We start from the raw sequence: 72089 nt of genomic DNA on the forward strand, positions 1-72089 counted from the left end.
ATCGCGAAAATTTTCTCAAAAAAACAGGCGCCCACCTGAATAACGAGAGGAATACTTTTTTTGTCTGTTCATTTCAGGCACCCACCTGTATAACAAGGGAATACATCTCATGTCTTTACCATCAGGCGCCCACCTATATAACAAGGGAATACATTCCATGTCTTTACCAATAGGAGATACACTTCCTAGGTCTAGTTTTGCCAATAGGAGACGCACTTCCTAAGTCTTACCTATAGGAGACGCATTTCCTCCTAAGTTTAATTTTACATATAGGAGACGCATTTCCTCCTAAGTTTATATTTTAACCATAGGAGAGGCATTTCCTCTTAAGTTTAGTTTTACCTATAGGAGACGCATTTCCTCCTAAGTTTACATAGGAGAGGCATTTCCTCCTAAGTTTAGTTTTACCTATAGGAGACGCATTTCCTCCTAAGTTTACATAGGAGACTCATTTCCTCCTAAGTATAGTTTTACCCATAGGAGGCGCATTTCCTCCTACGTTTAGTTTTACCCATAGGAGATGCATTTCCTCCTAAGTTTAGCTTTACCCAATCCTAAGTTGTTGTTGAAATTAGGAGCCCGCCCATAATAACAGAGACATACATTTCAGTCTTTATATTTCCAGAGTTGAAGTTGGGAGCCCGCCCATAATAACAGACGAATACATTCAGTCTTTTCGTTTCAGGTGTTGAAATTGGGAGCCCGCCCATAATAACAGAGGAATACGTTCCAGTCTTTACTTTTCAAGTGTTGAAGTTGGGAGCCCGCCCAGATAACAGAGGCATACATTTCAGTCTTTATATTTCCAAAGTTGAAGTTGGGAGCCCGCCCATAATAACAGAGGAATACATTCAGTCTTTACTTTCAAGCGTTAAAGTTGGGAGCCCGCCCAGATAACAGAGGCATACATTTCAGTCTTTATATTTCCAGAGTTGAAATTGGGAACCCGCCCATAATAACAGAGGAATACATTTCAGTCTTTACTTTCAAGCGTTGAAGTTGGGAGCCCGCCCAGATAACAGAGGCATACATTTCAGTCTTTATATTTCCAGAGTTGAAGTTGGGAGCCCGCCCATAATAACAGAGGAATACATTCAGTCTTTACTTTCAAGCGTTGAAGTTGGGAGCCCGCCCAGATAACAGAGGCATACATTTCAGTCTTTATATTTCCAGAGTTGAAATTGGGAGCCCGCCCATAATAACAGAGGAATACATTTCAGTCTTTACTTTCAAACGTTGAAGTTGGGAGCCCGCCCATAATAATAGAGGAATACATTCAGTCTTTACTTTTCAAGTGTTGAAGTTGGGAGCCCGCCCAGATAACAGAGGCATACATTCAGTCTTTACATTTCAAGTGTTGAAGTCGGGAGCCCGCCCAGATAACAGAGGCATACATTTCAGTCTTTATATTTCGAGCATTGAAGTTGGGAGCCCGCCCAGATAACAGAGGAATACATTTCAGTCTTTAATTTTCAAGTGTTGAAGTTGGGAGCCCGCCCATACAACAAAGGCATACGTTTCAAGATCAAGTCAGAGGACAATAAAATAGAGGGTTACAGCAGGAATCCCCTACAGGAAACAATAAAAATCCCCAGCATCGGGAAGCAGAAGGTTGCAACAAGAGATCCCAACACAAATTCAGGCGCGTGAGTCAAAAGGAAGGAAAGAGGCGTCTTGAAAAAAAAGCAGCTGGTGAACATTAAATCATGCCCAGCATAACAAGTCTGATGAAGAAAGCCATGTCCCCAGCGGACCGAGCAAAATGATGAAAACTGGTATTCAGAAAAGCAAATGGCCAGTATCATTCCAAAATTCAAGGAAGAAAAGCACCGGATGAAATACAAGCCGATAAGAAAGCAAGGCAACAGGAACAAATTTCAATCTAGCCTAGCTTCTTGTTTTATTTTTAAGCACGGTGTAATAAGGAGATCGGTAAGCAGTGATAACAGCATGCAACAGCAGTAACATTGCAGTCCCACGGTAGTCCGAGCTACCAAAACTTCCCAAACTACATTAACCTGATTCCCCTTTAGCCAGGGATATGTAGGAAACCTTTGAAGCAAAGGTTCGGTTAAATCTTTTTTTAAAAAAAATGCTTCACACGGAGTACTCGGATGGGCAAAAATCGCTCGCTTTATCTTTGCACGAAAACCCTTCGTGTCTCCGGGCAAAGAGGGGCAGCTGTAAGCACGTGATTTTTGCCCTATATGAGAAATACTCCCAAAAAAATGCAAAATAAAATGATTTTCCTTGGTGTGCAATTTTGAGTATTTTTGTGATATTTTTGGATAATTATTTGTATTTGTTTGTGTTTTCTTATTTGTTAAATTAATAAAAAATATAAAAATATGTCGCATTTTGCATGTAGGATTTAATTCTACAATTTTTAGTAATTAAATTAGTTTTACAAAAATTAAAAATTACAAAAATAGGCACCTTTTGCATTTTTAGCATTTAATGTCCAAATATACAATTTTATGCTTAATTATTACTTAATTGTGCGTTAATTGTTATTGGGAGTTAATTTGCGCTTTTATAACTTAATTTAGTTCTTAATAATAATTTAAGTACTTTTATAATTTAGTTTTAGAAAATAAAAGAAGAAAAGAGAACAAAAATACAAATAAAAATCGGATTGGGCCACTTCTTCAATTTTCAACCCCAGGCCCAAACAATTGTCCACGACCCAGTCCACTTCACACGGGTCGACCCGGTCCGCCCCATTAACCCAATACCCACTCTTCATTTTTGTCCTAACACAAAACAAAACAAAACACAAACAAAAAACCCTAAAAACCTAAACTAAACTATCCGCCCCCCACCCTCTCTTCTTCTTCTCCAAGATACCAAACACACCAAGCATCCATGGCAGCACTTCCGTCTCCTCCATATCACAACCACCACCATCGTCCAGCCCCGTCGCTACTGCCCCATCTTCTTCGCGACGTCCTTCACCTCCGGCGACCATGGCTGCCCGTTCCGTGCTTTGCTTTCATCGGAATAGCCTCTTCTGTTTCACGTCCAAACATACGCCATTGCTACTGCGCTGCTTTCTGCTTCATCATCCCTCTGTCCCAGCCACCAGCCTCGTCGTCCCATCATCACTGCCCAAACGATCCTCCATTAAATCCGACGAACACTGCTGCTTAGCCTTCGTCGTCACTGCCCGTCGTCACAGCCCCCACTCCCTCACGTCCAAACGCCATAACCAGCCCGACTCCCTCCATGGCTAACCCCTTCACCTCCATGGCTGACCCCGTCTTCATCGAGCTCTAACCCACATTACTATCTTCCTCCTCACGTCGCACAGCACCCTACCAGTCGCCGCTGTTTCGTCTTCTTCGCTGCTGCGTACTGCCGTCGACGACCCCATGAGTCTGCTATTTGGTTGCTCACCATCGTACTGTTGTTGATGACGCAAGGCAGTCCGGTTAAAGTCCGGCAAAGGTCGAGGGTTTTTCGTCGAGTCAAGATCCTATACGTTGTGAGTTCATCGTCAAGTTCGTTGTTTGTTTGGTCGTTGTTCGTCGTTTCGATCTGGTTAGTAGTTTTTGAGTTTTATTTTGTCCATATTTTGTTTTGATATTTTCGAATCTAAAATTGGCAAATGTTTGTTTTGTTTATCGTTTGAATTAATTTTTAGTTCATGTTCATGTGTTGTTTGTTAAATTAATTTTTCAGATTTCAAATGAAAGATTAATTAGTTATTTTTCATGTTTGTATTGTTGTTTAAGTGAATATTTGTTAGTTTAATGTTTGTTGGATTCAAATTGAAATTTAATTAATTATTTCTTCAATTTGTTTCATGTTGTTATGTATTTTCCAGAAATTAGTAATGTTGTTTGAATCATGTGAATCCGTCATGTTTTGTTGCTTAAAATAGATTTAATTCATGTTCATCTTTGTTTGAAGTTCATGTTTAAATCCAATGATTTAATATGAGATTATGTTTGTCTTTGATTTGTTAATTTAGTTTGAATCATGTGTTTTGTTGTTCGTATTGTTGTGTTCTTGCTCATACATTCATGGTCTAAATTAACCAGGATTGGTTCCCGATATGGTTAATTCATTCCATTAATTTTGAGTTGTGTTGTTCATCGTGTTCATATAATTGTTGTTGAAGATTGTTGATAAATTGGTCATATTGACTATATTTTGGTTGAGTTATGATTAATTGTTTGTTTAGAGCTGAGGGGGTAGTTTTGGTAAATTGCATTGCATTCGGGGGTAGAATGGTAATTGCAATAATGTCAGAGGGGCAATTTGGTAATTAAACATTATTTTGATTCTTTATGTTAAGCATGGGGAACAAATATAATGGGGTGAGGTTTTTGATGTACTTGTTTAATGTAATGGGGGACAAGACAAAACATAATGGGGAGGAATCTTGTACTTTTTTAATATAGGCATGGGGAACAAATTGTAATGGGTTGGGAATGTGTTATTTATTTAATGTAGGTATGGGGGACAATATTTAAAATAAAGAAAACATTAAGTAGTGGGACAAAGCATGCCATTGGGGGAATAATTTTGGGGTTGGGAATGGAAGACTTGTCTTGCTATATATAGAGGACTATTCTTGACATTAAAGGAGAACTGGAACCTTGGGAGGATTTCTTGAGAGAGTTTTGAGAACTTGAATATTATTGAGAGGATTTTGGGGAGAGAGTTTTAATACGTGAGGTAGAACATAAAACATTTTTCTACATTTTGAGAGCGGACATACTTAAAATATTTTGAGAGTAAAAGAGAAATGCAATTTGAATTTTCACTCGAATAATTTCCGTTTGCTTTTCTCGAGGGTTATTCAAAATCCGAAACTACTGCCTCTTGCATCTGTTCTCTCTTCTGCTTTGATTGTGATTGTACTTTTTCACTGCTGAGTATACAATCTGTTACTGGGTCATTCTACTGGTTGTTACTGGTTTTGCGGTATTGCTGAACCTGCTGTTGCCGCGTTATTACTGTTGCTGACTCCTACTTCTTTTGTTCTTGTACTGCTGTTTCCAGGTACACATTTGTACACTCTTGGCTTGAAGCGAAAAATGAAATATTAATCAGGCTCCTGTTCCTGTTGAATTCTTTTGTTTGGATCTGTGTTTGAATATTAATTTTCCTCTCTTTGTATAAAAATGTAGTCGATTAATTAATGAGTAATGAGGCTGCATATGTATGATTTCTTCATCTAATAATGTTAGTTTACATTAATAGAAGAATAGTTAATCTGTTTTGATATTATTGTGTATTTATCTCATGTTCTAGCAAATAATAAAATGTGGAATGAAAGCAGTTTTTCCTTGTACAAATGCGATCGCAATTTTCCGCTCACATTAGCCGTAACTTAATAACTAATAAGTTGCGTTTTTCAGCATGTAAATAATTAGGAGATTTTTCTTTTATTTTAGAGACAAACTTAATAGAAAAATGTAGTCGCTATAGGTTTATCCTTTTTAAAATAAAAATGAGACGAGTCTCGCCAAATAAATCACAAACCGCCGGGGCCCTCAATAAAATACATAACCATTGACTAGACTTTGGATTTGGCCGTTTAATGAACCTTCACGGCCTCTTCCTAAAATAACAATACGTTAGACTCTTTAAGACGCGCCTTAATAAATCTTACCTTCCTAAACTCGGGTGCACATTTATGTGACCCAAATCCAATTCTCAACGGAGTCGAAATGTGTTTCTAATCACGGGTACATTGATTGTGACGTGGTTCGAGATGCGTGTCCATGACGTTGCAAATTCATTTAAAAAAAAAATAAGAATGAGATGAGCCTCGCCCAATAAAATACAAATTTGCGGGGCCCTCAGTAAATATTTGCTTTAAAAATTGTTTAGACTTCGGGATGGACCGTTTAGTAAAATTCCACGGTCTTACCCAAAATAAATACGCTAGTCGCTTTAGGCGCGCCTTTAATAATTTAATTTCCTTAAACTCGGGTGCACATTGATGTGACCCAAATCCAAATCTCAACGGAGTCAAAGTGTGTCGACGACCACGGGTACATTGATTGTAACGCGGTTCGAGATACATTTTCACAACGTTGCAATTCTTGATAAAAGCAGTAAATGATAAAAGCGGTTAAAAGTTAAATTTTGCACATAAGTTCACACTTGTATTAAATCAGATAATCAAGCCGAATATAACAGTTGAGCGACCGTGCTAGAACCACGGAACTCGGGAATGCCTAACACCTTCTCCCGGGTTAACAGAATTCCTTATCCGGATTTCTGGTACGCAGACTATAATATAGAGTCATTCTTTTCCTCGATTCGGGATTAAAATTGGTGACTTGGGACACCCTAAAACCTCCCAAGTGGCGACTCTGAAATAAATAAACAAATCCCATTTCGATTGTCCTTTAATTGGAAAAAACTCCCTTGCACCCCCGCGGGTGCGTAAAAAGGAGGTGTGACAAGGACGGCTACGGAAGTTCTAGAGGTCGGATTCTACTGGCCAATGATGTTTAAGGATGCACATCAATGGGTAAAGAGCTGTAATGAATGTCAGCAAATCGGGAACATTTTCCGTCGCCATGAGATGCCCATGAACTCAATTCAAGAGGTAGAAGTGTTTGATGTCTGGGGGATTGACTTCATGGGACCATTCGTTAGCTCCTTTAGCAATAAGTACATATTTGTTGCTGTGGATTACGTGTCCAAATGGGTAGAAGATGCAGTGTTGCCCACTAATGATGCAAGAGTGGTGGTGGGATTTTTGAAGAAGAACATATTCACCCATTTTGGGACCCCGAGAGCGATTATCAGTGACAGAGGCACCCACTTCTGTAATCGAGCCTTCGAGAAGTTGCTAGCGAAGTATGATGTATGCCACAAGGTGGCAACACCGTATCACCCGCAGACCAGTGGACAGGTGGAAGTGTCTAATAGAAAGATAAAGAGTGTATTGACCAAGACTGTAAATGCCACAAGAACTGATTGGGCAAAAAACCAGATGATGCACTTTGGGCTTATAGATTTGCTTTTAAAACACCAATTGGTATGTCACCATATAAGTTGGTGTTCGAGAAGGCCTACCACTTGCTAGTGGAACTTGAACATAAAGCTTGGTGGGCACTGAAACAGCTGAACCTAGACATTGAAGCTACGGGCACAACGAGAATCACTGAATTGCATGAGCTCGATGAGTTCCGACATCTTGCTTTTGAGAGCACAAGGTTGTACAAGGAAGGAATGAAGAGGTTGCACGACCAGAACATTGTCGAGCGACATTTGAAACTCGGGGACATGGTATTGCTCTATAACTCAAGATTACGGCTATCCCTGGTAAGCTTAAGTCACACTGGTCTGGTCCATTTCGAGTGGTCGAAGTATTACCTTCAGGGGCTGTAGAGATTGCCTCAAAGAAAGCCTCTCACACGTTTAGAGTCAATGGCTAGAGATTGAAGTTATAGGTAGGCATGAAAGAACCAAAGGAAGTGTTAGAGATCCACCTGACGGAACCTCAGAGGTCGAGCGAGCCTTAAATGCGCTTGTTTGCGTCGTGCAGCGACGTTAAATCAGGCGCTACATGGGACGCAACCCATTAAATTGTTGTAATCGTCGTGCCACGACATTAACTAAGGCGCTGGTTGGGAGGCAACCTAACGATAGTAGTAGTTGTTAATTGTGAGTTTTGAGAAGTACTAACCAATGCAGGTGACAATGGGTGGGTGATAAGGCCATCGAGAGTGCTAAGAACAAGTGAAAAATAAAAATAAAAAAAAAATAAAAAAATAAAAAACGTGCCCAGGAGCGCGCCCGCGCTACAAGTCGCGCTACAGGCCATGTATATGGGCAAGTGTTATGCCTTAGCCCAAAAATACTAGCACGACCGCGCTAATGAACCCGTATATGAACGCACTACTAGCGCGACCACGCTACAGGCCGCGCATATCGTCTAGTGTTCTGCCTGGACTAGCACGGCGACGCTCGTACCGCATTATGACGGCGCTAGTCTCGAATCACTGAATTGCATGAGCTCGATGAGTTCCGACATCTTGCTTTTGAGAGCACAAGGTTGTACAAGGAAAGAATAAAGAGGTTGCACGACCAGCACATTATTGAGCGACATTTCAAACCCGGGGACTTGGTATTGCTTTATATCTCCAAACGCCCTCCCCAACCCTAACCCCCCTTCTTCCTCAAAGAACTCTCCTTTTCTCCAACATATTCCCAATCTTACTTTCCCAAGTCTCAAGCCTCATTCCCTTTCACTTTTCTTATCTTTTCGTCCCAATCTATCACTACAAGTATGAGTTCCTTGTCCATTTTTCCTGTTTCTCTTATTTTTTTTTATTTTTTTTTCTCAGAATTCGTTTTTGTTAGCTTTGTAGTTAGGTAGTTGTTTTCTTTCTTCGATTAATAGAATTGGTAACATAGGATGTAGTGTTTGTGGGTGGTAAGATGGTGGAGTGTAGATTCACCTGGTATGTGATTTTGGTGGATATTGTAGTGTGGTTGATGTTCTAACATGTGTAAAATGGGGTGTGAGTGCCTAATGCCCACCAGGTGTTTGTGAAAAGGCCTCAGTGAACTTAAGTGTGTAGTTGTGACCAATTATACATGTGAAGTCTGAGTAACCGTATTGCGTCACAATTTTGTGTTGGGCTGTGCTAATGTGCTCCCATTTTTCAGGTACTATGGCTCCCTCTCGGAAATGTCGCACCACAGGTGCCTCTTCTAGCAGCCAAGCCGGCTAGTCCAAAGCACACAGGGTTGCCCCTACCCGGCCCTATGATAGTAATAGATTTGTCTTTGCCAAGGCTCAAGACCGCTTTGCGGATAAGGCCTCTAAAAAGCCGATACTAGAAAGGGGAATTGATATAGGATCGGTCCAGCTGGGCTGCCCTCACATGTACACTGAGATGATGAGGAGGGGGTTGCAAACTTTCATTGACGAGCCAAGTGAGGGTAATGTGATGGTTGTTCGAGAATTTTACGCCAATGTGAAGGAGCATGTCAATGGTATAGTCACGGTGTGTAGGAAATCAGTGGATTCCTCTATTAAGGCTATACGAACGATGTACCAGCTGCCCCCTGCTGTGGACCTGTATGAAGACTTTTATGAGATGTATGGCAGAAAATACACGCAGTGGGCGATGTTCTTTAAAACGATTTGTACACCCGGAAAGGAGGTGGTTTGGATGAAGTATGGTCAGAAGTTTCACTCATCGGCGCTAACCTTTGAAGGGAAGTGTTGGTTGTATATTATCAACAACCGTCTAATCCCGTCCTCCAACACTACGGAGGTGAATGGCCCCCGCGCGGCCTTGATTTGGTGCTTCATCAATGTTCACAACTTCGACGTGGCCAAAGTAATTCATGAGTAGATGTTCATCCATTGTCCAGTCAAAAGGTATGGATTCTTTTTCCCCTCTTTGGTTACTACACTTTGCAGGAAAGCTCGGGTGCCGAAAAATCTAGCGGTGGATAGGCTAGTACCAAAAAACCGCAAGTTCCGGGCTAATAAGGTCACCACTGGTAAGGAGCCGGCGGCAGCAGGTGGTGAGGAAAGTAGTGACTCTGATGACTCGGAGGATAAGGAGGCTGAGCAGGAGGACGTAGGGGCCGAGCCACAGGCCCATGAGCAACTTACGGCAGCTATAACACCATTTGGGTTGCAACACCTTCTGGAGCTGCTCGAGTTTCCCATTTCACCGCGTTGGAGCAGGAAGTGGCTGGGTTGCGTACCTCAGTCACTGACTTGGGCACCCGTGTTGATGCAGTGGTTGACCGGCAGGTAAAGTCGGAAAAGAAAATCTTAGGCTGGCTGAGAGCTCTGGGTCGTGCTTGCAATTTGAACCCAGACACCGTCTCCGATCAGGAGTGATCTTTCAGAGAAGTTCCTTTACCTCACTGTTCTTTAAATTTTTATGCCATGAGGACATGTCTACATTTTAAGTGTGGGGTGGGGGATACTTCAACGTATGTATGTACATGTAAAAATTTGATTGTTTGATGTTTCTTCTTCTTGATTGTTCTTTTTTTTGTGGTTTGAGTAGTAGTTAATTTAGGTAAGTTTAAAGTAGGTAAGTTGACTTGTCCCGACGACAGATCTCTTTCGGTGGGGTTCTTGAGGGACTAAGTCGATGTAAAAAGGAATATGGAGACTCTTCCTGATGACGGATCTTTTAGACAGTTTTCTTGAGGGAAGTAAGTCTAGAGAAAAGACCAAAAAGATTTTTTTTTATTTTTAGGTAGTGTAGCAACTCCCCCTTGATTTTTTTTTGGGCCACGGTTCTTTTCCAAGGGTTTAGTTTGAACCGGGTATAGGTAATTTTTGTTTTTATTTTTTTACTTTTTAGTTAGTATTGATGGGCCACGAGCTGGAAATCGAGAGAAACCCTTGCGTTGATACACCCAAACACAATAGACACTAGAGTGTAACGCTTAGTCTCCGTGGTTGATTCTTGCTAAAGTGCCTTAAATTGTATGTTTTTCACTGACTTGAGTACTTAGACGAGAGTGTCTTGATAAGCCAATCTAGAGTGAGTCATATGCCATGTGTGTGTGAGCTATACTGTATTCCATGCTTTACATTTGATGCCTAGAACTTGTCTAGTGTGTTTGCAAAGCGAAATAGTAGTTTCATTCAGTCTTAGAAGTGATATAGGCATTTCTTTGTTGAGCCAGACATATAAAGTATACCCACTTAAATGTAATCCATCGTAGTCAACCTCGTTGTGCCTATAAGCCTATTTCTTTGGCAACCATATTGCGGACCTTACCCAATTGTTTGAATGGACATCCATTTGAACCTCTGTACAGCCCATAAGCACTTGAAGGGTATTGAATTTATGCAAAAGCAAAAGTGTGGGGTGGTGGTTTGGTTTTTGAGTGGAATCGTTGAAATAGATAAAATGTGCAGTGTTTGGAAAAGTAGAATAATAAGCACCACTAGAAAAAAATGAGTAAATGTAGTAATCGATAAGTGGTGGTTTGTTACAATTGCACCTAATGGAGTGGGATATTGGAAATAAAGAGTGGTGGAGTGGTTGATTGACATAAGTATGGTTTTGAAGGTTAATGCAATTGTATTAAAAGTGCTTAGGGAGGTTAGTCACTACATCCAAATATATCCTACCCGTCCCTTAGCCTACATTACAACCAAGTGAAGTCCTATTGATCTTAGACTGAGTGGGCTCGATTAGTAGAGTAGTACACTACGGGCAAGCCTATGGTGCACCTTTGTGGCACGTGAATGTTCTTTTTGAGAGTGAGCGAATTTTGTCTATCTAAGTTCCTAATTGTTCTAAATATCATTATATGTGGAACTACTCTCTTATGTGATGTGAGGGCATGTGATTCACGAAGGAAAGACAAGTTTTGACTTCTGTATAGAGTAATTTGAGTAAGTATGAATATTGCACGACACGTGAGAGTCGGCTTTTGAGGCAAAGATTGATCACTACTAGGAGTAACTTATGTGATTTGTTCTTGGTGTGATGCATTAGGGAATAATGCTTAGTGAAGGAACCTCTATAGAGCGTGGTGGATTACTCGAGGACTAGCAATGATTTAAGTATGGGATGTTGATAATATGCTAGATTTATGTAATTTGGCGACGGTATATGCCCCAGCTTGATTATGTTTTACTGTTATAATATAGTTAAATGATGATAAATTGGCTCTGATTATGAATTTCACACGTTGCAGGAGTGAGTAGCATGTATGAGGGCTTAAAACTGTGATTGGAGCTAAGTTGAAGCAAGAAAAATCCTAGGAGCTGAGTACGTAAGAAAGAAGAGATGAAATGAAGACTTGGACTAGCGCGGCCACTAGCGCGACCGCGCTAGCCCAGAATGTCGAGGCAGAATGATAGGCCATATGCGCGGCCACTAGCGCGACCGCGCTAGCCCAGTTCCGAAAAATTACATTTCGGGGGTAAACATGGAAGTTCGGGAGTAAATCCACTTAACCTATAGAAGGTCCATCTCGCCCAAGGAATCATTATCAAGGTTTTCATCGCTTAGTTCAAGGCAAGGAGAGGCAAGAGGCAAGGAGGAGAATTCAACATCGAATTCTTCCTTTCTTCCTGTTGTTTTTACTATTTGTGATGAATTTGAATATTGTTATGATGAACACTAGTATGAGTAGCTAAATATTTAGTCTAAGGTTTTGATGGAACCTATTGAAGGATGAAATTCTTGTTATGTTAATATAGTTTGCCCAGTTTAATCCTATTTGTTCAACTATGTTCTTGTTGTAGTTAATTGATAGGATCCTCAATTAGTTGTGCCTATTTAGTGTGCATGACTCGGGAGAGAGTGCATATTTAGGTAATTGTTGAACAACACCACTTCCAAAGTATATGAGCGATCAATAACTGAGAGTTTATAGGCGAGATTAGGGATAACGAAGCCTTGGGTGCAATCTTAAGTGAGCTGTAATTAAAGCCAGCTAGCGTAACTCGGGAGAGTATGTCTAGTAAATTATCGTGATTACTCGGGAGAGATTTACGGTAATAAGAGTGTTCATGATTGATAGAGATGATTAGGCAATTCTATGTGAAACATAACCGGAAGGGATTCCATCAATAGGAAAAATCATAACCTTAGAACCTTCTCTTAATTGTTTACAACTTAATCATAGTTAGTATTCAGTCGCTTATTTACATTAGTTCTTAGTTAGTAGAAACATCCTCAATTGTTATTCAGAATGTTTGGAAAGTTGGTTCCATAGAATTTAGTAAGTCTAACGATAATAATTGATAGGTTAATTCCTTGTGGGTTCGACTCTGGGCTAAATACTCAGATTATATTTGTAACGTCCGCGTGTCCTTTTTATGAGGCATAGTTGGGCGAGATCACATACGACCCCTTGCATATTTGCGTAGGTTAGCTTGGAAGCTGTATGGAACTCAAAAATAATAGGTTTAGTACTGTTGCTTGAAAAAGAAAGCTCAATATTCTTTATCCTAGCAATTGATACATATACAACACTTGTGAACTAGCTTATATTGTTTATAATTATTCATGAAATAAAATGATCATATTGCCATTGACCATAAAATACCACCTTATCATTGTTCCTACACACTTACCTAGAAATGCAAAATATATAGCATCAACAACAGTCAGCCCTGACTTCAGCAGCATATATTGAGAATGACTGCTTCTGATGTTATATCATATATTCCATCATATCATCACTTCATCATCATTAACGTTAATTTGGCTTGTGATCTATATTGTTCAGACTCTTTAAATTGTCACTAGGTATCTGTCGGATCCTTCAAAATTAATGCGTATTGGATGATCCAGAGTGCGACAATATTTTAAAGAGTCCGAACTAACATAATTTGGTCTTATAAATATCCTCCCCCTAGTGCTGGAGCCCAATAATCGCCAACAGTATCATTTCCAACATGTTGTGTGCAAGAAATAGGAACCAAGCACAGTCCTCTACTCCTCAAATCCTTGACCTGAGAATCCTACAAAATTTATTTCAAAATCATATAACTATGAAAAAATTGAAGGAGATTTAATAGTTGCCGGGAAAAATGAAGCTGTTTGATAATTGTTGTTATTAGTGCAAGTATGAATAAAGGGACTCATTTAAAAAAATTCATCGCTCGTTTCTTGAGCAGAATAATACTGTAGTAAGTCTTTTTAAAAGATGATGTCGTTCAAAAACTTCAATAATTGTTTTTCATAAAGTTGGCAACTTTTGCACCTTATAGGACAACTTCTTTTGAAAAAGAATTTTTGATACTAAGGCAAAGCATCTCAAAGCTTGCTTTTTTGGCGAGGGATCCAATAAAGCAGCGATCATCAAATTCTTATTTGGGGAGTAAACAACTATTTTTTCTTGAATAAATTTGTTATTTTTCATAATTAATCAATTAATAATCCACTACTATGATTAGTCACATGCACGTGTATGATGGATGTGAAAGAGGAGGGAATCTTGGTCGTTTATTGGAAAATGTGAAGAAAAGAACAACTCATGAGATCGATATATATATACTCACAGATTGTTGGTGAGTGTGACCCATGCTTCCTTCTACATTGCCCATGTATGGAGAGCTCAATGCCTGCATATGTTGTGCACGACATAAAAAGAAATTTTAACCAAAAAAGCTGTTGGAAACTATGCCTTTTATTTCATTTTATAAAACGATATTTGATTAAATGTAAAATTGAGAATACAAAAGACTTTTAGTTCATGCTGAAAGTATCCTAAGAACTTGTGATCATATGCATCACGATATTTTATGGCTACACAAGCGTATTATATAGTAAAATAAGAAGTTTAAAATTAAGAATTCTTTTAAATACAAAAATGTGTTTTCTTTTTGAGACAACCTGATAAGGAAATAATGCCATACTCTAAAATAAAATAGAGGAAGTAATTTCATAGATAATTTTTTTTTCCTTCTCTTTAATAAAAATATTTAGAAAAGCACATTAAATTTATAAATGGAAATGAATGACTCTCGAAAACGAATATCTGGGCTTTTACATCAATAAAGAACATAACAAAATGTGATACTTTGTGTGAATTGTGGATTCATATGAATTATCGAATCTTTAGATGCAAGTTGCTCGATCGAAGCCATTAGACCGAGGGCATGTATGCCTGGGCGTCATGCATCGCATCGCAATATATATATATATATATATATATATATATGGAAAGAAATGGGAGAGAAGAGAAACCTGAATTTGACCCTGAAGGAATCTGATGTAGCCAATAGCTTCTGACAAGACGGAGGCCGTGTCAGTCTGCAAAAGAGTAAACATATATGCCATGCCTTAGCATTAACCCAAATTCATTCTCTTTAATTTCTTTTTTAGTCAGATCTTCTTTTGTGCTAATAACTTTAAAGACAAGGCTTCATGGGTATATATATTAAAGCAAAAGTGAAAGATTAAAATTTGTTTCTGTAATCTCCTTTTATGGGTTTCATCATAAACTGTCAGCACAATTAAATTAATTAGTTTACTGCTGTAGTATTTCTTGAGTCCAATAAATTCTCCTTGCTGGCTAAGTAGCACAAATTAAGAGACTGTACAAGAATAAGTTTAATTTAGTTTACCTTTCCAAATGGAGAAACAAGTTGGTGGAGTGCTGTTATCCTATCCCCTAGCTTCTCTTTTCTTACCTGCAGCTTCAAATATAAAAAATATTAAACTACATATTAATGAGGACTCCATGTATTCTTGATGCATAGTTTTCAGCTAAACATTATTAGGACTTTTCAAAAATGTCGACAGGTGCATGTCGAATTCTCAAGCATCTTTGGAGAATCCGACACGAATACAGTAGCATATTTGGAGAGTCTAAGCAATATAGCTTTTCGGTGACTTGCTCGATCAGCAGGTGCAAGAGACTTGTTTAACAAAATATCTAATTACGGTGAATTAGAATTAAAGATTAATGGAGGAATAAGGAGTTAATAGAGAATTATATTACTTTGAGAGATGGTTGAGCTGAGGAATGCTGAACTCTAGCCTTCTTAGTTACCCCTCCTCTGCTTGTGCTGTTACACTTTCAAAGTTTAAAAAAAAAAAAAAAATAGATTAAGCTAAACATATGGGAACGTACTAAAAAGAGAAAATAGTGACAACTAGCAAAATGAGTAAATACCCCTGAATTACTCTCCTTTTATTATGTTAATTCGTTTGGCTAATGATAGAATATTTTGGCATTTATCATAAAATTACCTTTTTCTTTTCCAATGTTACTTATGTACTTAATGACTTTATGCAAAGATAAGATGAAAAATTCACTTTTTACTTCCCTTTTTTTTCATGAAAAAAAAATTTAAATAAACTTAAACAGTCGTTCATCCAACTACTTAAACTAAAAATAGCTGTATAATCAGTATATAATTCCGACCAACCATGTATAATAGACTAATGGTCCCCTATTTTTCTTACCTCAGATGAATCGTCTGGATGTTGATGCTTTGCTTCCACCTTACTGGTAATTTTATTACCAGAGTAGTTCAAAATATTATCGCTTAAAGTTGTGGTAACACAAGAGTTAGCTGGTGATGAAGCTGCTGGCAAATCTTGGTAATTACCGTACAATACTTGGCCCACTACTTGTGGTTTTACATCAACAACAGGAACCCTAAAACAAGAAGATGATGGATTGATGGAATTCAAACTTTGGACTTCTTCCCACTTCTCCTGCAGCTTCTTATACTGATGATAATGACTCATACCTGACTTTTCTTGTTCACCAGATAATCCAGACCTGCAATTTAAATTAATAGGGACAAAATAAGAAGAAGAAAAATTAAAGTTTCACCAAGTCAAAACACCATGACTCATGACTTGGATAAACACACATAATCCACATAAAAGGAAATATAACAGAAATAGTTAGGGAGATTGCGATGATGATTTTTCAATCTTTTCTTGTTCACCAGATAACCATACAAATGTTTAGGGTAACATATATTTAAACCCTCTACACAAATTAAACTGGCTGTCTCTTTACCGTCATAAGTAGAGGTAAGGTCTGCGTACACCTCCATCCTCCTCAGACTTCATAGGTGAAATTTCACTGGGTTCGTTGTTGTACACAAATTAAACTGACTATAGTGACCAAGAAAAACCAAAAGAGATAAGAAGATTTACAGAAGTAGCTGGCTCCATGAGCGAGGGAAATCATGGCTTGGAATATTAATATCAGCCAAATAATTAGAAGATCCATAAAAATGCTGAGACGACGACGAAGAAGAAGAAGAAGAAAACTGCTGAGATTCATGATTGGGATGCATGCTTCCGTTCATCATCATGCTCCACCAGTTATTTGTAGGGTTTCCAGCCATCAGTTTTCTACTGCTGATTATTGTAGAAAAATAAGCACATCTTAATATTCAAGGGGAAAAAAAATCCTATCTTTCTTTCTTTCTTTCTTTTTAGCTAGCTTTGTCTGTCTTCTTTCCTTGTGTGAGCACCAAAACGAAACTTTGTTGAAGCCTTCAGGGCTGTATTTGCTTTTCTCACAAGAGGTTGAAGAAACCAATATGTCCCTTTCAAATTATTTACTTAGTAGTATTTCTTACTTGTGGGGTTGACTAGCTTTTGTTAATTTTTTTGTTTTCCTCTCTATATAGCTAGCTCTTCCATCGATCGCTCAATTATATGTGTACTTATTCTTCTTTATTTTGAAAAATTTCTTGCTTTAGCTTTATTGTAAAAGTGGGGGCAAGAAAGGCTGGTGGGGGAGTGTTTTCAGGCTATTAAAAAACAAATGCTCGTGGGGTTTTAATTCCTTGATTTGGGGGTGTGGTAACTTTGGGATTGTTTATTTCTCTAACTAGCTATACATATATATCGAGCTGCCTTCATAGCTAGGTCATATCATATTATTATCATCTAAAGGAGAGCATTCTCTTTTCCCAAGTATACTAACCGATCAACTTTTAACTTGATTATGTAAAAAAAAATTATACTATAAGATTATTTACGTGGAGCTTTCACAAGTAATGAAATTACACGTTATCAATATCTGCTGCGTACTTTAATTTTTGTTCATATATAGTTTAGTAATGATGTCTGTTTTCCTGTTTTGAGAGGTTACTTTCTAACGTCCAAGTAACTAACACCTTGAAACAAAATTTTTATTGCTCAAGCAAACGGCTAGTTGTATGACATTTACTCGGCTAAGACAGTTAACTCGTACACTCTTACGTAGTCATTTTGACGTATAATTGTGGGAAAAAGTGGATGGATTAATTTCACATAGGTAATAGAAGTAAACGACCATGTACAATCAAAGCTTTCTATAAGTGTTGTTTGTTACTTTTTGGTTGTTATAGTGAAGTGTTATTATTGAGAATATATATTATAATATAACATAAAAATTCGATTTCGAGAAAACTTTGACTTTTATAGTGAACAACTGTTATATATGAATACTATCACAAAAAGATCTGATGTTATACCGGACGTTTTGTACTTTTCTCAGTTGCTGCCCTTGATAATCGATGTTAAAATAGAACAACCTTTACAAGTATTAGTTAAAACTCGAGAGAGAGAGAATTTATTTTCAAGTAAAAAGTGAAAGAAGACAATAGCATGGTATCCTAGTCAATTTTAACCTCAATTAAAAAGTTTATCTCATTAAACTTATTTCTGTAAAAATTGCACGGGACGCCCTATTTGGTCGCCCATTTAACCTATACCCATATTTTTAAAATTATTTAATTTATATCCTAATTTTTACAATTTCATGTGCCTCCTTCTTCCTGCGGCCTTTGCGTTCTTTTCTTTTCCTCCTTTTCTTCTTCTTCTTTTCTCTTTAAGAATGCTGAAGTTTAGCAAATATAAACAACTGGATCTTAATATTGTTGTTTTAGAACTTCAGCAAATATAAATAAAAACTTCAGCTCCTAGAATGTTGAAGTTTATTAAATACAAAACAAACTTCAACCCTGAAGTTCATCACAAACATAACAAAGCTTCAGCTAAAACATGTTAAGTTCAACAAATGGAGAACAAAACTTCAGCTACTAGAATGCTTAAGTTCAACCATTACAAATAAAACTTCAGCCAACACTTGGTTCAGCAATTTTTGCTATTTCAAGCCCGTCTACTAGAATATTGCTACTTCAAGCCCGTCTACTAGAATGCTGAAGTTTGGTGATTGCCTTTGCTACTTCAAGGCTGTATGCCTGAAGTTACGCGAAAAGTGGGTACGCTTTCAAAAAAAAAAATTGCAAACCGGGTATAAATTAGAACATGACCCAAAAAACAGGTATAGATGCAAATGCCCCCTTATTTCTTGTGTCGCCTAATGGAAAGAAGAAAAGATATGATAAACTTTCAAATACTCTTTTAACTTTAACTTCGAATACTCTTTTTTTCAACTTTAACTAAAAATTGTCCAAATGTGTACCCAGCGAGCCCTCGGCTAAAATTACTTTGTTGGGTTCAGAAACAAAACTTGAATAAAGAAAAAGACGTACGTGATATGTGTACGTGCAACTTGCTATATGAATTATTACTTAGTGCTAAATTTAATAATTTTGATAGTAGCCAAACCAATACTTCTCGACATGCGCGTGCCTACTGCCTCGTTTTGTTTGGTCATGGTTGCCAAATTGGGCTATCTGGATACCCCTTGACACATACACTAACGCTACCTTTTCTCATCCCATTGTTAGGTGGCTGCTAAAGAAAACATATATATGAAGCCCTTTTTACTTGAGTTATTAAAATGTAACTAGCTATACTGCATGTTTAACCCTCTAAAATTGCCAGTTGAGCTCCTCTATAGATTGGTTCTTCTATAAAAACAAAAGAGTGATTTGAGGTGTTCGTCCTAATAACCGTGGCAGGTAGAACAAATTTAGAGTAAACGCAGAGTACGAAGCTATCCACAACTTTTTGACAACGAGTAAAAAGCTAATGGTGACTAGAAAAAGAAAAGAAAAGCTAATGGTGACAATTAGTAAGAATTTAAGTTCTATAGAAAATATTTACAAGACTGGATCATTTAAAGCAATTACAAGTACTCTAAATAACCTGATAACAATCAATGCATCCCGCACTCACATAGGGAAGAGCTGCACCCCAAAAGTGTAATATAGACATCCTATCAATCTACCATATATAATGTAAGCATCAATGGTCACACGGGAGACATCTCTGCTGTTGCTCTAAGGCTTCGGTTTAATTACAGTGATGGTGAAAACAATTTATTGTATGGTCAGCATATATAACTAATTCCAATAATAAAGTACCTGTCGGACCAATTCAGGAGTCTTATTGCTGACGGCATACACCCTTTTTATCCTATCTTTCGAGCTTAGATTGCTATTATGGACAAGTGTAGTTTTTATTTGAGGTTTTTTGACCTTGTAGACCCAACCAAAAAGAAGCAGAAAAAGGAAATACGATGCTGAAATTGAGAGGACTTACCTTTAATGCAATTCATTCACCTATTACCTATAAGCCCATGGAAAGAACAGAAAGGTAAGGATTAATGGTCTAAATCCCCATGAAATCACACGTTATGATGAACTTTTACTGCTCAAATACTTAAACGGCTATTATCAGCTTAAAAGCGTTATAACCTGCACATCACTTGGCAACTTTACATGCAGATTCAGTAACACACCGCACACTGGCTTACAATCTGAAACTGTAAGGAAATGAAAGATTTCTCTCTTTTTTGTCTATTCTTTTAAGTTTTAATTAGGATGTTACTCTTGACCAAAACTTTAAAAAGGCTGCTTGAGCCATTTGATAAAAAAATTGAATCAATTGTGACCTGTGACTGATCAAACTTTTAAGAGAATCTCTAAAATAAGCATATAAATGAGATTAAAAAGAAAGGCCACATTGAAAGAGACAAGAAACTTTAACAAATGAATGCACTCAATAAAGCAGAACAAGTTGCTTTATCGAGGGATCTTGATTCCTAGTTCAATATGTTATCTTTGGGCAACTTTTGATCCATAGTTTGACTGAAGCTTGCCTTTCCCGTCATTTCATTTCACCTTGGACAACAATTATTGTTTCTGACTAATGTTGTTGACCAAACCACCATGTCGTTGCATCGCAGCAACTGCTTCGCCACACTGGGGGCACCGGAAAGACGGAGCAGCGGAGCAACGTGTTTGAAGACAGTAGTAACAGTAGCTGTATAGTAATGGAGATACATAAAACTCACTGAACAACAGTTACTAACAGCACACTAAAGCAAGAAATGGACACATGAATGACGTCAACCCAAATGGATGACAAGATGAAGAAACAAGATATATCCCCTCTGCAATATCAAAAGATACAATTGCCTTAAGAGTGGACTGACTACCATAGATATTTGAGTTACTTTGTCTAAACTTGGTTTGTACACGACAACTTACTTATTATGGGTATCAGATCAGATCTACCTGGATGTTCACATATTTCCCTATTTTGACTCATTGATTGGGTAAAGCCCCTGACTCTATTTGGAAATGAATTGGAGAGATAAAGTGTTCTTCCAGTTCCGCTTCTTGAGTTGAGAATTTAACTAGCTCCAAGATTTGAATGCCATGGTTGTCTATAAAACACTGGATGTGAAGTTCATTTTAAGGATATAGGAGGATGCGAGGCTCTGAAAAGATAAACTATTTTTCTAGACAACCCTGAAACATTTTATATAGTTTCAACTCTCAAGGTTTCTTTTCTTTGAAACAATAAAGTTATACCTATGTACAGGCTAAACCTCCAAATATACAATATGCATGCATAAGTATAAGATTGTCATTCTGCAATTTCAGTGAATTCAACCTATTACTTCAGCTCATATCTTGATTAAGCTTCAATATAATAGAGTTCCTATTGAAGACATGAACATTTGAAAGATACAATGCATTGCCATTCTACTGCATAATTGTAAGCATGCAATATTGGTACCTGTGCTGACAAGGGATAGCTAAAAATGGAATTGTTGGCTTTCCTTGGCAGATTGGGCACAAAGTGTCATCCACTGAAGAGTCTGAAGATTTGTCCTTTGAGAACGGACGAATAAAATTCTTGACAGATGTTGAATTGAGAAGGGGAAGAAGCAAGAGCAGCATTTCCTGTATATTAGAACAGTTGAGAATGTACCTCCATTCGCATTGTTAGCTAAACAGCTGCGCTCGTATGAAACAATTATAGTAACTATAACTTTTAACGGCAGAAGACCAATTTTGGAGCACCATCTTCATCCCCATACCCACCAGGCACCAGCAAGGCATGACACTAGCTGGAAAAAAGATCTTTTAGCCCTTTGGAAGCATGTAAAAAAGCTAAAAGCATAGCAACGCTCTTTAAGGGCCCTTTCCCTTTTTTGATAAGGTTAAGGACCAATATCCTAACAGATAATTGATAGAGAAATTGCAGACATAGATTCTCAGATAATTTGTCATCAATATTCTCCTCACTTCGGAATGACCATATAAAGTCTGCAACACTCTACTAATGGATGGACAATCAGAAAATTCATTCCACACCAATTGGAGATTCATGTACTCGAAGCTCACTGTTCTGTTCATATGTGGACTCCAATAAACAAGTCTGGCTCTTAAAGCTCTTTCAATGATATTCCTATACCTGCATGCCACTGATACATGTAGAATAATCAGTAAATCTCCAAAATATATAGGAAGCTATAATCTTAATTCCATTCAATAGACCCTTGAGGTCCGGCCCTTCTCCCGACCCCACGCATAGCAGGAGCTTAGTGTACCGGGCTGTCCCTTGGAGGGCACATGTACAGGACATCCATAGAAGTCAATCCATGTTCAAAAGTTAAACCCTATTTGAAATGTCACATGTACAGTACACATACAGCAGTCAATCCATGCACGGGCATGCTCAGTTAACTCCTGGTACCAATAATGCATCTGGATTTTCTAACTTCCGCTTATTTTCATAACAGAGAAATCCCCGAGAGGTAGTGGCACACGGTTCGAAGCTCGGTGGGTAATGAGTCTTCCTCTCTACCCTGCTCCACTTAAATTCCCAAGCTTTTGTCTGCCTTGGGTACATTTTCTAGCTTCGCTCTTATATTCTTTTTTATTTATTGATTGATTTATTGATAGGTAACTTCACTCTTATATTCTTTTTTATTTATTGATAGGTAACTTCACTCTTATATTCTTAATTCCAGTCAATCTAAAGATCAAATGTACAGGATAGTTATAGCAGTCAATACATGCAGGGATGCTCAACAGTTAAACCCTTTAATATGTCACATGTACAGGACCCTCATAGCAATCAACGGATGCACGAGCATGTTCATCAGTTAACATCTTCTACCAAGAATGCATGTAGATTGTCTAACTTAAGTCTTTTTGCCTTTTATATTGTATTTTCTATTTTGTGCTATTTTACCTTTTCCTTGGTGAAGTACCCTTTGAACATCATCATTATTTTATAGTCACTGCCAATCATTTCGAGATTTGTCTCACCCTGTTCCTGGACAACAAAGCCATCCCGGGAGACATATCTGGTTTCACTGGACAGAGAAATTTCAAAATGTCCAGCAACAAATTTTTACCAAAAACTTGGCTCGACCTAGTTGGCAGCGAATAACAACAATGCAGAAATTTATTACTTGGAGTTAACCAGTTAATTTTCCATTGCATTTACTCTGAGAATTCAATACTAAAAACCTACACCGGCTTATTGATATATGAACTCATAAGTCATGACAAACCATAAACCAGATATACTGCTACTAAAATCAATTAAGGGACTACAAAGAGCTATACCATAAAAATTCAACATTACAATGATGTGGCACCACTCTTTAACAGTTGGGAAGCCCAAACCCCCAACCCAAGAACTGGCCCTTCTCAATTGATTGATGCATATAATTTCGATGCTTGAACCGACCAAGCAAGACAATGATAGATAAAATGATAGTAGTTGACTACAGTTACAGATTAAAATTGGAAGTACCAGCTTAATTTAGACGAGGCCCTTTCTTAAGTAACATAAAAAATGGCCTTTTACTAACAAGAATGGAGTAACCACTATATACTAGCGGATACAATCAAACAGGAGCAAATTTAATTGTGACGGGGTCCATTTATTCAGCATATTCCAAGCATTCTACATATCCAATTACATTCACTTCATTAGTCTCCATGAACAAGTTACTTTCTAGTAAACACATAAGATAAAGCAAACGGCCTTGCAGCTCTGCTTTTCTTCCACGCATGTCCATTGTTAAGCTAGTGCACTAATTCAAGTAGCATAAGTTCATCTTTTTCTTTTTTTTTTTAAAATCAGTAGTATGACATAATACAACTGCTATAGGAGTTCGTCTATCCTTTTATTTTCTTTAATTTAGTGGTCATGTCGTGCAACGGAAAGAAATAAGAAAAGTATGTGCAACCAAAGATTAAAAGCAAAAAATATTTCCAACAATGCTTTCAAAAGAAATAACACGAAAAAAAGATATACAATCAGAGATATACCTTCCTGTGTAAAGAAATATAAGTAGATTGCTGAAAGATGCTGCTTTATAGATCCCCTCCATCCGTTGTATTAACAACCATGCTCGGCGTGCCAAAGAGGGGTTGCTCTGATGGTAAGCAACCTCCACTTCCAACCAAGATGTTGTGAGTTCGAGTCTCCCCAAGAGCAAGGTGGGAAGTTCTTGGAGGGAAGGATGCCGGGGATCTATTTGGAAACAGCCTCTCTACCTCAGGGTAGGGGTAAGGTCTGCGTACACACTACCCTCCCCAGACCCCACTAAGTGGGATTATACTGGGTTGTTGTTGTTGTTGTTGCTCGGCGTGCCAAAGACCTCTGTAGCAGCCACAACATTAACAAGTCAATGTTTTGAAAGTTACTATTTTACCTGTTCAAATTCTTCTCATAAAATTACTACTACAACAATTCTATTATGGATGACCAATTTTTACTAGGCAACACATCAACTTAAGATTTAAAATTGAACCGTTCAGATTTATGTATCTCGGGAAGCAGGAAAAGTTAACCTTATTTATGTCGTTGAGCATTCATGCCTTCTCAATTTCGTCTATAAAATGATCTCCGCTTTATAAGGAAAGTTCTATCAAATTGCATTATACCAAATTCACAACACATTAATCCCACCTATCTCAGTGCAGATAGCAAAGAGCATCTTAACAATCATATATTTGTATCCACGGACACGAGCACGTAAAAAAACTAGGGAAAGTGAAGAAGAGAGGACTATCCGCTCAGAGTCACCCCATCTCCGAAAAGCAGAAAATGATTGAAGATGGCCCCACATATATACCGCCAACAGTAGCGACAGTACCATATCTTTTGAGCAACAGTAAGTCCAGGTCCCTCCAATCCCGTTCGAACTAAGATATGCAGAAAAGCAAAACTACAATTGAAACTATGAAGGCTGATGCGAGAGGTATATGATCAAAAGAAAGATTCAATTGCATCAAGCTGTCAACCTTAGCAACTTCAAGTAGAAATTACGACAGGCAAGATTTCCAAGCCAATTCCTCAAGTCCCTCCATCCCAATTGATATTATACACTTGCTAAATACTATTTGGCTTCCAAAGTTACTGAAAAGTTGAGCATTTCTATAAAAGTAAATATTTACAGCTCTCAGGGATATCAAGCTATCTTAAGTAATCAATGAGAGTCCATACATGGTAGTCAATTTGGACTTGAAATGCTTTGCTTTCAGATTCATCTCAATCAGATATTTCCAGTAAAAACTCCAAATAGATGATGTCTGTTTGACAGACAGACAAAATCTCCTATTGCCCTTTACAAAGGACAAAAGAAAGACATACCAAGGGGGAGATTCAGGACCACTATCATACAGAAAAAAAATAAAAAAAATATGGTGGACCAACCATGGAAGAAGAAAATATGTTAAAATGAGGTGGTACCATTATCTGGAGGAAAAGGGCTGAATGCATGCAATGTAACTCTTTTTCCTAAGAAAATGCTCCTATTCATGCTATCAACAATGAACTCAGCCTCAAAATCGAAGTGAATGCCTGCATGCCAACTTAAGTATTTTAAAAGTTTTTCAACTAGTCTCTCCACGCCCCAACTCCCAAGGATTAGTAACATTAGATGTTCCAAGTTTGGACAATTTCAACACCAGAAGTTGTAGAAAATAGTGTAAATAATGACATAGTATCCAGCTGATTAATACAGAAAAAGGATTTTTGTAAGAGCAACTTTATTCATTTGAACAGTAAAAGAAGAGCTTGTTAGCAGCAACTTACATAAAGGAACAAAAGGATTAAGTAAAAGAAGATAACCAACCTTTTCCTCTTACTTCAACTGCACGTTCATCTCTATACCTCAGATTCATTAGCGCATTACCCGGCGTAGGTTTATCAACTCGGATAGAAAACCGCCAGATAAGGAACTCCAAGAAAGCATCAAGTTCTGACTCATATTGAAATAACATTCCTGACTAATCCCAAAGGGAAGAAACAGAAGCAAATTGAATGTATATCAATTTTTTATCAGATCGCCCAAACAATGCAGAGATGAATTCCCCAATAATTTAGAAGGTTGCATTACATGTACCTTCATCAAAGAGAAGACCTTAACCAACTGTACCTTTAGCATGGCCGACATTTCAATGTCCAATCTTCCTGCATCTACCTGATTAACTCTTGATATTGAAGTAGGAATGGCTTACTGTTGAAAGAAGTAAGCAATGGGAAACTTTTTAGTCGGAGATAAAAGATTAGAAGTCAGTAAATAAAACCTCAAAACCTACTCCTTAATTCATCTTTCACCCTTCCTGGGGTTCCAAAAAAAAAAAGGACAAGGGAACACTTACATGTTTTTTCAAAACCTTTGTGCATGTAGATACTAATACTTTTCATAATAATTCAAATGAGCTTTAAAGAAGTACAGTTTCCACAAAGAAACACACACTAACAGATCATTAAAGGTTTCTATAAGATGGCTTAGTCTATTCCCTAAAATGATGTCTTTGTCATTGTCTTTCCTTTGTAATCATCGTAGGTAGGGGTGTTCATGGTTCGGTTTGGATTCGTTTTTCCCTAAAAAGAAACCAAACCAAGTAAGTCGGTTTTTCAAATATTAGAACCAAACCAAACCAATTAAGTCGGTTTTTTCTCGATTCGGTTTATATCGAGTTTTATCGGGTTTTCGGTTTTTTCTTAAATATAAGAACATACATTATCACACACATATTTCGGAGACCACATTTCAACGTAACACTATCAAATCAATTGCCCTTTGAGAAATCTATTATTTACCAAGATATATTGATGATAATTGAATCAAAATTAAATAGTGATGAATAATTTAAGGACTCGATTAAAAATATATTATTTTAACAAGAAATGGATTCTTACACTTAACAAAAGAAAACTACCAATCAAACTAGAATGTAAAGGTAAAGAACTATACTAAAAGTGCAAACTATTAACATTTACCATTAAATTTTTGAAACTTTGTATAGAAATATACATATATATAGGTTTAATAATAAATCTAAAATAGCTACTCCTATAGTCGGTTTGGTTCGGTTTTTTTCTGATTAAAACCAAAACCAAACTAAATTTGATCAGTTTTTAAAATTCAAAACCAAAATCAAACCAAACCAAAAAGTATCGGTTTTTTTGGTCGGTTTGGTTTGGTTTTCGGTTTGGTTCAGTTTTTCGGATTTTTATGAACGCCCCTAATCGTAGGAATGAAGCATATAGCCTACCTTTAGTTTGCGAGGGCCTAGTGCAGAGGCGGATTCAAGATTTAAGTAGGGGTGGGCATAAAATCCATAAAACCGAATTCCGAACCGAACCGAATTAATTCGGTGTTTCGGTTTTTTCGGTATTTTGGTCTAATTCGGTATTGCAATTTTGGTATTTTGGTATTTCGGTACGGTCCTCGGTATTAGATATTTGAAATTTTGGTATACCGAAATACCGATTTTTTTAAAGACATTTTTCTAATTTTCTTATTGACCCAGTGTACTCCCCAGCCCAACGCCCAAGCCCAAAGCCCAAAGCCCCAGCCCACCCTGTCTAAAGCTAATTTTTCATCATTCATTAGGTTAGGGCGTTAGGCTATTAGACAGAGCAGCAAACGAAGAGTCGAAGAGACGAAGACGCTCCATTCCTCAATTCCTCGGTCCGATTCCTCAATTCCTCAGTCCGATTAGGCGATTTCCGTCTTTCCGAGCTCCGATTAGGCGATCCACACTCCTCAGCCCTCACAAATTCTGGGCAAACGAAGACGCTGCTATTGCGAACTTGCGATAGTTTCAATTTTCAAAGGTATGTTTCTACTTTCTAGCGATTTCTACTTTCTAGCGAACTTGCGATTTCTCATATACACTCAATTACTATGGCTGATTCTTGTTTCTACCACTGATGGTCTTCAATCAGTTGAAGGAAGATGAATAGAAAATTCTCCGTTATGTAAAAGTCACAAGGTCCCACACTCCATTTTGGCCAAACAATAAAAGAAACTCTACAAACTTCATTTTTCTTAAAAACATTCTTGTTTAGTCTTGTTAATCTTATTGTTGCTGACTTGCTATTGATGTTTTATCTTTTTTTTTAATCCAAAAGGGTATATCATGGATTTATTTTCTTGGTTTTTTATTTCCATTTTGTTTCATTTTTGGTGCTTTGATTCAGTTCAAGGACAAAACACATCCTCCCCAAGTTGCACTAAAGAATTTCAGCGTGGAAACTTAGGAAATTAGTTGTTGTTCCATTTGATCTTCATCTTTATAGGTAATGTAAGGATATTACAGTACACTGATGTAAAAATCAGCATAGGACTTAAAATTTTGTGGAATGGTTGGATGCAAATTCTTTGTTTGGATGGTTTTTCTGATAGGAAAGTGAATCCTTTTGTGAAAACTAAGATTAGTGGTACTATATCTTATGTTACTAATGTGCAAAACATGAGTCTGTAAGTGATTCTTAATTTGTTGATTGTTAATTTATGTTTATATTTGTTTAATTTTGTATAGATGGCAGATACAAGTAGAGTAAGTGATGTTGGTTCAAGTGAAAGTTTACCTATTATCGGTAGATAGTAACACCAACACCATTGATACTCAAGATTCCAAGAAAAGGAAAGCCATGCAACCTAGGTCTGACGTTTGGAACCATTTTGATAAATTTGAGGTTAATGGGGTTGGGAAAGCACGGTGTCGATATTGTAAACAAGCTTATGCTGCTAATTCATCTAAGAATGGAACAACAGGATTGAAGAATCATTTGCTTAGATGCAAAGAATACCCACTTAACATTGCTAAAGATAATAGTCAAACATTGCTAAATTTTCAATCTTGCCAAAATAATGAAGGATCAATTTGGAAATTTGATCAAAAAGTGGTTAGGAGGGCCTTAATTGAGATGATAGTTATTGATGAACTACCATTTAGCTTTGTAGAAAATGAAGGCTTTATGAAGTTTATGAGAAAAATTCAATCACTATTTTGTCTTCCTTCTCGTAGAACAATAACAAGGGATTGTTATGAAGTTTACGGTGAATTGAAGGAAAATCTAAGAAGTTCTTTTAGAGAAGCACAACCAAAAATTTGCCTCACAACAGACACATGGACTTCATTACAAAGAATAAATTATATGTGTTTGACAGCCCACTTCATTGACAGGGATTGGAAGTTGCATAAAAGAATACTAAATTTTTGCCCTATCACTAGTCATAAGGGTGAAGAGATGGCTAAATCTATTAGGGATTGTTTGCTTGAATGGAAATTAGACAAGATTTTCACTATCACCGTGGACAATGCTTCTTCAAATGATGTCACAATCAAAGAATTGTCTAAACAATTAGATATGTGGAAAACTAATATGATGAGTGGTAAACATCTTCATGTGAGATGCATGGCTCATATACTAAATCTAATTGTGCAAGATGGTTTGAAAGAACTTGATGCTTCTGTGACACGTGTTAGAAATATTGTGAGGTATGTGAGATCTTCGCCTGCAAGGACCTTAAAGTTTAAACAGTGTTGTGCATATGTAAAGGTAGAATGTACCAAAACGTTGTGTTTGGATGTTCCTACTAGGTGGAATTCCACATATTTGATGTTGGATACGGCACAACACTTTGAAAAGGCCTTTGACAAGTTGCATCTTTTTGATGATGGATTTTCTGCTTATCAATGTTCTCATTTTTGTGAAGATGGTAGTAGTGCAGGTCCTCTTGAATCTGATGATTGGTGAATGTGAGGAATGTGATATAGTTTCTTGCAAGATTTCACGAGCTAACTAAAAAAGTTTCAGGTTCATGTTATGTCACTTGTAATTCTCATTTTGAGGATGTATCTGAACTTTATTGTCATTTGAAAATGCGTTTAGTTAGTGAGGATGAGCATTTGAGAAAAATGGCTGAGCGAATGCAAGAAAAGTTCAAGAAGTATTGGGGCGAGCCTGAAAAGATGAAAAAAATGATTTTTATTGCTTCCGTCTTGAATCCACGTAAGAAATTTGAATATGTTGAGGGAGCACTTGAAGAACTTTTTGGGGAGGAAAAAGGGAAGAAAATAAATGTTGAGGTGTATGCTTATATGAATTCTTTGTTTGGAGAGTATCTAAAAAAGTATTCAACCGAATCTTGTCCTCAATCTCCATCTGGTTCTACTTCATCTAACAACACATCTAATACATCTAGTGGGAGTGTTATAAGTGCAACTTTAATAAGGACAAAGCTTCACTTGAAGAAACAAAAGGAAGACAATGGAAGTGGGGGTGCTAAATCGGAGTTGGATAAATACATTAGTGAAGAACAAAAGCCTTTTAGTGAAAAATTTGATATCTTAAATTGGTGGAAAACACATGCTCCTAGATTTCCTATTCTTTCGGAGTTGGCTCGTGATGTGTTGGCCATTCCAATTTCTAGTGTGGCGTCGGAATGCGCGTTTAGCACCGGTGGCCGTATTCTTGATTCATTTAGGAGTTCATTGACTCCTAAATGTGTGCAAGCTCTTATTTGTGTTCAAGATTGGCTTAAAGAAGAGAAGAATCCTATTAGTGTTGAAGAAGACTTGAAGTATCTTGAGGAACTCGAGCTTGGTAAGCTTTAATATTTTGTGTGTATTTTAGTTCAAAATAATATATCATGCTTTTTCATTTGTATGACATATTTGGTCGAATTATCTTTAGATATGGAAAATAATGGAAGCACTACTATCATTGTTTAATGTATAGTTGCAACTTGCATCTTGAGTGGTAAGTTTAATACTCTATTTGTTTGGTGATATACTTAATACTTTTGTAGTTTTGTTTTATTATCATCAAAATATAATATTCTAACTTATGATTTATATTTTTTTAGGTTCAAGTGCAATCATGCCCCGTGCTCCTAAAGTACGCTCCGATATTTGGGAACACTTTGAGGTGAAAGAAGATAACGGAGAAGTTCGCAAAGTAGAGTGCAAGCATTGTGGTCAAGTCTATAATGTTAATCCAAAGAGGAATGGAACAATTGGTTTAAGGAAGCATACTAAGCGTTGTCTAGCGCGTCTTCCCGGAATCCGTATTTAAGAATTAAGACTGTTTTTGTTGAGGGATGCCCTCTCTATTTTTGTTGCACTATGTTTAAGTGTTAAGACTGTTTTTGTTGCACTGTGTTTAAGTGTTAAGTGTTAAGACTGTTGCACTGTTAAGTTAACTCTGCTACAGTTGCTGCATCTGTTAAGTGCTAATTTTGTTAAGACTGCTGCATCTGTTGCACCTTGATAATTTATTGTTTTTATTGTTAATTTTGTTAAGCTGCTGCATCTGTTGGTTAAGACTGCTGCATCTGCATCTGTTAATTGGTAATGCAGCCAATAGATGAGCTCTAGGTGCTGCATCTGTTGCATCTTTGAGCCTTTGAATTTTGAAATTTGAATTGTGCATACTGCACTGTTGCACAGAATTGTGCACTTGTTAAAATGGCCTGGTTTGGAAAGATTTAAATAATTGTGGACTTGTCACTTGAGTAGTAATGGCCATGGTTTTTTATTTATTTATAGATGGCTAGAAAAGGATATTGTTAATGGCTTCTTTAGCCTTTTTAGCTTTTGCTTAGCTGCAGTTACATTAGAAAGTGACAGAACTATTACTAGTGTAAATTCACCAGCCTCAATTGGTTCTGACACTGAAATGCAACAATCTGAATGGGTCTTGGTTAAACCGAAACCGTACCGAAACCATACCTAACCAAAATAAGAAATACCGAACCGTACCGAAATAATTTGGTACGGTATTTGGTATACACAATTGATAAACCGAATACCGAAATACCGAACCGAAATTCTTAAATACCGAACCGAAATACCGAATGCCCACCCCTAGATTTAAGCTTTATGGGTTCAACCTTTAACGTTTTTAGTATTGAACCCATTGTATTTTAAAAGTTATGGATTCTCATATATACTATTTGTTGCAATTTTGGTACATTTTTACACATAAGTCTATGATCCACGCTGACAATACTAGATTCAGATGAATCCAGTATCAGTATGTTGCATCCACCACTGGCCTAGTGGCTGCAATATAAAATCTGTAAGTCCAACTCAGTAAATAAAATTCTAGTAGACAATTCTATAACTACGAATCAGCAAATATACACCATTATCACACACGTCACGAGTTCAATCCTAGCTTATTGCAAGTACTAACTGCTAAATCAAGCATATAAACGCACAAAAGAAGATGGAGCCAAAAAAAAAAGTGGATATACCTGATGAGATGAAGCAAGAGAGTGCGAGCGAGGCAGTAACTTATTGTAGGTAGTGAGTGGCGGTAGTGCGGGATTGATTGTGTTGGACGACGATGATGAAGCTAGGGTTTGTCTATCCATCTTCTAATATAACTGCTTTCAGCTGAATTTCAATGGCGAAGAGATATGCTAGACAAAAAAGTTGGAGGTCTTTACTGGCGGGCAAATCTCTCGGAGAACGCAGCGCAGGCCTGATTCTGGCGGTTATTTTACAAAAATGTTTTTCTTGCGGGGAAAAGGGCATTTTCGTCTCTCGGACAATAAAAACGATGAGCCATTTGTTGAAAGTCTCAAGATTTATTGAAACTCGCGAAGCCCGTTATCGACCAGTCATGCCTCAATTTTCAGGAGTTTTCATTTGGCTTCTACTAAGAGCATCTTTGGGCCAAGCTTTTTGGGGGTTAAAATTAATTTTTTCTCTCAAAAAGTATTTTTAAAAAAATTTAAATTGCTTAGTCAAGATAAAGAAGTTCTTTTGGCCAGCACCCAAAGCAATTTTTCTGTTTTTGCAAGAAACAAAAAAATTTAGCTTCTTCCAAAAAGCAAAAGATTAATTTGTTCAAGACAAAACTATCCTTACCATAAATTTATATTGTCCAAATTATCCCTTACTGATTTAAGTTTTTTCTTTTTATTTTTTTCTAGTTTTTACCATTCTTTTAAAATTAAAGATATCCTATACATGAATCATATTGTAACTTTCCAAATTCTTTATTGACTTTTCTTGTTTTTGATTTTTTGTTTGTGTAATGTCTTGTAACTTTCCAATTTATTTTCTTCTTTTTCACACTAAAGCAAATTATCTACATCCTTTTTTGGGTTATCAATTCTCTTCCTACAAATAATCATTTATAATTTCTTCTGTTATATACTATTAGTTCTCGAATCTTTAAAATATTTATCAAATTTAATTTGTGAAAATTACCTTGTAGACAATAAATTTGCGTCGAGAAAATAAAATCAAGACCGAAAAATATCGCAACAATCGTAGTATTTTATTTCGAATATTTGAGTGTTACAATCTCTATGAATCCTCTGATTCTTCTTTTCAATAGTAAATAAATTCAAGGGCCTTTGAGCTTGATCTTGAATATGTATTTGTTGCCTCGAACGATAATCTTGTTCTTGAGCTTGAACGTGACCTTGATTTGTTCTTCGTTCTTGGACTTGCACTTGATTTCTTGAACTTGAACTTGAAGCCTGAAACTGGTGGAGGAATTTGCAGCGTTTGATCCACGAGCTCTTTCTTGCTTCTTGTTATAATTTCTGGTGTCTTTTCTAGGTTATGAAGACCCCTATTTATAGTTGTGGAAGAGAAGAGTTGTGATAAGAACAAACTCTTTCTGACCAATCAAATGGAAGTGTGACATGACTGCATTTGATTGGCCAGAACATGTCACTTGCACACGTGGCGCGATTTTATTGGCATTTTAGTGTGACTAGGCATGCCTTGTCATTTTTGACATGTGGCATGATCCTATTGGCTCTTCCGCTTGACTTGGCGTGCCACGTCATTTGACACGTAGCATCAAATTGAGCCTCTAGGAAGATGGCATCTTGGGCTTAATGAAGTGGGCTCATCACTTTTACCCCAATTAAATGGGCTAGCCCAATGGATTAAGACTTATTTATTTAATCCATATATATTGGACTTATATCATTAATTTAATTATGGTAGCCCATAATATTCATTTGGACTAATATATTTAAAATGGTCCAAATTATTTTATTGAATTTATATTCAATAAAATTTGCATGCCTACAAATGCCCCCTACTTCAAGACTTGTCAAAGACTAGACTTGAAGTATTTACGGATAGCTCAAAATGACTCATTCCGTTAAAGTAAGGAAAAGAGTAATAACTTTATTTGCTATTATTTCGGAAGTAGTATGTCAAATCTCATTTTAAATGAAATGACAACTTATTGATTTCAATTTGCAGGTGGCCCTTTTTTTTTTGCATTTGCAATTTGTAGTGAGGAATTCACTTTTCTATTCACATGCACTAATAAAACAACTGATGCTTTAGTTATCAACAAAGTAAAATACTTCTTTCACGTGGATAAATATTAAATCTATAGAGACATCATCTTGATAGCCTAAGAACAAGTTCTTTCGAGACATAGTCCAGCTTTTCCACGTAAGTAAGTTGCAATCATCCAAGGAATTGGATTTGTCTTACATGCCAATACTAATACACCCACTAAGTTGTTTTCCTTATTTAAGTATAACTCAGAGTCCTTTTCCAAATCTGCTCGTAAGCAGTAGATATTCACCATATCGTAGCAATCCTTTCCGCTCTGGAGAATAACTCTTATAATTTGAATCCTTTCTGGAGTCTGATCAGAGCAGCTATCCCACATCGATACTTTCACGTTTCAGCATCCGTCTTTGACATCTATATAAACTTATGTGCTCGTAATTGTTAAGCATCAATTCGCAATTTTCGCAAGCCACTTGAATCTAGTTTTGTAGACGTAGAAGCATCAACACGAAGGTAATTTCTTCTCTCTCTTTTTTGTGCTTTCTTCTTTGTTGTCTTTTTTCCTTTTTGTAGATAAAGCAAGAAAGATATGTTCTTGTTCAACAAGATGATCCACGCATGAAGAAGATAATCTTGGGGTGTGAGGAGATGGGTATCCATCCTTGCCCGATTCTTGGAGAGATTACTCTCAATGTGGCCCAATTCTTGGAGAGATTACTCTCAAAATGACCCGATTCTTGGAGAGATTACTCTCAAAATGGCCCGATTCTTGGAGAGGTTACTCTCAAAATGGCCCGATTCTTGGAGAGATTACTCTCAAAATGACCCGATTCTTGGAGAGATTACTCTCAAAGTGGCCCAATTCTTGGAGAGGTTACTCTCAAAATGGCCCGATTCTTGGAGAGATTACTCTCAAAATGGCCCGATTCTTGGAGAGATTACTCTCAAAGTGGCCCGATTCTTGGAGAGATTACTCTCAAAGTGGCCCAATTCTTGGAGAGGTTACTCTCAAAATGGCCCGATTCTTGGAGAGATCACTCTCAAAATGGCCAAATTCTTGGAGAGATTACTCTCGATGTGGCCCGATTCTTGGAGAGCATTTCATCCATTTAGATCTTTGTACCCATTCTAATATTCTTGATTCGGATTTTGATGCCCCCTATTTTTTTTTCTTTCTTTTTTTTCAGCACGAAGAGATGGCAAATTTCAGGGACTATACCTCACCTTCCTCAAAACTTAGATACCTCATCATCGAGACTAAAGATGGCATAGAACAAACCAAGCTTTTGGTTCACACCTCGCAAGCCGGCCGATATGCAGCCCCATGGCCTCCTCTAAGGAACTCCCTTCATGTAGAGAACTGGACCTTGGAACACAAATCGATTTCTAATCCATTATCCAAGATGTGGTCTCTCCAAGCGCCAATCCATCGCCATGTAAATATTGCTAGCACCCTTCCAAACTTAGGAAGTCACATAATTCAAGGCGAAGTACATTGGGAAAACACAACAACAATCGAGGGCGATTATTATCATATCCCAAGATATTGGGAATGGGCTGAAGACGTACTTGGTGGAAGCCAACAAATTCTGAGTACAACAAAGATTTACGATGCTGTCTATGCCTCACTTTTCACTTATGATCGAAACTCGAACATTTTGTAAGCATTTTGTGAGGCTTGGTTCCCCAAGACGAACACACTTCTTACATCAACTGGGGAGCTATCTATATCTCTTTGGGACTTATATATCCTTGGGGGTTTGCCCATTGCGGGTTCTCCATACGAAGAAGTGGTACCTGAGACAAGGGAACTCATCGGTTTGAATGAAAAAAAAGTCAGATTTATTCCTCGATCTTGCGAGTATTTATTTGCCGCATTTCATCATCTTAAGGAGGGTACGAGTGCTACCCAAAAGGTCTCCTTCATCAAGTGGACAAGTTTTTGGTATAAAAAAACTTTAATATATAGGCCTGCCCTGTTGCGAAAGGAAAAGAAATCTGCACGCCTAAAGTCAACACATAATCCTAACGGAGTTATTCCCGAGACGACGAGATGGTCGAGTGATCAAGAAACTATATTCTCTAAGCTTAGGGTGAGGTCTGACAAGAAAGATGAGACATATGTAGTGGCATTCTTATCAATTTGGCTATGTGCCTTTGTGTTCCCCAAGGTAGAAAACTCCATTCGTCCTGAGACTTTTAAGATGGCAAGCATGATGGCAGGCGAGCGACATATTAGCCTTGCAGTCCCAGTTTTAGCAAGTATTTATCATGGTTTGAATAAGATTTCGCGTTCTTCCCAACTCGATCAGGTCAAAGTTTCTTTTCCCATTCATTATGTTTATGGCTGGCTTGCACATTACTTCAAAACCCACTATCCACTTGCTAAGGGTCCGTTTGTCCCTTTGATGGTGGCATACTCAAGAGAAGGGGCTGCAAGGTACTTTGACGAGAAGAATGGAAGAAAACGCATCCACAATGGGGAGGATATAGTTTGGGCACCAACAATGTTAACCAATTCCCGTCCTTATTATTACGTGGATAACGATGCCCCTCAAGAATTGGAATCAAATTACTTCATGAGCTTACGTTTTAATTACCTTCCTTTGAGGTATGGTAACTCATTCATCATCGAGCCATATAGCCCGCATCGGTTTGGTCGTCAATTTGGATTTTACCAGAACATCCCCGGCTTTTTGGAGAACGATATCCGCAACACCTCTCTAGATGAAGGAATCAGATTTTGGAGGATTTGCACACTATATCAATCTATGTCACGTGCGGTTTTTCCCCCAGCGGGAGATCCTATAGAGAAGCCTTTCTCCACTAATTATATGTCTTGGTGGGAGAAAGCGCATGGGAAGTTTCTTGAGAATAACTTACAAGCTTTGGTAGACAATGTTGGGCTAAAGTCTACAACTCCTTTAGGAGGTGAAGATCAAGGTGTTGGAAAGACGCTCGCAAAAGTTAAAAAATATCAACTCCAATCCCAAAAGTAGTTACGCAACCTAAAAAAATGAAGCTTAAATCCTCAAAGGCAGCTTTGAAAGAAGTGGTGTGCACTTCAACAGCTATAGAGACACACCCTCTAGTTCTTCTATTTAACACGCGTGTTCCTCAAGACACAAGCTAGAGTACCAATGAAGATCATAATTGGAAAAGGAAACGGCCTAACCCAGTAGAGATCGTAGAGGTTCAAAGTGTTGATAGTCCCTCAAGAACGCATACAGCTTGTAACAAAGAGGTAAAATACTATCGTCTCGCTCATTCCTCTTCTTTTTTTTAGGAGTAGCTTCACTATAAGTTACTTACTTTTTTTTTTGCCTTTTCTTTATGCAGTTAAACACCATTGGGCATCCGATGGTATCCCCATGCGACAAGTCGCAAGTGAGTGATGAATCTATTGGAGGACCTACGTGTAAAGTGAAGTCATCGTCAAAGGCGTCATCTCTTCCTCATGACGAATCCCTAAAAAGACAAACTCCAAATGAGATAACTCGCATTTCGCCAATGATAAATACATCGGTATCTATATTTGAAGGAAAAAGCATTGTTTTCAATCGCAAGAAGGAATTCATTTTGGGACTTTGGGAGGATATTTGCAATAGGCTCTCCAAAACTCGTCGGGAATTGCTCTCATCTTATAGGGAGCAAATCATTGAGATTTTCAAGGATATGAAGAAGACGAATATTCTGGATTTTTCTCCATTAGAAGATTTACTGAATTATCTTTTTGAACTTGCCGCATCATATGACCAAGAGCGATCCAATATGGCTGATAAGACAAGTGAAGATGAGAAGCTAGAGCTGATTTCCAAAGCTAAAGAGCGTCTCGAATCATTCAAACTTGAAGCAAGTGAGAAAGTCAAGAAAGTTTCCTCTAGTGAAAAGAAATTGAAGAGAGTCGTGAAGAAGTTGCAGACATTACAACAAGAGAGGGAGAACCTCGAAGGTGTTATAGAAGCGAATCAAAAAGAGGTTGAAGAGATTCAGAAAAAAAAAAATTCAACTGCCGAGACTGAGGTCTCTTCATATGACAACATAAATTTGTTGACTGTTGATGATTCGGCCAATTTGGAGGAGAAGAAGAAGAACTTGGAGACTAGCTGTCAAGAACTGATCAACTACAAATTTTGTTTAGATTAAACTGTTAGCATTATCTCCTCTTTTATTTTTTTATATTAGGTTGACCTAGTGGAAATTTATTTCATCTTAGATAAGATTGTTTCTCTTTAGTTACATATTTTTTTTTTACTTTACGCACTTGTAACGAAAGGTTCATATCTTATCGTGGGAGAGTCCAAATAATGAACTATTTGATTTTTTCAAAAATTAGATTTCAATATCTAAAATATATCCAAAATTCAGAATCAAGCACCTTCAGAATCGCCCCAGATAATATTTTGGGACCAACTTTAGATCCCACCACGTTGAAAATTTCATATTTGCACAGTCTCACCAAAAAATTCATATCTCGGTGTAAAAATATCGAAATTGCAAACAATTTGATTTCAAGAAAACTAGACTTCAAGATCTAGATCATATCCAAAATTCTAAATCAAACAATTTCAGAACCATCCCAAAGAATATTTTGAAACCAACTTTATATTGCACCTCGCTATCAATTCCAGATTTGCCCAGTCTCACGAAAAAAATCATATCTTGGTGTAGGAACATTAAAATTATGAACCGTTTGATTTTTTGGAAACTAGACTTCAAAATCTAGAACATATCCAATTTCTCAATCAAATAACTTCAGGATCATCCCAGATTATATTTTGAAATCAACTTTATGTTCCACCACGTTAAAAATTTCAGATTTGCGTGACTTCGCCAAAAGTTTTGTATCTTGAAGTAGGAACGTCGAAATCATGAACCATTTGATCTACTGGAAACTTAACTTGAAAATATATAACACATCCAAAATTCAAGATTTGATGTCTTACATATACATTCAGATAATATTTCGAAGTCAAGACTAAATTCTGATACACCAACAATTTCAGATTTGCGCGACTTCACCAAATATTTTGTATCTTGATATGGAAGCCTCGAGATCGGAAGACGTATTATTTGCCATAAATAGAAATTTAAGAGCCATATTCTCACAAATATCTTGGGGTTCAAATCTCACTGAATTTGAAATGTTGCGCCAAGCAATCATTTCCTTATACTTGTGTTTCCTTTTGATGCCTCGCTTCTCTTCCCCTTTTTTTAGGCAGAGGGCGAACTTGGAGACCAACAAACTTGAAGGTTTGGCGAACCTGAAGACATAGAGAATCCCTGGACTTCAATGCAAATATTTGACATCCTTCTAAAATCGGCCCATTGAAGATATCAATTTACCAAGGAGGGTTGCCCCCCTTTAAATCAAATGAGATCAAAGTTCGACAGGAGAATGACATTTCAGCTTGATTTTGCATTCCTCCATACTTCACTCGAACAACAATTGGGGCAATATGTATCTTTTGAACTTATGCGACTGAACTTAGAATGAAACTCTAAGCTGCTTACGTACCTCGGTGAAGAGGATCAAGTCATACCGTAGTTCAGACTGGGTAGATTTGCCTAGGCTGCCTCTTTCGAGATTTTCAACCTAGCGGACTTTTTTTTTTACATCCTAACTTTTGCCTAGGCCACTTCTTTCGAGATTTTCAACCTAGCGGACTATTTTTTTGGGCCGTACACAGTTTATACTCTTGTGGGCTAGGAGTGTAGTAACATGCAATTTAGGCTCGTGCGTCAAGGAGCGTCATGACTTGCAGTTTAGGCTTGTACGTCGAGGAGCATCATGACTTGCAGTTTAGGCTCGTACGTCGAGGAGCGTCGTGACTTGCAGTTTAGGCTCATACGTCGAGGAGCGTCATGACTTGCAACTTCATGGATAATACTTCTTCAAAAACTTGCCGTTGATAGGGCCGATTCTCATAACATCTGCATCAACCAGCTTGTAAGCCCCACTTGAATAAGCTTTTGTACAACATATGGACCACCTCATTTTGAAGTGAACTTCCGTACAGGTTTATGGGAAGTAATTATAGGTCTTCGTATGGCAAGGACTTGATCTTCTACTTGAAAGGATCTCGGACGAACTCTTTTGTTGAAGGCACGAGACAATCGAGCTTGATAACATTTAAGACTCTGTTGAGCTTCCAATCTCTTTTCATCAAGAGCTTCTAACTCTGCTAATCGAAGTCGAGCATTTTCTTCATCAGATATCCCTTCTTGAATAGCCAGTCGTAACGAAGGTATTTGATGCTCAAGTGGCAAGACAGCTTCGACTCCATAAACAAGTGAATAAGGAGTCGCCTGTGTTGGCGTGCGATGAGTCGTTCTATATGCCCATATAGCTTCTTCCATACAGTCATTCCAATCTCATTTGGATTTGGAGACAACTTTCTTTAACAAGTTGCATAGAGTCTTGTTGAATGCCTCAGCTAGACCATTGGCGGCAGCATTGTACATCGAAGAGTTACGTTGCTTGAAGCCAAAAAGATCACAAATCTTGTTCATCAACCTATTATCGAATGGCTTTCCATTATCCGTTATTATGTAACGAGGTATGCCAAAGCGATAAATAATGTTTACTCAGATGAAACTTGCAACATTTTCCTTTTTTACTTCCTTAAGAGCAACAACTTCAGCCCATTTTGAGAAGTAGTCAGTTGCAGCCAAGATGTATAGATGCCCACCAGAGGACTTTGGTAGTGGTCCAACAACATCCAATCCCCAAGCGTCAAATGGCCAGGATGCAACAGTTGGGTGTTGATGAATAAAATTCACATGGAATTGACAAGCCTTGCATCTTCGAGCGTAGTCCAAGCAATCTTTTACCATCGTTGGCCAATAATATCCCATTCTTTTTATATGGAAGTGGAGCTTTAGTCCGGACTGATGTGACCCACATACCCCAGAATGCGCCTCTTGCAAAGCTTGGAGAGCTTCTTCTTCTCCTAGGCATCACAAGAGTACTCCCTCGAATGACCTTATGTATAGAGTATCCTTATAGTAAAGGAAGCGAAGTGCACGACGACGGATTTCAGTCCTCCTCCTCGGATTTTCTGAAAGTATCCCATAGCATAAGTAGTCGATGATGGGTTGTCGCCATTCTTCTTTCTCAACTTCAGAAACAGCAACAAGATGCTTGAGTTCGTTTTCTTCACATTCGACCTCATTTGGCGGCAGTACTACCCATTTCTGGCAGACGGTAACTTGCGCTTGGTCAGGCTGGGTTAATGATGAAGCTAGAGCAGCTAAAGCATCAGCCTTCTTATTTTCTTTCCTTGGTACATACTAAATAGTCACATCGCTGAGCCACCCCATCAACTTTTTTGTGTAATCATGATATGGGCGTAGTTCGGGCTTCTTGACCTCGTAACTACCCAAAAGCTGATTGACCACTAACTGGGAGTCACCAAAGACTTGAAATTGCAATTGCTTCATATCAACGGCCATTTCAAGCCCAAGTATTAATGCTTGATATTCAGTAACATTGTTGGAACAGAGTTGTGTCAAGGTGAAGGAGTAGGGCAAGACTTCACCTTGAGGAGTGACAAATACTACGCCAGCCCCGGCTCCCCCACGATACGCAGCACCATCAAAGTACATCTTCCATGGGGGTTGAACTTCAACGACCATTGCGTCCTCATCAGGTAGTTCATCAGTTAGCTCCCAGTCATCAAGTATCGGATGATCTGCCAAGAAGTCTGCCAATGCTCGTCCTTTTACAGCCTTTTGAGGGATGTACAAAATCTCGAATTGTTGAAATTAGAGGTACCATCTCGCTAGTCGATCACTAAGAATAGGTTTTGACATCACGAACTTGATGGGATTTGCTTTAGAAACAAGACAGACAACATGAGCTTGAAAGTAGTGCTTCAACTTTTGAATTGAGAAGACTAGCGCCAAACATAACTTTTCAATTGGCGAATAGTTCAACTCGTTAGGTGTCATCATCCTGCTCAAGTAGTAAAGAGAGTTTTCTTTCCCCTCACTATTTTCTTGGGCCAATAATGCTCCAACAGACCTTTCCTGCGCCGCAATGTATAGTATCAATGGCTTTCCTGGTATATGAGCTGCTAAAACTGGAGGCTTCATCAAGTAGGTTTTGATACTTTCGAAGGCATTGCTACAAGCTTGATCCCACTTGAAAGAAACACCTTTCTTCATGAGGTGACTAAATGGTTGGCACCTCCTAGCCAGGTTTGATATGAATTTTCTAAGGTATGCTAGCTTTCCTTGCAGACTCTTCAATTCATGGATATCTCGAGGCTCAGGCATTTTCAAAATGGCATCCACTTTGGCTTGATCAATTTTGATCCCTCGATGCCGGACAATGAAACCAAGGAACTTTCCAGAAGTAACTCCAAAGGCACATTTCAACGGATTCATCCTAAGTTGGTACCTCCGGAGCAATTCAAATACCATCCTCAAGTCTTTCATGTGGTCACCCTTCTCTCTTGATTTCACCACCAATTCGTCAACATAGCATTCAACATTCTTGTGGAGAAGATCGTCAAAAATATTCTGCATAGCCCTTTGGTAAGTAGCACCAGCATTCTTCAAGCCAAAAGGCATTACCTTGTAGCAATAAATACCCTTAGGGGTGCGAAATGCAGTAAGCTCTTCATCTTTTGGTGTCATGCGAATTTGGTTATAGCCCGACGAACCATCCATGAAAGACATTGCCTCGTAACCAGTAGTAGCATCGATCATCAGCTCTGGAATAGGAAGCGGGAATTCATCTTTGGGACATGCATTATTGAGGTCCCTGAAGTCAACGCATACTCGAATTTGGCCATTCTTCTTCCTTACAGGGACAATACTTGAAATCCATGTTGGGTATTTAACTTCCCGAATAAATCTAGCTTCAATGAGTTTGTTAACTTCAGTTTTAATCAAGGGAACCAAGTCTGGCCTAAAACGCCTTTGAGCTTGTTTAATAGGGAGAGCACCATTTCTGACTGCAAGGTGATGGACTGCTACTTTCGAGTCCAAGCCAGGCATCTCTTTGTAACTCCAAGCAAAGACATCCCTGAATTCTTTGAGTAACTCAATATAAGTGCTCTCTTCATCAGCTTCTAGTAAAGCACTTAGGTAGGTGGGTCTTGGTTCCTCATCGGTGCCAAGGTTAACTTCTTTTAAGGCATCGACTGTCGTCTTCACTCCTTCTTCAAGTTCAGGTGGATCATCTTTCGCATCTTCATCTTCTTGAGGGTCCCCATCATTGAAGGATATGTGATAACATGGCGAAACATCCTCCAATTCCACATTATCTTCCATCAAAGACGAAACACCATTCTCGCCTTGTACAGTGATATGATACGAAGAACCTACACTTTCTTCATCTTCGTTACGTTTCTTAGTGTAGACCACAGTATATGGCTTTACCTTCAGTACTTCTTCACATGAAACCATCAGTTTTGTTTGTTTCCTCATTCTGGAAGGAACCAAACTTTGGAAATCCTTAGAAATCTCCTGAATTTTGGTTGAAGCGGGTGTTCTTGTATTTCGATGATTTCTCTGGAATTTATTCCCCTTCTTTAATGGACCCAATCTCTCAAATACAGAAGTTCTCACAGTTGATTTTCCAAGCCGATCAAAGACAGAAGGCATATTGGAAGCGGCAGATTCGTCTTCTACAGTGATATAATTGCTACTTGCCCTTCTTATTGAGATGCACACTGGTGACGGTTGCTTGTATCCCAGACCTTCACGGGGTTGCCTCGTTGCAGCTTCTGATGGGAGCTTCCCTAACTTTGACAGCTCATTGGGATTGTATCCAACTTTTGCAAATAGCTTGTAAGCGTTAGGATCAAAACCTTCATCTGTTCGCTTTGTAGGGAGTGCCACATTCTGCAAACGATTATGGGCTACAAACCCTGCAAGCAACTTTGAGGGCAACTTTACTGCCTCAATTCGTTTTACCGGAAGAGTTAACTCCCTTAGCGTCTTGGTTTGGATATTATATGATTCGCCCTCATCTTTCTTCCTTTTAGGGATATATTGGAGCGCGGGACTTACTTTCTTTCCATAAGACGCAATACCCCCTTTATGAGATTTATTCATGTTGGCGGGTATCTCCTCAGTAACAACTTTGTCTTTACCAATAGTCACCTCAGCTCTTTTAGTTATGGGTTCGTCATTCTTGCTTTTCATACCATCATCAACTTTCAGCTCCTTCACAATGCGGTTCTTCAAGTAGAACTTTGCATCGGCGAAGTGTGACTCAGCGTCGGTGAATGGCTCATCATCAGCAACTACCGTTTTCTCGACTTCGCCCTCGTAGTATTTCAAACATTGATGGTAGGTAGATGGAACAACTTTATTCTCATGTATCCAAGGCCTCCCAAGCAAAACATTGTATGAAGTCTTTGCGTCGATCACATGCAGCCATGCACTTGATCGCATATTTTCAATAGTGATTCCCAGCCTGATCGCGCTTATGGCTCTTTGCCCCCCTTGGTTGAATCCTTGGATTATCACCCGACTTTCTGAGAGTTCGTTCATGGGAATACCAAGTTCTTTCACAGTATGGATTGGCAAAATGTTCACTGAGGATCCTCCATCAACCAAAATTCGATTTACCCTTTCATCGCGCATATAGCCAACCAGGTACAATGGGCGGTTATAAGGAGTGTCACCTAGCAAAAGATCGTCATTTGTGAACGTGACCTTTTCCTCACAAGCATTAAATTCTTGAGGAAAAGACTCAATGGGCTTTTCCGAAGGTGGTGCCAACGGTAGGTCATCAATCTTTTCTTCCCCTTTGTCAGCATGGCAACAAGAGACATCAATGCCCTCATGGGAAATCTTCGTGCGGAACCAACTTGGTAAAAACTCCTCCAATGTCACTGGATTTCGTGGCTTTTGAGGATGGTGCATCTCCACTTTTGCCTTCTTCAAATGCCTAACTGGATTCTTTTTCGTTGGTCTTTTTACCATCATCTTCCTTGTTGGTTGTTCTATTGATTCTTTTTAGGGCTCTTTTTGTGGTGCCTACGACGAGTCACTAATGTCCAACCTTCATCGTCATCAGGTTGATTGACTTCAGCTTTGTCGCTCTCTAGTAATTCTTCATCTTTACATTCTTTAAAACCACATAAGTCATCCAGACTGAGTGAGCCAAAGGTGATAGAGATTTGGTTTGTGCTTGCTTTCTCATCTTCAAGCATGATCTTCTTTTCGCGAGCCAAGTCCATGACTTTATCCTTGAAGACAAAACACTTCTCCAGAGGGTGGCTTACAAGTCGGTGATATTTGCAGTAGTTCGGGTCATTTATTTTCCCAACTTCATTTGGTCGCTTCATCTCCGGAAGCTCAATGAGATTTAACTCGAGGAGTTCTTCAAAAATGGCTGGCACATTAGAATCCAGGAATGGGTACTCTTTTTCCTGCATTTCTTTTAGAGTCAACTTCCCACTTGGCTTATCTTGAAACAAAGTGGATTTCATACTCTGCTTCTTGCTCTCCTTCGTCGTGAACTTCACAAGTGATGTATTGATATTCATAGCTTCTTTGCTTTCAGACTTGGGTACGAACTTGCCCCACTTCCTGACTTCTTGCTTGTCACTCACTTTTCGAGGTTCATAGATGGGTAGCCTTTCATTTCCAGTGGAAGCCATGCTCAATTCCATGTCATAGGCACGAGTTGCAAGTTCTTCAAATGTGCTAGGCTTGATACCTTGCAAGATGTAGCGCAATCCCTAATGCATGCCTTGGATGCACATCTCTATGCCTGAAGCTTCACTAAGCCTGTCTTTGCAGTTGAGGCTTGCGTTCCTCCAACGATTGATAAAGTCGATAACTGGTTCCCCCTTTCATTGACGAGTATTTGTGAGCTCTATCATACTCACCGTGCGTCTTGTGCTATAAAAGCGATTGAGGAACTATTGCTCTAGTTGATCCCAACTGTCGATAGATCCAGCCTCGAGGTCCGTGTACCAGTCAAAAGCATTTCCTTTTAGCGAGCAAACAAACTGCTTGATGAGGTAATCTCCATAAGTCCCAGCATTGTTGCACGTCTCAACGAAGTGCGCAATATGTTGCTTTGGGTTACCTTTACCATCAAACTGTTGAAACTTCGGAGGTTGATAGCCAGCAGGCATCTTCAACATATCGACCCTTGCAGTGTACGACTTTGCATATGTAAGGGAGGATTTGGCAGCAACTTCATATTTGTTCTTAATGGTTCCTTCGATGAACTCCTTCAGTTGATCGATTGGAATCATCCCTTCAGATGAGACAGGGATAGCCTTAGTGGATGCTGCTTGTCTTGGGGGAGAGTCACTCTCTAGAACTTCTGGGAGCTTGCCGGGTGCATGGGTAGATTCTTCTTCCATCAAGATTCCCACCCTGTCTGTTAGCTTGTCAATTCTAGCCTCTTGATTTTGCATGCATTTGGTCAAGCCAGTGATTGCTTCCATCAAGTTTGCCAACTGCTCCTCCATAGATGAAGTGTTTGTCACCATGGCTTGCATGATTATCGTCGATGATGGAGAATAGCATGGATTTTCACACAGATTGATCCTTGACTGGGTCACGCTATGTGGTGTAAGTGGGGAGGATCCATCGCTTGAAACATCATCATCTTCCTTCATAGCAGAGTGCTTGGAGCCGGAGAGGTCAAGCAGAGCAAGAGTTTTCTTGATCTTTTCAGTAACATCGCTTCCTCCTTCAGATGCATTTGTGGAAGATTTTGCTCCTTTTGAGGATGAAGATCCGAAAACAGGGGTTGATGCAGACGACACTTGGGGTGCTTATTGCCCTAAAAAGCTTGTTTTGCTCCTCATAACTGGTCCGAAGCTTCCAAAGGTGACATCGATGATGCTTTCCACATCAGCATAGAACCTGGAGTTAGCAGCCTTGGTGGATGTTGATTTGGAGTTGATTTTCTTCGAAGCCATTTCAATGTTCTTGAACTTTGGTGACTGAAAAGTTGAGATGAGAGGTAGAGATCGTCCCACTGGGCATGCCAGAATTTATAGACAATAAATTTGCGTCGAGAAAATAAAATCAAGATCGAAAAATATCGCAACAATCGTAGTATTTTATTTCGAATATTTGAGTGTTACAATCTCTATGAATCCTCTGATTCTTCTTTTCAATAGTAAATAAATTCAAGGGCCTTTGAGCTTGATCTTGAATATGTATTTGTTGCCTCGAACGATAATCTTGTTCTTGAGCTTGAACTTGACCTTGATTTGTTCTTCGTTCTTGGACTTGCACTTGATTTCTTTAACTTGAACTTGAAGCCTGAAACTGGTGGAGGAATTTGCAGCGTTTGATCCACGAGCTCTTTCTTGCTTCTTGTTATAACTTCTGGTGTCTTTTCTGGGTTATGAAGACCCCTATTTATAGTTGTGGAAGAGAAGAGTTGTAATAAGAACAAACTCTTTCTGACCAATCAAATGGAAGTGTGACATGACTGCATTTGATTGGCCAGAACATGTCACTTGCACACGTGGCGCGATTTTATGGGCATTTTAGTGTGACTAGGCATGCCTTGTCATTTTGACACGTGGCATGATCCTATTGGCTCTTCCGCTTGACTTGGCGTGCCACATCATTTGACACGTAGCATCAAATTGAGCCTCTAAGAAGATGGCATCTTGGGTTTAATGAAGTGGGCTCATCACTTTTAGCCCAATTAAATGGGCTAACCCAATGGATTAAGACTTATTTATTTAATCCATATATATTGGACTTATATCATTAATTTAATTATGGTAGCCCATAATATTTATTTGGACTAATATATTTAAAATGGTCCAAATTATTTTATTGAATTTATATTCAATAAAATTTGCATGCCTACATACCTACAAATAGGTAATAAATTTACAATAGTATCGCATAATCTATCTATATTATTATTAAAAGAAGAAGAAAATGCATCCACATTAAACCAAGTGATAGCCTCAGAATAGATCAGTTGGCAATTTAGTACAAAGTTAGTTAGGTTAAGTAATAATTAATTTCTTTGTTAATTTAAATTCTTAAAAACTGAAATTATACATTATATGTTATTAATAATTAGTTACTCTTTTCAATTTGAATTAAACCATACATAACTTCTTCTTTTTTAGAAAACAAATTTTTTTAATATATTTAAAATTATATTTCTAGTTTACGCTAAATGTCATCTTTCAAGTTTGACACTCAAAATCATCTAGTTATAACTATCATGACTATACATAATTTCATCCGACAATATTATAAGAAATTCAACTATTATGCTAATAAAGACATACTGCAGAGACCGAGGAACGAGATGAGCCTTCTGGTATTCCTTTATAAATGCAAGACAAGTCTTCTACTAATATAGAGGCGTTGTGTGATGAAAGTAGACATGAAATTATTGAGAAATGTTATCATATGTAAGTGACTTTATTTATTATTCATGGTGGATTATCAATATATAGTAATTTGTGGAATAGACTTCTACATATTGAATGTTGTATTTTGATTATTCAAATCATCATGTAACAATAAGTAATTATACAAGATAATATTATATGCTTTGGTATAACTATATATGTAAAATTGATTTAAATCTTTAATATATATGTTTACTTTACGTTTCATATTTTAATTAAATTAAATAAAAAATAATAAAAGTATCTTACGATAAATATTTAAGTTTATTTTCTCTTTAAAATAATAATAAGACCTTTGTATTGTCCTTTTTGGTAATTTGACACTCAAAAGCACATTTTAGAAAGATTGGCCAAACATAATTTGTTTATCAAATGTCACAAAAAAATACTTAAATGAATTGGTCAAACATAATATTTTTTTTTTAAAGTACTTTCGGAAAAAGTACTTTTTTTAAAAAATAAGCAGATATTGACAGCTCGGCCAAACGGGCTCTAAGTAACATTTTTCTTGGAAGTTATTTATATTCTTTATCTGATTCTTTCGTTGATTCTATCGATTTTTTCGTTGAATTTGAATGATCATTGATAAAAAGGATTCAAGTTAAGTCAAATACTTGAGTTTATGGTATTCTAATTCGTATAATTAAAATTTACCTTATCATTTATTCATTCTTAGGCATATTTATTTTGTTTCCACTAATCCATGCGCAATCCAACTTAGAAATTAAGAGATTCTTTCAACTTATTATATTCAAACATGGAACCAAAACAAAAAAAGACTCGAAGCTCAACTATGATCAAGATACATCCTTTTTTATCATTTTACGTACTTCAGCTCAGAATAGACTAGGTATCTGAGTTTAATCTTATGTTCTTAACGTTGAAGGTCTATTTGATTAAAAATGATCTGTCTGAGGGTGTGTTTGGTATAATGAAAAATGTTTTACGTGGAAAATATTTTCTTGAAAAACAAGTAGTAATCTTATTTATTTTCCGGTGTTTGGTACACAAATTAAAGAAGAAAATGACTTCTCAAGAGTATTCGTAGATAATTTAGATATAATAAACATGAAGCCATAAACTTTCAAACCAACAACCTTCCGAACCCCACAAATTTCATAAACTTTGGAATCGCCAAACTTTCGAAACCGCGAAATTTCGAACCTGTAAACTTTATAATTTATAAACCCGTAAAGTTCCAAACACATAAACCTCCGAACTCATAACTTTGGAACTTGTAAAATTTTGAACCTTTAAACCGATAAACAAAAAAACTAAAACTGAAAAATATATTTTCCTGAGGGGGAGGGGGTGCAGAAAAACGGAAAAAAAATAATTTGAAATTACAAAAAAAAGGTTGTGTGGGGTGGTGGTGGGGGGAGGGGGTGGGTGGTACAGAAAAACGAAAACATAGAAATTTGAAATAGCAAAAAAATAAGGTAAAAAATATATTTTTTTTGCGGGAGTTGGAGGGTGGGATAGTAGGGTGAGTGATAACGGAAAAACTGAAATTTGAAAAAGAAAAAAAAAACCTTTTTTGGAGAGAGAGGGTGGGGTGGGTTGGTGACGGTAGGGAAGATTGAGTAGGAGTTTTGAAAAATGTTCCTTTTCTTGGTAAGAAAAACATTTTCCTCCAATTGGAGTAAAATAGGTTCATAAGGAAAGCCAACCAAACATTAAAAAAATGGAAAAGTTCGTACCAAACACACCTGAAAGCTTGAAAATTTTCAGTGGCTTAAAATACATTAAACAAAATTTAACCCCCCCCCCCCCCTCAAAAAAAACTCGAGTGTATAAATGTAGGATATATAAACTATAGGGACCAAACTGTAACCAAAATAAAACTAATGCGGGTTTCTGAGACCCGTTACTTCATAACCTATTCACAGTTTTACCCACTTGTACCAGTAAGGTAATCGCATTCATGGCGTCCTCTGTATCCACAAACCTCAACTTCATTTTACCACATTCTTCAGTAACCCGTCCATTGAAATCTACCACCACAAGACAATTCTCAGTGCGATGTGGCGGCCCCAGAAGCAACCGTGGACCTCTAGTCAAGGGTCGAATACTGAGCATTGAAGCAATCCAAGCAATTCAAGCTCTAAAACGAGCCCAAAGAACCGACCCGTCCCAAATTGAAGCTCAAATTTCCAAAACCCTCTCTCGTCTCATCAAAGCAGATCTTATCGCCGCCTTCAAAGAGCTCTTACGACAGGACCTTACCGATTTAGCCGTCAAAGTTTTCCCAGCCGTTCAATCTGAATGCAGCGTTCCCGATTTGGGTCTTTACGCTGATATGGTTTTAGCTTTGACCAGAACAGGTTTGACCGAACATATTGGTGATTTGATTTGTGATTTGGAGAAAGAGGATAAAATTCAGGTTGATGATAAGGCGCTGGTGAGATTAGTGAGGGCGTTGATTGAAGGTGAACAAGTTGAATCAACTGTTAGAGTTTATGAATTGATGAAAAGGAGTGGATGGGGTTCTGGAATTGAAATTGATGAATATGTAGCTAAGGTTTTAAGGAGGGGTTTTAAAAGGTTTGGGAAAGATGATTTGGCTAATGAGGTTGATGCACAATTACAAAGATTGTCTCGTGTAGTTTTGGGGAAAAATTAGATTCTCAAATTTGAGAACGAAATTAGATTTTCTTTTCATTATCCATTGTACATGTAAATTTTAACACTAGTATACATTGTTTTTGTGCCCTTCCTTAATATCTTTTACCAGTGATGATGCAGCTGAACTTTGATTCTAATGAAAAATACATTACCAAGTTCTTGACGTTATGCTAAAATTAGAGGTCTTTCTTCAAGGGGATTTTTTTTTTTTTTTTTTGCAACTAATATTTTTTGAATTTACATCTCGGAGGTGTAAGACTCGTATAAAGATAACAATAGCTGCTACTAGCGTTAATAGGCACTTTCCTGTCCATAAACAAAGCATAGTTTCTTGTCCAAAAACTAAGCATTCTTCATATCTACTTTCTTGTACATTAACCGAGCATTTACCCCTGGGACTTTCCGGCGCGGATTATGTTTTCTGTTAGGGAGCGCTTTATCCTCAATGTGGGATTTTCCGGCGCGAATCCGGATTAGTGTCAAGACTAAAGTAAGCACTTTTGGTCTCCACTAGATATTTACCAAATTTTGATTCTAAAATTTTGTCGAGCTATGGAGAAAAAGATCTAACCAGAAACACTAGAAAGTATGATTAATATCGCCCAAACTGAAACACAAAAAGCTACATTAGACACAAAAAATAGACCAAAAATAACAAAAATTACACCTCAAAAAGCTTCTTCATACTCCATAAATAGACCAAAAATAACATAAACTGCAAAAATTGCACTTCCAAATAGAGTTCTCGTGAAATATTTTGAACTTTTACATTTTCGATTAATTTTAAAAAGAAATAGGTAGATAAATATTTAACAGAGATCAAAAGTGATCACTTATGACAAATTTAAAGAACCAAAATTGTTAAGGTGATAGTTAAGTGACTATTTAAAACCTATTGTCAAAGGTAATGGATCATAGTTTTTATTTTCCCATATTGATGCCACTGCAGCGCAAAATAGAGGAAAAGCTGAGATTAACCAAAGAGGAAAGAAAAGAGGTTCTTATTGAAAGGAGAAAAAAATGTGGATAGAAGATGGTTGAGGGGGGAAAATGAAGAGCGTCGACAGCAGGATTTGAACCTGCGCAGGCAAAGCCCAACAGATTTCGAGTCTGTCTCCTTAACCACTCGGACATATCGACACTTTGTGCCTTCAGAACTTAAGGTTATATATACTCTAATATTGAACAACCCAAGATTAATTATGCATCTGGTTTACGTTCACAAAAAACTTCTATACGTAGATATTGGGAAGTCACACGCCCACACCTTGAGGAGTGGAGGAGGATTATTTGAATCTATGAGAACCCATTAATTGTCTAAATAATTTATCCATTTATTACACTGGCTAAATTTTTCAACAACATTGAAATGCACGAATCAAAATCATGTATTTGATGCGAAGCGTGACCAAGGCCTGAGTTAAAAATGTCTCACTCTGGTTATATTGTACACTGCAAGATTTTATCTAAAAAAAATAGTTCGTAAATTGCTGTTATATTAGTTTCAGATCAGTTGGCAGCCGTTTCCCTTCACAAATTGTTAGAACCAAAACCAACTACTAATATATGTGCCACTTTGAGCTACGTAAATGGGGTATTTCTACAATTTCTTTTTGACCAAATCGGTAATTATTATTGTACGTAGCTGAGTTTTAACATTTTGTGCTGTTAGATATTAGTATTGTTGGAAAAAATTGAATGATTATGGAGAATAAAAGGTTTAGCTTGAGGCGTGTCAAAGACATTGTCCTTAAGGATATTTCGCCCATACCGTGCTGAATAAAATTAGTGTTTAACCAGAAAATAAAAATTTCGGTCAAAGCTTATTTTTAGAAGAACTCGGGTTACTGATAATCAAATAAAGAAATAATTGTGTTACGAGAAAGGAAAAATTAGACTGAGAAGTAGCCGAGCAAGTAATATAAAGCAATGTAAATAAGTATATTCCAATAATAATCAGTATGTCCATACAAATATTATTTCCCTCCCTTTTATAGTTATTTCTAAGTACACCGTTTCTTTCCTCTCATAATAGAGCCATTATGAGCATTTAATGACATTAATAAAATGTTATAATTGGCAATCGTAACTGTTTTGTGAAGATTCTATAACGTTTTCTATCATTTATGCTCACTAAATGAAGATATTACGAATATGCACTTTTTGCTGTCTTGGTTCATTCCACCAGTGTCTCTTCAAATTATGAAGAGACCCGAGTGACCGTTCCTTCTTGTACTTTAGATACTTTGCTCGTATCTATTAAGACTCGCGTCTCTTTAAGTACTCTTTGTCAGCTGTCACTCTTCTAATATTCCACGTGTCTTGCCATGTCAGCCACATAATTAATTCCAAGTGTTATATTGATTTTTCCCTATACAGATAGTCCCCCCACTTGCCATTTATTCAGCAATTGAATATTTGGGAAGTGGATCTCATTAAAGCGGAAATTTTTGCCGCCGTTTCCCATATATCATTATACCTTCTTCTGAACTGACGTTTTGTATGTCACTTCCATTTAATACGTGTGACACGTGGTGCCCTATGATTGGTTCTATAATTCCTCAGCGCCTTTTAGGGCTTTTTTACGGTTGCATCAATCACCAAGTGACAGTTTTCATAATGACGTTTCCATCATAACTTTTTTGTTTGACGGTTGCTTCCAAGTATAAATATATCCTTTGTCTTTTCTTTCACGAATTCTTTTTCCATATTTTGCCATTCAATCCTTTTTACTTATTCGTACAACTATGTCTTCCTCAAACCCTGGTCTTCAAAAGGTTCTTATTATAGATGAACTTTCTCCTGCTCCTACTAGAAGAAGGAGATGTGGTAGGTTGTGTAGCTTAGGGTCAGTTTCCGTTCGAGGTTCTTCTTCTCAACCTAGTCCTACTCCTCCATCGTCTTCTAGAACTAGACCTTCTCTTTCTCATAGGTCTTCTGCTAGAAGTAGGGATTCCAGTGATCCAATGCTTGAACCTACAGTAGACGAGATTATCCCTGCCGAGCTTTCTTTTTATACTGACAGAGAGTCGATTAGAAACCAAGTTTCCTCTATGTCCTCTCATGATCGTGTTGATTTTTATCCTTCACAAATTACTGAAGGTTTGATCTCTATTCTTTGTAGAGATTGTCATTGGAAGTTTGATTTCTCAATTCTGATCCCCAACGCAAATCAAAGGATCACCTCTTTTAAAGCTGGCTTTTCTTTTGTGTATACGTATCCCTTTACATTAGACTTTAGACTTTCTATTGATCCAGTCATTATTGAATTTTGCCGCTTCTTCAATGTGTGTTTAGGACAAATTGGCCTTATTGTATGGAGGGTTGTTGCATGCTTAAGGTATTTGGCTAATCTGGCTCAATTGCCTTTCACATTTTATCATCTAATCTATCTCTACTCTCCTAAATTATTCCGTCATGGGATGTTTACTCTGGTGGCGAGGAGTAAGAGGGTTTTAGTCATCCCCAAGGACGATAAAGATCGTGGCTGGTACGCGCGATTTGTTGCTGCTCACGAAAGGGTTAGTAGGTGAAGAAAATATGCCCTTCCCTGAGAAGTGGAACTTTGCACGTAAGTTTTCTTTTCAACTTTCTCTTTTTTTTAAGAGTTTGTACTTCCCGTGACTGTTTTACTTTTCTTTTTTAGCTACCATGGGAACTGTTGAAGAGATTCTCAATTTTTGTAGTTGGGTAGAAAAATTATTAACAGTTGCTCCGATGGAAGTAAGGTCTTGGAAATACCTTTCGGATAGGTTTGGCTGGAAGGTTAAGACTCATGGTAAAAAAAATTATTTTCTCCTTTTTTCCTTCGCTCATTCTCTCTTTAAAATTTATTAACACTTCTTTTTATCAGGGTTTCCTATTCGAGGTATGAGCGTTGAGTCAATCTCAGCTTCTAGACTTTCTTTGGCAAGAGATCAGGAGATAATCTTGAGTTCTTCATCGAAAACAAAAAGCTGACAGACCACAGGATTCTGAAGATGAAGAGGAGCGGGATGGTAGCTCTTTAGTCCGTAAACCACGGGCTAGAAGACGTGTCATTTCGGATGACAAAGCTACTCCTCCTCCTTGTTCTGTTTTTGTGACCGAGCTTGTTGAAGCCATTTTATTGAGTTCTGATGAAGAGATGCCTGTGACACCTCGTGACTCTGTCGAACACCTCTTTTCACGTGGGTTTGACAATGAAAGCTTTGACTTGGTTTATGAGGAAGCGCCTCTTGCCTCTTTTCCTATGTCAGTTCCAATGGTATCCCATGTGCATGTTCCTACCGTTGCTATTTCTGCTCCGCCCGAAGCTATTATGACTTATTCGACTGTTCCTACTGTCAATACTTCTCGTAATGAAATTGGTTCTTCAAGTGATAGCAGGGCAATGAAGCAAATTACCATTGAGGTTCCTGCTGATGGTAATCTTCTGAAAAAGTCAGGCCAGGCTGACGTATGGCTAAAACCCTTGATAGGTCCGGTGGAAAAGTCAAAAACTGGAAAGTCACAGTTCTTTGACTTGGATGAACGACATTGTGCAATCATTATTGAAGGTATAGACTTCTCTCTTTACCTTATGTAATTGTCCTTTTACTAGGATCTCATCCTTTTCTCTTTATATAGATCAATCTTATTGGCACAGAGATATTTAAAAGGGTTTCCCATACAGAGCAGTTGATGCATGATTACCAGATTGAGGCTGATAATTGGAAAGAGCGGTATGAAAGTCTCCAGCTTGAGATGGAAGTTTTAGAGAAAAAACAAATGTACCTTGGAGCAGCAGATAAAAGTCATGGCAGCGGAGCTAAAGTTGAGAAAGCCTCTTCCAACCAAGCGGGCAAGGACAAACACCTTCTTGAGTCGTCTTTTGCTGAACAACTTTCCAAGGCTACAGAAGAGATCAGAGGTCTGAAGGCCCTATTGGATGAGAAAGAAGTTTATGTTGGTGAGCTTGTTCAAACACTCATCCAGGCCGAAGAAGATCTCCGAGTGTCTTCCGATAGGGTTAAGTTTTTGGAGAGTTTGCTTTCCCCCTTACAAGCTTCTTACGATGCTGCTTTAGCCAAGAAGGAAGAGCTTAAGAATGAAATTGATCATTGGAAGAGAGATTATGAAGCTCTTAAAGACAAGGCTGCTATTGAAGTAAGTTGGGCCATTTTGAACACGCGCCATGATACTCTTATGGAGGTAAGCCATGAAGTTTTTAACTTGGATGCTGAGGTAGCAAAGATTAAGGAAACAATTGAGAAAACTCAGCAACCCAAAGTTGTTCTTCGCCCATGGCTGATACTCCCGATGGTGTTGAAGTTAATCCTGCTGTAGTGGTTGTTCAAGCCCCTTCTGATCAAGTTGAACCTTCTGCTGCTAATGACGTCATCTTGAATATTGGTTCAGAACCTGCTCCATAGTGAAAGTTTGATTGTGAAGTTATCTAGTTTTTTTTAATTGTTTTGTTGGTGAAACACTTGATGGTTTTACCCCTGGTCCCATTTGGGGGTAATGTTTTTTGGTATCATCATACCCCGGTCCTTTTCAGGGGTTTCTATAATGACAATTAAGTTAGGACTAAGTTCATACTTAGTTTCAACTAAGTTATTTTAAGATATTATAAAGTTTTTGCTCAACTTTTATGATGCCTTTGATTTGATTTTCTATTCTTCTCTCTAAGTGGTTTACCCTTGCCTTTTCCTTTTTAAGTTTAGGGCCTTGTTTTTCACTTTGATTTTAGTATGTGGGTTTTTGTTTTATCCTTTTTCATTTAAAAATGATTTGTTTATTTCATGGCTTTTTGAATCAAGCACGAATTATAAAAGAGGGCCCTTTTATATACGATACTTAATGAAGAAGACGTCTCAACTTCATAATGGTGTAAACATACGAAATAACAAATAGGAACACACATGTTTCTTGGAATAACTTTGAGAAAAGTTTTATTTCATTCGAACTTGTCGAACTAAATAATACCTTACATATATTTAAGTATCATCTATAACTCTTCCGCAACTGTTTTCTTTGCAACAAATTTGTAAAAAAGAAAATCCAAGGGTTTCTTTATAACCCATAACTAAATATTTCCTTTAACCTAAACATTCGTAAGACTTCAAGATTTACATCCACGAGTGTATCTTTCATAGGTTTTTGAATCAGGGCTTGTGTTTTTGGCTCGTGACTTTGCTCCGAACTTGAGATTTGTTGAGTAGACTTTAGGTTCGACTTGAATGTTAATTGTTCCAGTCTTCTTTGCCTTCCCTATACATATACTAGTGAATTTTCCGCGCTTCGCGCGATTATAAAAGATTAGTGAAAGTTTTATAAACTTAATTCATGCGTTAGTTCATAACTTTGAAGTTAGAAGTTAGAACATATACTTCCGTATAATTTATACCTCTGTAGTATTTTAAGATTTATCTATGTATAAAAAATTCAAAGGACTACTAAAATAAAATAAAAAAATTAATTTAATACGCCTTAAAGTTACAGAAAATTCATCTTAAGACTACTAATGAAACAAATAAATAAAATATTATTGATCGTATATTAGAAGATTAGATTTATATAAATAATATACAAACGTTCCAATTAGCAATAAAGAATCATTCAAAAAGACTAACGTCAACAAAATAAAAAATTTGATATTAAATTCTTTTTCTTGGAAGGTAGATACTCAGTATTTGAGATAAACAAAAGCAACATACTATAATAGAGCAAAGGAACTACAATTATTGAGTTTGTCAAATTAATTTAGTTAAAAAACGATAATCGTGTGACAATATGAACTGCACTAATTATTAAAAGATAGTCCTATCGGGTTACAAATAGACTTTAAAGAACAGAAGGAACCAAACTTAATTTTATGGAAATCCTGCTATTAAGATATAGTCAGCTACACACTGAGCCTCCATCTCTGTTTCCATCTTAAAGGGTAAACACGATTTTTGCTCTCTCATTGCCAAGTTTACCTAGTTCTTTTATGTATAAAAGACACGAACTTCTATCTTCTTTCCATAAGAATAGACGAATGCTGACTTCTTTTAATAATTAGCAAACTGAATTCCGCTGAAAATGTCATTGTTGTAAGATTTTGGTAAATCACAAACACAAGTTATTAGACTATGATATACCTCTACGAATAAACGTAACAGGTAGAAAACTAATCACAAGCTAACTAACTATAGTTGATCCTTAGAAATCTATTGGTGATTTTTACCTATTCTCAAACTCAACCCGTTTAGCAAAGGGGTTCTAACACAATTGCCGCCAACTTCATTTGTTCTAGTATTAGCCTCTAAATGTGATCATTGAAAGTGAAAGCTAAAATGTCAAGTTGAGAAGAACTACTCTAGAGATAACAGAAAGAATGAACTTGAGAATGAAAACAATTCAGAGAAAAATAATAGATGTTTGATTCTCTACATCTCTTCGGGCGACACAATTCTTCAAAACTCCGTTGCCTGGAGGTAGAAAAATAACTATGGCTTTAATTTCACATAATAATAACAAATATTGACTCAATTTCACAGAATATTATGTAAATAACTGATTAACAAACTATGAAAGGAGTAAAATATACCAGTGAGTAAATCATGTTCCAGATTGATTATTGCAAGGTTAACAAAATATATACGATATATGATAGTTTAGATGCTTACATGATGAAAAATGCTCCAAGGATAGCTAAATGGGGACATCATGAGAATTTTGAATAATAAATTAGTCGTGATAATGATTACGCTACAACTAAATTATTCAAACACTCAAATATAAAAAGAAAAGCAGGAAAATTGGAGCTGAAGCATTAACGAAGTATGAAATTTTGATTGGTGAAAAATAAAAAAATTTGAACTATTTAAATACCTGGAAAGTGGAACCCCAGAGACTGTGTCTTCAAGCCCTTACGTTTGTCTCTGACATCTTAGGAATCCAAGTTAAAGATAAATTTCAATTTTCAATCGAACAAAGTGATAAAAAACCCAAAAATATCAAATCTTCTCGAAATAGAAGGTAAAAAACAGTAGGAACAATCAAACATAGCACGAAGACTAATATAACAGATCTAAATATCTATTAGTACTAATCAAATGAAAAAGTTATCAACCACCACAAAGTTTTTGTTGAAAACGAATGTTAGAGACAATGGAAACTAAGAAGTCTGATACCCAAAAAGAATCAAAAGCAACGGTTAAAGATTTTGTAAATTATTCCAGAAGTTGAATAACAAAAAGACAAAATCCTAAATATTAAAATTGGGAGTAGATAACAATAGAGATACTTTCATCTTGCAGATAGAAGGTAGAGAAAACAAACTAAATATGAAAGAGAATAACTATGTTCCAAAATCACAAAGATAAGATTTACCTTGAGAATGAGAGAAACAACTTCTCTTTGGTGATTTTTTTTAAAAAAAGAAGAGTACTAAAAACAGAGGAAGAAGGGAAAGACAAGTATGGTCAAATCCTGTATGATAAAAGATAAGAAGGCCTCTCCAAATTTATAGGAAAAGCAAGTTATTGATTTAAATTTGTCAAATATTGAAACTATATTTTTTGCAAGAGTAAGTGCATGTTGTTTATATCATCACACCATTAAGTGTTCTTTTCACAAGCTTCATTCTCTCAATTTTAACTGCATCACAAATCTGTGTCCCAGTTAGATTGATATTGCCGCATCGTGGTGTGCAATTATAGTGGGTTGACTTCTCTGTTATTGCTCCTCTTCTACAACGCTTTTCCTCTAAGTCACTGACAATATTTTATTTTCTCCAAAACATTGTAATCAGAGTCCTTCAGTTCATCAGTGTGTTCGATAGGACTGTGCTTGCGTTCATTATTTTGTAGCCGATAGACCACAGGTTTGCCATGTGCTTTCTCTTTAACCTGAATCATTTTTGGAAGTAGTCCTTTCATGATATAATTAATACCGGCAGCTGTAAGTATCATAAAAAAGAGAACGTGCTTAAGAGATTGGTATTGAGGTAGGTAAACACAAAGCATAGTCAGTAAAAGCTAAGGTTAAAATGGGGTGTGAAGAGAAACTATTGATTTTGTAACTTTAATTGTCACATTTATTTTAATAGTTTCAACCATTCCAATAGCCGTTAGATAGGTATTTCCGTTATTCCCCAACCCGTATAAAAATTGATCACTGTATAAGTTACCTTTATGCTTTATTTAAATGTCAAACCCCCCAAAAAGGCAGAAACAACATGATCGAAGGAAGAGAAAGACCACTTCGATAAAAAGGCAAGAATATGAGAAAATTAAAAAGATAAATTTTCTAAGCATTGCAATATTGCTGCAAATAAGTCATTTTCTGATTATTAAAATGTTGCTTATATGTTAAATGCATTAGTCACTGATAAATCAGAACATGAAAGAGTAGATCATGAAATAATAATAGGCAAATATAGTAATACTAATATACAAGAATTCAGTATAATCAAAAGAAAATATGAATTAACAGGAAGTTGAAAATCTTATAATCGAAACTCCATATGACTAAACTATATAATGAACATTTAGAGACACTGTATAATTGAACGACCACAATTATTCAAGGCCGTTGGTTTTGTTTTTCTCCGCAGCTATATAAGAGTGTAAAAGAAATACCGACCTGCATCTGTTGAGTGGTTTGTCCAGCAGCCGTGGAAATTGTACCTCTCTATAGAGCTTTTTGTCGAACATTTCATAGGCGTCAACACAACATGCCTTGTTAATTTGATATTTTTTTTCATAGAATAAACTTGGTAAGCACTTGCAATAAGCAATAGTTAAAAAATTTGTGAAATATTCCAAAAGTTAACAACAACAACAACAAAAAAAATTTAGTATATTCATTGAATAACAAAAGACAAAAACTTAAAATAATGAAATTGGGAATAGATCATAATAGAGAAAACTTCATCTTGCAGGTAGAACGCAGAGAAAGCAAACTAAATATGAAAGAGAATTACTATATTCCAAAATCATAAAGAACAGATTTACCTTGAGAATTGAGAGAAACAATTCCTATGTGGCCATTGAGAAAAAATAATGAGTAATAAAACATAGAGGATTGAAGAGAAAGCAAGTACGGTAATTAAGAGCGTCTGTTACAAAACGAATGTAAGGAGAAACGACTGTTGGGTTTTTGCCTTTTGACAGATTACCGTAATTGATGGAATTACAAAAAGAAGGGACTGCTTATTTTTCAGTAGGAATTAAAAAAGGCAAAGTTCTAAGGAAAGAGATAAATAGAAACCCTGACATTTGAGAGATGCCACATCAGATTTGTATTGTCTTGCTTTATATAATTATATAGATTATATATATATATATATATATATATATATATATATATATATATATATATATATATATATATATATATATATATATATATATTATAGTTTCTAAGTGTTTGAGCTTTGAAGTATGAAATCTTGAGCATTTGATTATTCTTTCCATGCGGTCCTTTTTCTGAAAAGGAAAAACATACGGGACTCGGAGGTATAATGTAGATGAAGACTGCTTAACCCATTACATTTCCACCAGAATAGTTGTAACCCTAGATCAGGAATTACGTTTCTTCCGTGTGTCTTTTAGGTCCAATTTCATCATTTTATGTGGGCTAGCTTTTTGCCTATCATCTAAAATTTTTAGTATAACTTTAACAGTTCAAAAACAAAAATCGTAATTGAAGATACCTGGCCGTGGGAATTTCCTTCCCTTAGAAATAGTACTTCTTCAGATGAACATCATTCCAACTCGAGGGTAGAATCTTGCAATCCATGATTTCAAGTTCACATGCTCATTTTCCTGCGATACCACAAACCTTGTAAGGTCCTTCCCAATTTGGACTCAACATTCCTGCATTGGCTGCTCTTGTGGATTGAAAAACTTTTTTGAGTACGTAGTCCCCAATCTTGAAGTATCTGAGACAAGCTTTCCGATTGTAATATCGCTCAATAACTTGTTTTGAGCTGCCATCCTTATTAAGGCAGTTTCTCTCCTTTCTTCAAGCAAATCGAGATTTACCCGCATCTCCTCTTCATTTGACTCTTTTATAGCTTGGGTATATCTCGTACTTGGCTCCCCTATTTCAACTGGAATTAAGGCTTTAGCGTCGTACACAAGTGAGAATGATGTTTCTCTCGTACTTGTTTTTGCTGTTGTTCGGTAAGCCCACAAGATCCCAGGTAGCACCTCTGGCCACTTGCCTTTTGATTCCTCTAGTCTTTTCTTCAGGCTGTTGATAATAACTTTATTCGTTGATTTAGCTTGCCCATTGGTCACGAGATGATAAGGCTTTAAAGTAATCCTTTTAATTCGCCAACTTTGGAAGAATTCTGTGATTTGCGCACCTATGAATTGAGGGCCATTATCGCACACGATCTCTTTTGGAACCCCAAACCGGCATATGATGTTTCGCTAGATGAAGTCTCTGCCCTCTTTTTCTCGTACTTGTTTGAAGGCACCTGCTTCTACCCACTTAATAAAATAGTCAGTGATTACTAATAGAAATCGTACCTTACCTTTGGCTTGTGGTAGTGGACCCATGATATCCATCCCCCACTTCATAAAATGCCATGGTGCAACAACTGGATGTAATAATTCAGCTGGTTGATGCATGTTGTTACCATACCTTTGGCACTTGTCACATTTAGCCACAAACCTTTTCGCCTCTTCTTCCATTTTTGGCCAGTAATAGCCTTGTCACGACCACAAACCGGACCCGGTCATGATGACGCCTCTCGTGAAGACAAGGCCAACCGACACAATTTCCAAATTCATTTTTAATAATTTAATAAGTCAATTTAAGTCATTTATAAGAATAAATCCCCAACAAGTATAAATTTAGCGAAATAGAATAAGTGCAGAAATAGATACAGCTCGACATCGGGGTCTGAATATAATGAAGAGTCTAAAAATAAACTAAAAACAGTCTAAGGAAGATAAGAGGGAGAAGAGCAGGGCTGCGAACGTCGGGCAAGTACCTTGCTAACTCCGATACTTCTACCACTAAGCAATCAATACCCATTACCAGGTTCAGAAATACCTGAATCTGCACACAAGGTTTAGGGAGTAATGTGAGTACGCCAACTCAGTAAGTAATAAAAGTAAATGAAAGCTGAGCAGTAAGAAAACACATAATTTCACGTCATAGCACTACAACAAATACCGTATATTTCTCAAAAACAGTACAAAAACCATTTACTTCGTAAATCAAGCTCAATTTCAGTAAAACTTTTTAAAACAACTTTCAATAGTTTCAAATGAGTGATAAAACAGTGAGTAAAAATGATAGAAATGCAAATAGCCCCTCGGGCAAAACATGTACCATAAACCGCCCCTCGGGCATAATATCAACAGAACCAATCCCTCAGGCTACCTCACAATCACTCGTAATCATCCCCTTGGGCATAACATGAATCAAGAACCGTCCCTCGGTCAAAACATGGATCAAGAACAGCCCCTCGAGCAACAATATGATACAACAACAGCCCCTCGGGCTACATCATATCACTCACACTGGGTACCCGCGCTCACTGGGGGTGTACAGACTCCTGGAGGGGCCCCTTATGGCTCAAGCACAATAACAAGTCATCTCGTGGCATAATCAAATAGGCTCTTGACCTTATATCAACAAGCCACCTTGTGGCGTAACAAATCATGCCCTCGGCCTCAAAATCATGAATCAGTATAACACTGCTGTGGCGCGCAACCCGATCCCATAATATCCTCACAACACAAGCCCTCGGCCTCACTCAGTCAGAAATCTCTCATGCCACTTGGGCAACAGTAAACATGATGCTCAGCCTAAAATATCATTTAAAATATCAAAACGGAGTAAATATGACTGAGTTATGAAAACATTAGAATACAACATGACTAAATACAAATATGAAGTTCAAACAATGATGAATAGTAGTAAATATCCTCTAAGGGTTCAAAACAGTTGGCACAAGGCCTAAATATTGCATTCAGCCCAAAATATGATAATACTTTCCAAAACACAATGATATCAAACAGTTTTCAATCAAATTCGTGGTTTAATAGTCATACGAGACGGACTAAGTCACAATCCCCAACGGTGCATGACCCCACGCTCGTCATCTAGCGTGTGTGTCACCTCAAAGTAGCACAACGATGTGAAATCTGGGGTTTCATACCCTCAGGACAACATTTACAATCATTACTTACCTCAATCCGAGCAAAAACCCTACTCTGAAATGCCTTTTCCCCTTGAATCGGCCTCCAATCGATCCGAATCTAGCCATAGTTAATTCAATCAAGTCAACACTAATTATAGGAATTAATTCCATATGAAAACACTAATTTTCGAACAAAATCCGAAATTAACCCAAAATTTGCCAGTGGGCCACGTCTCGAAATCTGACGAAACTCACAAAATCCGACAACCCATTCAACCACGAGTCTAACCATACCAAAATTACTAAATTCCGATAACAATTCGACCTCCAAATCTTCAAATCTTATTTTCAAATCCCTAGGCCTAAATCCTCAATTTACACCTCAAAAACATGTAATCTAGTCGGATTATTCGATAATAATTCAATATTATGGAGTAGAAATGATTACAAGTGACTTACCTCAAGATTTCCCATGATTTCTTGCTCAAAAATCGGCCCAAGCCGTGTTCTTTCACCAAAAAGGTCAAAATGGGCTTAAAAAAAAACAGAAACAACATTAAAAACCCGATTCTGGTCGCTAAAAGTCAATTCCCATTGCTAAAAGTGGTCAAATCTGGTCGCTAAAGGTGCACACCAGATATGTTGCACCAGCAGTCTTTAATTTCACTAAAAAGGCTCTAACTCCATCATAAGAATTTGGAATTCGGTGATTCTTGTTCCTATGAGTCACAAATAATAATACGAACATAGTCCTTCAATGGAAACTCAATTCGGAGCTCATTTGCTTAGTGAGATTCCCATTTCGCTCGTTAAATAATTAACTCATGTTTCACGTTAAAAACCCAATTGCGACTTGATGAAATTAGACCAAACTTTTCAGATCACTCCTATAATTCATTATCAAAATCCCAAAAGTCTCGAAATCAAATTTCGATCTCTATAACTAAAAATGGACCTTTGGATCATTACATGTTTATGCTCAAAACGCCAAAATCTTCCAAAAACTCTTCCAAAATTTATCGGAGCCTCATGGGACCCCAACCAAGTATACTAAAAAGTCCCATAATATGACACAAACTTAATCAATGCCTCAAATTACATCAAGAAATGCTAGAACCATGAATCACACCCCAATTCAAGCGTAATGAAACCAAGAACTTCCAACTTCTATATTCGATGCCGAAACCTATCAAATTAAGTCCGATTGACCTCAAATTTTGCACACAAGTCATAAATGACATAAGGAAGCTATGAAAATTTTCAGAACTAGATTCCGACCCCGATACCAAAATCACCATATGAAGCTATTGGAATCATAAAAAATCTAATCCTGGGTCGTTTACTCAAAAGTCAAATCTCCGGTCAAACTTAAGAAATCTTTAGCATTAGATTTCTAGATTCCGCTAAATGCCGATAATTTGATCTAGGGACCTCCGAATTCGATTTCGGACATATGACCAAGTCCTAAATCACGATACGGAATTACTGGAATGGTCAAAACTCGGATGCGGGTTCGTTTTCTCAAAATATTGACCGAAGTCAACTCAGTTGAGTTTTAAAGCTCTAATTCACAATTTAATCCATTTTTCACATGAAAACCTTTCGGAAAATTATACGGACTGCGCACGCAAGTAGAGGAATTATTGATACCGCTTTTCAAGGTCTTAAAACACCGAGATGATTATTTAATTTAAAGATGACATTTTGGGTCATCACAAAGTCAATATGTTGAGTTTTAAAGCTCTAATTCACAATTTAATCCATTTTTCACATGAAAACCTTCCAAAAAATTATACGAACTGCGCACGCAAGTAGAGGAATTATTGATACCGCTTTTCAAGGTCTTAAAATACCGAGATGATTATTTAATTTAAAGATGACATTTTGGGTCATCACACAGTCAATATTTTGAGTTTTACAGCTCTAATTCACAATTTAATCCATTTTTCACATGAAAACCTCCGAAAAATTATACGGACTGCGCACGCAAGTAGAGGAATTATTGATATCACTTTTCAAGGTCTTAAAATACCGAGATGATTATTTAATTTAAAGATGACATTTTAGGTCATCACAAGCCTGCTCTAATTATAGTTTTTACCAAAGATTTTCCTCCGGTGTGATTTCCACAATTCCCCTCGTGTATTTCCTTTATAACGTATTCTATTTGAGAAGGTCCGAGACATCTTGCTAGAGGGCCACCGAACATTTTTCGATATAAATTGCCCCGATCTAAACAATAACGAGCAGCCTTTTGACGAAGTGCCTGAGCCTTTTTCTTATCTTCAGATAGTATTCCGTACTGCAAAAAATTGACAATCTCGTTCCTCCAATCCCAAGTTAGATTATTGAAATATAACTCGTTTTTATCTTGATCAAGTACTGAATGAAACAAATGTATTACGGAAGCATTTTCTTCATTTGTTACTTCTGCAGCGGATGCAAGATTAGCTAAAGTGTCTGCCTTAAAATTCTCTTCTCTTGGTATCTGCGTAATTTTCCAAGTTTGGAATTGTCTAACCAAGTCTCGTGCCTTTTCCAGGTATTGCTGCATCCTCGCCTCTCTAGGTATATAAGTCCCCTGCATTTGGTTAACCACGAGCTGCGAATCGCTTTTGATTATGACCTGCTCTATTTCGAGCTCTCGTGCCAATTCCAGACCAGCAATCACAACTTCATATTCTGCTTCATTATTAGTAATAGGATGACATTTTATGGCTTGTCATATAGTTTTTCACACAGGTGGGATCAAGACAATGCCTAAACCTGCTCCCTTTACATTTGATGAGCCATAGGAATAAGGTCCAAGTACCTGGATTAGACTTGTTAAATACCTGCAGTTCTTTTTCTGCCCCTGCCTGTATCCCTTGGCTAAACTCTGCCACAAAATATGCTAAAACATGTGACTTTATTACAGTTCTAGGTTGATATGTGATGTCATATTCAGTTAGCTCTATCGCCCATTTGACTAACCTACCTGATAACTCTTGTTTATGCAATATATTATGCAAGGGGTAGGTAGTTACTACAGAGATAAGATGACATTGAAAATAAGGCCTTAATTTCCTAGATGCCATAATTAATGCTAATTCATATTTTTCTAAATGAGGATACCGAGTTTCAGCATCCAGTAAAGACTTGCTAACATAATAAATTGGAGATTGTTTACCTTGGTCCTTTCGAACTAATACGGCACTTACCACTACTTTCGAAACAGTAAGGTAGATGAGTAGTTTTTCCCCATCTTTTGGTTTGGCTAGCAATGGTGGATTTGACAAGTATGCTTTTAAATTTTTGAGCGCTTGTTGACATTCTTCAGACCATTCGAATTGATTTTGCTTTTTTAAGGATGAAAAGAACTTAAAACACTTTTCCAATGACTTGGAAACAAATCTCCCCAACGCTGGTATTCTTTCTGTCAACCTCTGTACTTCTTTTTTGCTTGTAAGTATATCCGGAATTTCTTCAATAGCCTTAATCTGCGCGGGATTTACTTCAATACCACAGTTAGAAACAAGGAATCCCAAGAACTTACCTGCCAACACGCCAAATTCACATTTCTCAGGATTTAACTTCATGTTAAATTTGCGAAGAATTTGAAATATATCTGACAAGTGTTGAATATGATCCCCTGCTTGTTGTGATTTGACTAGCATATCATCTATATACACCTCAAATGTTTTTCCTAGATGTTCTTGTAATATTTTGGTCACTAGACTATAGTACGTGGCCCCAACATTCTTTAGGCCTAATGGCATAACTTTATAGCAATAAGTCCCTATGTCTTTAATAAAGGAAGTTTTTTCCTCATCTAGAGGATCCATTTTGATATGATTATATCCTGAATAGGTGTTACAACCCATATTCACGTACGTTAGTTCATGCTATAAGGTAGTCGACATAAATCCATGAAGAGATTATCTTTAAGATGGTAAGAAGTTAATCCTATTGGTCTTGTATGATACAAGGGTGTATAAGGTTGGTTAACATGTATTAGAAGTTAAACGAATCAAGGATGTTGTAACCCGTATTTTCGAGTAAACCTAGAGATGCTTAATATACTAAAGAGGTAGTGTTTTAAGGTATTTGAATCATATAATATCCGTATCATAAGTTTTGAAGTCAAACGAGTTATGAAACAAAGGTCGACAAAAGTTGTCGCAACTTAGGTTCATAATTTTACTTAAACATTATGTCAAATGTTACTAAGCTTTTCACCCAATTTACTTAGAATTACGGGGTGATCTACCCACCAAATTAAATATCTATTAGTCTAGTTTTCAACGCATTAAACTTTTTGTTGATACGATCTCGGAGTAGAGAGATATTCACATTTTCGTAAGACTGCGCCAAACACCTCTCTATGGGGACCACTTAGGCGGTTTAAGACATTTGGATATATATATATATATATATATATATATATATATATATGATGTCTCAAACCCGTTTTAAGTCATTTTTTCTCACTATATTCTGACCTTAAAACCCTAAAAACATCATCTCAAGTTTCTCTCATGATCCAAGATCCAAACAAAGGGCAAACAACACAAATCAAGTGTCGGGAATCCCGTGACGCTATTAAGTTTCTTGTTCTTCTTGTTGTTGCTCATTTTTGTGTTGTTCCAGCTCGTGTGGGAGGTTTTTTAAGGGGTTTATGTTCTGTAAATACTCCCTCAAGTTTTTAATATCAACCATTCAAGTCTTCTAAAGTGATTCTAGTGCCGAAAAACCCTAATTGATTGCTAGTTTCGCTTCCTTGTTCTTGTGACAGCATTGGAGGGATATTTCATGGAGAATTAAGGTCAAATTGGAGTTGTTATTTCTGTTTAAAGGTAATTAACCTCTTACTCTACATGTATTTAAGATTATTCAAGTTGCGGCTAAGTTGTTGAAGCTAGAACTTGTGAAATATATATATCGAAAGGCTTGGTCGTAGTGTTGTTGGTTGGAGGACTGTTTTGGGAGGCTCAATATAATTATTATTGATATTGTTTGGGCTGTTTGGTGAATTTTTTGACTTGTGGGAATTCATATAAATAGGGGAAGGTGTTGTCCGTTTCCTCGTAAAATAGGTTGTGCTCGATACATAATAGTTACGACGCCTAAACGATAACAATAGTGTCATTTCTCTTATTGTAGACTTAGGAGTCATGAAATTTCATAGCTTGAGGTTGGGAAGAATATACAAGGTATGTGAGGCTATCCCTTTCCTTCTTTTGCACGACTCTGATTGTACATAACGTAATGAACGAGCTTCCAAAGATACTCCACTCTTAGAAGCTAGCAGTACTTACATTGTTTCACTTCTTATGGAGCGATTGATGTTGATGTTGCTTCTCTTATTCTTATGTTATCAATGTTGTTGGTACTTCTTGATTCTTGTAAGATTTACGATGAAGAGTTAGTCCTAATAACGTGTACAGAGGATACCGACCTTACGTCACTCTGAAAGGTTCAAAATATTATTCCAATGAGTACAGCATGGATTATATATATGTATCTATTTTACTCTACCGAGTGGTGCTATAAAATGCCAGGTATGACACCTATTGTGCAACCACTGATCAGTTGGATTTTACCGAGCTCCACATGGTGAAACCACTAATCAGTTGGGTTTTACCGAGCTCCATATATATATATATATATGTATCTATATATATATATATGTATATATATATGTATCTATATATATATGTATCTATATATATATATATGTATCTATATGTATCTATTTTACTCTACTGAGTTGCGCTATAGACGGCCAAGTACGTCACCTATTGTGAAACCACTAATCAGTTGGGTTTTACCGAGCTCCACATGGCCGGGTACAATTCTATCGAGCCTTATTATGGCCGAATATGTTTTTACCGAGCCTATTATGGCCGAGGTACGATATGATGATGATGATGCCCATATAGGCCTATGTTTTAAAAGTTTATGTATATATACATATGTATCATGCATTTCATGTCAATAGCCCTTAGAGGTACCCAGATGTTACAGGTTGTATATTCTCTATCCTTGCTTACATTACTGTTCATACTTATGGTTCCCTGCCTTACATACTTAGTACTTTATTCGTACTGACGTCCTTTTATTTGTGGATGTTGGATGTTGTACAACAGGTCCTAGTAGACAGTCAGGTGCAACTCCCCCACCATAGTAGGCTGTCCAATTCGGCGGTGATTGGCGAGATCCTTTCTTCGGACTTGCCGTGATCTTGGTATGCATTTTTGTTATAGACACTATGGGTATGTCAGGGCCCTGTTCTGGCAATGTTGTAGCACTTATGTTCCTTTAGAGGCTCATAGACAAGTGTCAACTCATGTATAGTTTGGTATGCCTTGTTGGTTGATTTTTGTTGTATAGTCTTTCATGGTAGCGTGGTAGCTCGTACCTTATATATAGTTTCTTGATTGTCTGGTCATCCCATGTTATGTATGTTCATGCCATCATCTTTTATTGTTGGTCGTCCATGATCCATGTCTACCATTTATATTGATCTCGTCAGCCCTAAAAGATAATAAAGAATGTTAGATAAAATGTACGTTGGTACTCGGCAAGTATGGCTAGGTGCTAGTCATGGCCCTCCAGTTTGGGTTTTAACTTGGTATCAAAGCAAGTCTATCCTAAGGGTTGTCTATGAGCCATGTCTAGTAGAGTCTTGATTATGGATGTGTAGCGTGCCACATTTATAATCAGGAGGCTACATGACATCTAGGGTTGTTACCTTCTTCCTGAATCTAGATCGTACGTAGAGTTGAGTCGTAAGTGTTCGTCTTTAATATTCACCTTGTTTTCTTTCAGTGATTCCTTCGACTAGGAAGCAAGCGATTAGTAGGCAGCTTCATACGCTGCGGGAGAGGGTACCAGTCAGGTGCCTCAAGTTAGAGCAGGCCAAAATGAAGCTTAGAGTGAGATGTCGTCTTATATCTCATCTACTCTGTCTCCTCTAGAGGATATTAGGAGGCACCCAGCACCACCAATTCCTCCGTCTGGCACTACAGACCAGGATATGCGGAGTGCAGTGTGGTTGTAGACTAGCTTGGTAGCTGCTCAGGCTCAGAGGCAGAATACCAGTGTTGTTGATAAACCGACTAGTATGAGAGTTCATGATTTTAATAATCTATACCCTCCAATGTTTACCGGATTAGACCCCAAGGAGGAGTCACAAACTTTTATTGATCAGGTTCATTGTACACTACAGGTTATGCATGTTGCTGATACAGAAGCAGTAGAGTTGGTTTCTTATCAGTTACGGGATTTAGCAGCTTTCTGGTATGATAGTTGAGAGAGATCCAGGGGTCCGAATGCCCCTCCATCTATGTGGAAGGAATTTTGTGAGGCCTTTCTTCATCACTATTTGCCAGTTGAGATACGACGAGCTAGAGCTGATAAGTTCCTGAACCTTAGACAAGGTAATATGAGTGTGCGAGAGTATAGTATGCAATTTGATTCTTTAGCAAGATATGCTCCTCATATAGTGACTGAGATGAGTGATAGGGTGCATATGTTCGTGAACAGGTTAGGACCACATCTGATAAATAAGTGCACGATAGCCTCCTTGGTGGAGGGCATGGATATTTTCCGTATTCAGGCTTATGCCCAGACCCTAGAGGATCTAAGTGCAAGCAAAGGGCAGATATGGAGCAGGATAGGGGCCAGAATAAGAGGGCGAGATTTGCAGGGTATTCTGATGACTTCAGAGGTAGTGTCAGGCCCCAGTATTCGAGGTGTTCGATGCCACCTGTAGCTAGTGATCCTCCAAAGTTTTAGA

General features: G+C 37.3%; 4 protein-coding genes and 1 non-coding gene across 13 annotated transcripts; 1 reads left to right on the forward strand and 4 right to left on the reverse strand.

Moving 5' to 3' along the window:
• Positions 1–12896: 12896 nt before the first annotated feature.
• LOC107809269 (transcription factor bHLH112-like) lies at positions 12897–17137 on the reverse strand. Of its 2 annotated transcripts, none has more exons than XM_016633874.2 (7): positions 16602–17137; positions 15894–16215; positions 15427–15501; positions 15050–15121; positions 14670–14735; positions 13982–14044; positions 12897–13441 (listed from the first exon to the last, which is right to left on the reverse strand). In XM_016633874.2, the coding sequence occupies exons 1-7, from the start codon at positions 16793–16795 to the stop codon at positions 13316–13318; spliced, it is 918 nt and encodes a 305-aa protein (XP_016489360.1). In that variant the 5' UTR covers positions 16796–17137; the 3' UTR covers positions 12897–13315. The 2 variants fall into 2 exon arrangements, with proteins under 2 accessions (XP_016489360.1, XP_016489361.1); XM_016633875.2 differs by having other exon boundaries at positions 15050–15115; positions 16602–17121.
• A 3056-nt stretch (positions 17138–20193) lies between these two features.
• LOC107809268 (peroxisome biogenesis protein 2) lies at positions 20194–32561 on the reverse strand. Of its 8 annotated transcripts, XM_075256341.1 has the most exons (8): positions 32170–32561; positions 26014–26127; positions 25744–25897; positions 25359–25469; positions 23933–24266; positions 21989–22068; positions 21378–21711; positions 20194–20615 (listed from the first exon to the last, which is right to left on the reverse strand). In XM_075256341.1, the coding sequence occupies exons 2-5, from the start codon at positions 26062–26064 to the stop codon at positions 24220–24222; spliced, it is 363 nt and encodes a 120-aa protein (XP_075112442.1). In that variant the 5' UTR covers positions 26065–26127; positions 32170–32561; the 3' UTR covers positions 20194–20615; positions 21378–21711; positions 21989–22068; positions 23933–24219. The 8 variants fall into 8 exon arrangements, 5 of the variants coding, with proteins under 5 accessions (XP_075112442.1, XP_075112441.1, XP_075112443.1 ...); XM_075256340.1 differs by having other exon boundaries at positions 21378–22068; XR_012711104.1 differs by lacking the exon at positions 25359–25469 and having other exon boundaries at positions 21378–22068; positions 26047–26127; positions 32170–32552.
• Positions 32562–50373: 17812 nt separating this feature from the next.
• LOC107790898 (protein THYLAKOID ASSEMBLY 8, chloroplastic-like) lies at positions 50374–51282 on the forward strand. Its single transcript, XM_016612871.2, has one exon. The coding sequence runs from the start codon at positions 50495–50497 to the stop codon at positions 51191–51193; it is 699 nt and encodes a 232-aa protein (XP_016468357.1). The 5' UTR covers positions 50374–50494; the 3' UTR covers positions 51194–51282.
• A 971-nt stretch (positions 51283–52253) lies between these two features.
• Positions 52254–52335, reverse strand: TRNAS-CGA (transfer RNA serine (anticodon CGA)). Its single transcript has one exon. It is a non-coding gene; the product is annotated as a tRNA-Ser (tRNA).
• A 9680-nt stretch (positions 52336–62015) lies between these two features.
• On the reverse strand, positions 62016–68133 carry LOC142182266 (uncharacterized). The gene is made up of 6 exons (XM_075256430.1): positions 67287–68133; positions 67122–67187; positions 66714–67027; positions 66411–66611; positions 63152–63219; positions 62016–62403 (listed from the first exon to the last, which is right to left on the reverse strand). Exons 1-6 carry the CDS (start codon positions 68131–68133, stop codon positions 62016–62018), a joined length of 1884 nt encoding a protein of 627 aa, XP_075112531.1.
• Positions 68134–72089: the final 3956 nt, after the last annotated feature.

This window comes from Nicotiana tabacum, chromosome 6 (assembly GCF_000715075.1).
Source record: "Nicotiana tabacum cultivar K326 chromosome 6, ASM71507v2, whole genome shotgun sequence".
Lineage (NCBI taxonomy): Eukaryota > Viridiplantae > Streptophyta > Magnoliopsida > Solanales > Solanaceae > Nicotiana > Nicotiana tabacum.

Bases quoted from the DNA above. Each gene is read 5' to 3' on its own strand.
- LOC142182266 (XM_075256430.1), bottom strand. From the start codon at position 68,133: ATGGATCCTCTAGATGAGGAAAAAACTTCCTTTATTAAAGACATAGGG. The intron at 67,028-67,121 runs GTACTTGGACCT...CTATATGACAAG, and splicing joins ATTTAACAAGTCTAATCCAG to CCATAAAATGTCATCCTATT. The intron at 63,220-66,410 runs GTAAAAACTATA...CCTTGTGTGCAG, and splicing joins ACACCGGAGGAAAATCTTTG to ATTCAGGTATTTCTGAACCT.
- LOC107790898 (XM_016612871.2), top strand. From the start codon at position 50,495: ATGGCGTCCTCTGTATCCACAAACCTCAACTTCATTTTACCACATTCT.
- LOC107809268 (XM_075256338.1), bottom strand. From the start codon at position 26,064: ATGTCGGCCATGCTAAAGGTACAGTTGGTTAAGGTCTTCTCTTTGATG. The intron at 25,898-26,013 runs GTACATGTAATG...CTTTGGGATTAG, and splicing joins AGGTCTTCTCTTTGATGAAG to TCAGGAATGTTATTTCAATA. The intron at 22,069-25,743 runs GTTGGTTATCTT...TACATGTATCAG, and splicing joins AGTTGAAGTAAGAGGAAAAG to TGGCATGCAGGTATAGGAAT.
- LOC107809269 (XM_016633874.2), bottom strand. From the start codon at position 16,795: ATGGCTGGAAACCCTACAAATAACTGGTGGAGCATGATGATGAACGGA. The intron at 14,736-15,049 runs GTAAACTAAATT...ACTCTTTTGCAG, and splicing joins TTGTTTCTCCATTTGGAAAG to ACTGACACGGCCTCCGTCTT. The intron at 13,442-13,981 runs GTGAGTATATAT...TAAATTTTGTAG, and splicing joins GTCACACTCACCAACAATCT to GATTCTCAGGTCAAGGATTT.